Genomic DNA, 72,089 nt, shown 5'->3' on the forward strand with positions numbered 1-72,089 from the left:
ATGCGGCTCTGCAGTGTAGGCACATCCTTGGCTGGGCCCCAACTCAGCCCTCTGCTAATCCATGACATCAGTTGTGGTGGAGGGCCCATGCGGAAAGCAGGGGCAGCCACCCACTTGGCACTTCTGGGAGCTGTGATGTAAAACCACTCCCGTTGCCATAATCCGGACACCTCTGGAAAGGAACCCTTTGGCCATGGAGCTCCAGCAATCTTGCTTATTAATGCGCCTCCACACGCTACATGCTGCCCCTCGACCGTCTTTGGCTTCACGTCAAAGGTCTTGAGCCACAGGCCGAAGTGAGGAGTAATGCGGAGGAAGGCCTCACATACGACAATAAATGCCGAGATGTGGAGAAAGGAGTCCGGGGCTAGATCATGGAAATCTAGCCCGTAATAGAACATCAAACCCCTAACGAAGGGATCCAGAGTGAGGCCTAGACCTCGGAGGATGTGGGAGATGAACACAACGTTCTTGTTGGGTTCGGGAGTAGGAACGACCCGCCCTTGGGCAGGCAGCCGATGCGAAACCTCGGCGGTCAGGTATCTGGCCTCCCTCAACTTCTTGATATCCTCTTCCGTAATGGAGGAGGGCATCCACCGGCCTTGAAGGCTAGATCTGGACATGATTGAAGGTCCGAAGCACCTGACCTGGGCTTTGGGTGTTAGAACTCGAGGCGAGGGAAGGGTTCGATTGAGCACGGGAGGGAAAAAAGTAAAAGCCTTCTCTCTTTATAAAGAGGGTGAATATCAAGCGTCCTCCTAGTGGCCGTTTGAGACTTGCCTAAAATCTAGGAGTCCTAGGCACAGTTGGGTTACCCACGACCGTATTGATGAGAATCCCGTAATTAGGGGAACACGATCTCTGCTTTGACAAGACTTGTCAAGAAACCGCCTCGCGTTATGTGTGGAGCTGTTTGAAGAAAAACGGTTCGAATTAATCACCGAGCCATGGCCAGATGTCATGTTGCCCAAGCGTGTCAGCAGATTAAGATTTGTGGAAATATTATTCTCTCTATGGTGGTATGTGGAATTTATTTTGCAGGGTCGGACACTATCCTGGTATTCAAACTCTTTTGTGGTATATCCGGAAGAGGAACCCGCCTTGCAATGCCGAAGACAGCACTACGCGCCGGACCCATCGTCATTGAAGCCTGGTTCAGGGGCTACTGAGGGAGTCCGGGATTAGGGGTCTCCGGACAGCCAGACTATATCCTTTGGCCGGACTATTGGACTATGAAGATACAGGATTGAAGACTTCGTCTCGTGTCCGGATGGGACTCTACTTGGCGTGGAAGGCAAGCTAGGCAGTACGGATATGGATATCTCCTCCTTTGTAACCGACCTTGTGTAACCCTAACCCTCTCCGGTCTCTATATAAACCGGAGGGTTTTAGTCCGTAGGACAACAACAATCATACCATAGGCTAGCTTTTAGGGTTTAGCCTCTCCGATCTCGTGGTAGATCAACTCTTGTAATACTCATATCATCAAGAATAAATCATGCAGGACGTAGGGTTTTACCTTCATCAAGAGGGCCCGAACCTGGGTAAAACATCGTGTCCCCTGCCTCCTGTTACCATCCGCCTTAGACGCACAGTTCGGGACCCCCTACCCGAGATCCCTGTAAAACACTATATGTATATGGTAGGTGAACTGTCTAAAAGGGGATCCTAGTTTTTGGAGTTGGGATTTTTGGTTTTTCTTACATGCGACGCATGAAGCAGTCCGGGATAGCCGGTCGTAATGGCCACCATGGCGTCATCACATCTTAATTGATAGAATTGCCGGTCTATCAGCTCCACGAATAAGTGCGGATCTTCTTCAAGTCCGGGACCGAGGGCCCGTTCAGGGTCCTCTGGTTGTGGAGATGGGTTGTTGACCTCCCTTATGGCTTTTCGCATTTCCTACCGCAAAATGGCAAGGTAGGAGATATAACTCACCCAGCTTGGAGGGTTGTACATGGAGAATCCATCCCGTGGCTTGATGCGGCTGAAATCCTCTTCCTCTCCCTTGAACAACTCGGATAGAATTTTTGCTAAAGCAGCAGCGTCGTCCGGACCCTTCCGCCCGTAACGGGTGGCATCATCTTCCCCGTTAAAACACCACAGGGGATGCCCTCGATATTGAAGTGGCTGCACTCCCCGCATTACGCATATTGACATAACCTCGATTATTGTCAATCCTGATTGAGCCAGTGCTTTAATCCGGTTCATCAGGTAAAGGACTTCTCCGTTGTCTTCCTCCTGGGGGCTCTGTGGGCGCCAACTTCGGCGTTTCTTCAGAGGAGCATTGTTGCAGGAAGACCCCGCCGAACAGGGTCCGGAAGGGGGACGTCCTCCATATAAAACCATTCCGAAGGCCAGTCTTCGGACGTCTTCTTCAGAGTACCGGACAGCTATCCGGTTTCAGCGATGCGCCATATTTCGGCTCCGCCCACTTGATAAAGGGACCCTTCTGTGTGCGGGGGACGAGGCAAAATAACCTTTTCCACAGCTCGTAATGAGCATCGCAGCCCAGGAATAACTCGCAGATGGCAACATAGACGGCGATGTGTAAAATTGAAGGAGGGGTGAAATTATGCAGTTGGAGGCCGTAAAACTCCAGAAGCCCGCAGAGGAATGGATGAATTGGAAATCCCAGTCCCCTTAATTAATAAGTAAGGAACAAGGCATAACCGCTCCCCCGTAGAGGGGCTGGGGAAGCTCTTCGCTTGCTCCCCGCCATTGTAGGTGGCGAGCCTGGCTCGGACAGGAACCATATACGCTGGAGGAAGAAATCCCTTGGTCTGTAGTTCGACTAATCAATTGTGTGGGACAGAACACCTCTCCCAATCACCGGGCTTAGGGCTACAGGGGCGGGAGGAGGAGCTGCGAAGGTCAGCCATGCTGGAGTGGATCTTTCCGAACCGCGCTCCGATGGATTCTCGCTGGGGGGAGGATGGTATGGATTGGATCTAACAATCCCCATCCCTTTAATAGACAATTTATTTATCTGGCTAGGGGGCGAATTTAAAAATGCCCTGGCTCCTCGTATTCATTCGACGTGTGGAAGATAGCCCTTATTGGGTGCGGAAGCCAAGAAGTACAACATTTATGGTGCCGAACACTACTTGACAAACATTCGAAATTTGGAGAAGAACCCGCCTTGCAATGCCGAAGACAATACTGTGTGTCAGACTTGACGTCATTGAAGCCTGGTTCGGGGGCTACTGAGGGAGTCCTGGATTAGGGGGTCTCCGTACAGCCGCACTATATCCTTTGGCCGGACTATTGGACTATGAAGACACAAGATTGAAGACTTCATCCCGTGTCCGGATGGGACTCTACTTGGCATGGAGCTAGACAATATGGATATGTATATCTCCACCTTTGTAGCCGACCTTGTGTAACCCTAGCCCCCTCCGGTGTCTATATAAACCGGAGGGTTTTAGTCCATAGGACAACATACAATCATAGCATAGGCTAGCTTCTAGGGTTTAGCCTCTCCGATCTCGTGGTAGATCAACTCTTGTACTACTCATATTATCAAGAATAATCAAGCAGGACGTAGGGTTTTACCTCCATCAAGAGGGCCCGAACCTTAGACGCACAGTTCGGGAACCCCTACCCGAGATCCACCGGTTTTGACACCAACAGTGGTGTTTCTCGTCGTCATTCTCAACATTTGAAGACCGAAGAAGAGATTTCCTCCAAATATTATCCGTTCTCTCAAAGATTCTTTGTTCTAGCTTGATACCATCCTTTCATAATTGTTTTGATTATGAGAATTCTTCCCACCCATCCGATGCATTTCAGGAGTCTTTGCAGTTTGATTCTCTGGAACCCATCATCTCAGAATTATTCATTCCAGCTTTCAGCTCTCGTTCTCCAAATCTTACCGGTGCATCATTCAAGTATTCTCTAATTAGCTCGTGATCTCTTTGTTCTCTTATATCAAATTCCCTCAAGTATCTTCATTCGTTCTCTAATTCTTCCTGGTGTTTCCTTATCTTTTCTTCGTTCATTTTCATTTCTTATGGTGGTTTGTTCAAGATTTCTCTTCCTTTGTTTTCATATCAATTCATTCGTTGATTCCAAACCCCACCAGTGGATCCATCAAGGCCGTATTCAAGTCTGCGCTATATCTCTTATCAACACTTCTCAACGGGAATAAGTAGTGTGCCAAATCCGTTGCTTGTCATCAAGTTAAATTGGTGAAGGATACGCATAATGTAATTCTTATTCTTGTTTCATTCAAGTGATTAATTCCTTATTCCAGAGGTTCATCTTTCTTTTCCTGAGTTCCAAGTTTTCTCGGTTATATCATTTCAAAGCTTCATCTATTCATTGCAAGGCCTCAATCTTATTTTTTCATCCTTCTCTTTCTTTCTATCATCCTTTTATTACCGGAGTTCTTCATGGAGGCTCCACATGCTGGTTCGTCAAGGATTCCTTTCATTCTTCAATTGGTCGTCAAGATTTCTCTCAAAGCGATGATCCACCAAGCTATACTTCAAGTATTCTTTATCTTGCATTTCGAAGTGCAATTCTTTCTAACTTATCTTTTGAGGTGGCGTTATGTCATTTTTGACAATTGCTTTGTGTTTCATGATTCACAAGTTGTCCGGAATGACATATTGTAAACCCATCATTTTCAATTCGTTCATGAGATCCTTTGCAACCCATCAATCTCTTCATTGGAATTATCTTGGGTTATATTTCACCTAAAGCTTTCCCTAAGGATTATTGCTTTTTATGGTGCTCATAAATGACCCAAGATCTTCATTTATCCTCCCGGTGAAATAAGCTTCTTGTCTCCTTGTTCATATCAATCCAATCTATTGTTTCTGTTAGTGGCAGAATTTCACCTCATAGTTTTGAGAAAATTTCCATAAGCCCATTACAAGCTTATTCTTTTCGTTGTTGGTTTTTCAACAACTCCATTATAATTTTCTTGGAAGGGTGTTCTCCAAGCTCATTTGTGGCAGAAGTTGTCATTTTTTTTCTCAATTCTTTCATTTCCAACGATCCAACTTCTATTCTTTCGTTCTGGAGGCATTGTGATGTTGCTCTTTTCACTCATCATCTCGGATTGTGAGGACCATGTTCTTTTCGTGCTTACCCATTCAACCGTAGTGTCGTGTCCTATTTTCAAGTATCCTCTCATCTTGTCAAGATCATGTTCTATTCCTACCATTTACAGTCGGTGTGCTATCCAATTTATATCATTCTTATTCCTTCTCCATCTTGTTTTAACCGGAGTGTCATGTCTATCATTCCTCTTCTAACCGGAGTCTCATCCAAGTGCTTTGGTTTTGCCAAGTTTATATTCTTTACCTTGCATTTCCAACCGGAGTGTTGTCGTAATTGATCTTTATCATTCCTTGTACATCTCGTTTCAACCGAGGTGCTTGCATCTACTTCTTGTCCATCGTAACCTTTTCTTATGTCTTTCAACACATAAGGTTCTCGTAATGTTCCTTGTTCCTCTTTTCTAAACGGAGTGTTTTACACTTTGTTCATCTTCACTGTATTCTTTCTTTCAATTTGTTTAACCTCGCAAGGTTCTTTGGTTTCACTTGTTTGTCAAAGAAGCAACTTAGTTTTACCTCTTCTCTTCCTCTTCCGTTTCCCTCAGGTGCCATCCTAGATCTCGGGACGAGATCCTCTCGTAGTGGTGGAGTGTTGTGATGCCCTGAGTCCGACTCTCTAGATGCCTTCCATTTAGTTTCGTTGTCGTCGTGTGTTTCATATGTTTGTTGCCATGATCGCGATGAGTGCCATTGTCATATTTTGCTTCTTGCATCATGTTCATCATTTGGTTATATTGCATTGCCATGCCCATCTTTGTCATGTTGCATTTGTGCCGCTTGTCATTTTTTCATTCTCATAATCATCATGTGCATTTTCATATTCATGCATGTTACATTGTTGCATGCTCCATGTATGATCATGCATCACCACCTCCTCCTTCCTTCTTCTTTCCTTCATTTTGGCAAGTGACCTTTCCCCCTCCTCCATAAATGTTCATTCTTTTCCTGATGCTAGTTCACCATGCCTACACCCTCTCTGCAAAAATTCACCTTATTTGGAGTTATTTTGGTTAGGTTTAAAAATGTCCCAAGTTTGAATTTAATTCAAACTTGTTTTATTTTTATACCTCTAAAATTGTCCAAACCAATTTTATCAAATAGGGCTTTAATCCAGGGTCACGATGATATTTTTATATTACTCATGCTCCCCTCTTTTATCCCGGTGCTTTTCTATTTACTTTCTGTTTGAAGAAATGTAAAAGAAAAGAGAAAGCAGCGGCAGCCTACCTGGGCCTCGGCCTTCAGGCCGGCCCAGCAGCGGACCCAGCATCAGATTCAGCCACAGGCCCGCTAGGCCTGCCCTGCGCCCTCCTCCCTCTGTTTTCTCGTTGAAATGCCGCGCACCCCTCTCTCCCACTCGACCGACGTGGACATGCGGGTCCTCCGCGTCAGCGGCCAAGCCCGAACGGCACCCACCTTTTTCTTCTACCTTGCTCCCTCTCCTTCCATGCACGCCATGGATACAGGGGCACCACAGCACCCGCGCCCCTATATAGCCCTGGCTTTCGCCTAGGGTTCGCTCTTCCTCCCTGAGGGAGTCCTGGATTAGGGGGTGTCCGGATGGCCGGACTATACCTTCAGCCCGACTCCTGAACTATGAAGATACAAGATCGAAGACTTCGTCCTGTGTCCGGAAGGGACTTTCCTTGGCGTGGAAGGCAAGCTTGGCGATACGGATATGTAGATCTCCTACCTTTGTAACCGACTTTGTGTAATCCTAACCCTCTCCGGAGTCTATATAAACTGGAGGGTTTTAGTCTGTAGGACAACATATACAGAACAACAATCATACCATAGGCTAGCTTCTAGGGTCTATCCTCTCCGATCTCGTGGTAGATCTACTCTTGTACTACCCATATCATCAATATTAATCAAGCGGGACGTAGGGTTTTACCTCCATCAAGAGGGCCCAAACCTGGCTAAAACTTCGTGTCCCTTGCCTCCTGTTACCATCCGGCCTAGACGCACAGTTCGGGACCCCTACCCGAGATCCGCCGGTTTTGACACCGAGATTGGTGCTTTCATTGAGAGTTCCTCTGTGTCGTCGCCGTTAGGCTTGATGGCTCCTACGATCATCAATAGCGATGCAGTCCAGGGTGAGACCTTCCTCCCTGGACAGATCTTCGTCTTCGGCGGCTTCGCACTGTGGGCCAATTCACTTGGCCATCAGGAGCAGATCGAAAGCTATGCCCCTGGCCGTTAGGTCAGATTTGGAAGTTTAAACTACACGGCTGACATCCGCGGGGACTTTATCTTCGACGGATTCGAGCCACTGCCGATCGCGCCACCCTGTCACGACGAGCATGATCTAGCTCTGCCGCCGAACAGTGCCCTGGAGGCCGCACCCGCATCGGCTTCGACCCTTAATTCAGAGCCAACTGCGCCGATCGAGGATGGGTGGTTGGACGCCGCCTCGGGGGCTGCGATCCCAACGGCGATCGAGCCGAACACTAGCCCCGCACTCCACGAGACTCGTGACTCCAAGGAGCCAGACTCCTCTCCGGACTCCGAACCCTCCGCGCCCCTGCCGATCGAATCCGATTGGGCACCGATCATGGAGTTTACTACCGCGGACATCTTTTAGCACTCGCCTTTCGGCGATATTCTGAAGACACTAAAGTCTCTCTCTTTATCAGGAGAGCCCTGGCCGGACTACGGTCAGCAAGGTTGCGATACGGACGATGAAGAAATTCAAAGCCCACCCACCACCCAATTTGTAGCCACTATCGACGATTTAACCGACATGCTCGACTTCGACTCCGAAGACATCGACGGTATGGACGCCGATGCAGGAGACGATGAAGAACCAGTGCCTATTGGGCCCTATAAAGCCACCTGGTCATACGACATATACATGGTGGACACCCCAAAAGAAGGAGATGGCGATGGAACAGCGGAGGATGACCCCTCCAAGAAACAGCCTAAGCGCTGGCGTCAGCGGCGCCGCTCAAAATCCTGCCAAAGCAAATACGGTGATTCTAGGACGGGAGATAATAATACTCCGGAGAGTGCCGAAGAAAACCCCCTCCAGCAAGATTCAGCACAGGAGGATGGAGAAGCCAGCCCTCATGAGAGAGCAGCAAACAGAGAGATCGAGGACAATAATTATATGCCTCCCTCCGAAGACGAGGCAAGCCTCGACGACGACGAATTCATCGTGCCAGAGGATCCCGTCGAGCAAGAGCGTTTTCAACGCAGGCTTATGGACACGGCAAGAAGCCTCAAGAACAAACAGCAACAGCTTAGAGTTGATCAAGATTTGCTAGTTGACAGATGGACTGAAGTCCTTGCGGCCGAAGAGCATAAACTCGAACGCCCCTCCAAGAGCTACCCAAAGCTCAGGTTGCTACCCCGATTAGAGGAGGAAGCACTTAAACCACATCACCAGCACTTGATACAGCCGACCGGCCACCTCGTGGCCACGACAGAGAGGCCTCTCGGCCCTCCACTCAAGCGGCACCCCGTACCAAGGCACGGGAAAATGCGCCAGACCTGCGAGATATGTTGGAGGACAAGGCAAGGCAAACAAGATCGATCTACGGATTGCGTGGGCGCCCCACGACTCGAGACGATAACTATCACGCCGAACACAAATCCGGTAGGGCCGAACACAGTAGACAAAGCTCATTGGAGCTATGTCGTGATATAGCCCAGTACAGAGGCGCCGCACACCCACTATGCTTCACAGACGAAGTAATGGATCATCAAATCCCCGAGGGTTTCAAACCCGTAAACATCGAATCATATGACGGCACAACAGGGTATCGGGATACCGACGATCGAATCTGGGGCAAGTATCATACCAGTAGACAAAGGGAATTGTATACGGGATTGATTGAACCCTTGACATCGTGGTTCATCCGATGAGATCATCGTGGAACATGTGGGAGCCAACATGGGTATCCAGATCCCGCTATTGGTTATTGACCACAGAGATGTCTCGGTCATGTCTGCATGATTCCCGAACCCGTAGGGTCTACACACTGAAAGTAGGAGTGGAGCCTGGGGAGCTGTGATTCGAGACCATGATGGAAGAATTCTCTTATCAGCTTGGGATTATATACCGCGGTGCAATGGAGCGGATTGTGCGGAAGCCATGGCTTGCCTGGAAGGACTACGGAAGGCAATGTCGGGGACGGATTTACCCTTAATCATCGAGACGGACTGCAGCTCGGTGACAAAGGTGCTTACCCTCTCGTCTATTGATAGATCGGAGGTTGGAACAATTGCAAAGGAGTTTCAAGCCATGAAAGGGAACAGAGAAGTTAGAGTTTGCAAAGTAGATAGAAGGGACAATAGGTTAGCTCATAGTCTTGCCCAGTTGGGGCGTAGAGAGTTGTGTGGTGGGGTTATGCAAGGATCAGTACCAACCTGCGTGTTGAGCGAGGCCTTGCACGATTGTACGAACTATGTTTTCTCTACTTAATTAATACAACTCTCTATTTAAAAAAAGGTTCGATGACGCTATGGTTATAGGGAAAGTATGTATGCGGTTACTGAATGTTGTTCAGAGTCCCGGATGAGATCCCGGAAGTCACGAGGAGTTCCGGAATGGTCCGGAGGTAAAGATTGATATATAGGAAGTGTGGATTTGGCCACCAGAAGTGTTCCGGGCATCACCGGTAATGTACCGGGACCACTGGAAGGGTTCCGGGGGTCCACCAGGAGGTGCCACCAGCTCCGGAGGCTTTCGTGGGCCAAGAGTGGGAAGGGACCAGCCCCTAGGTGGGCTGGGGCGCCTCCCACCTAGGCCCAAGGCGCCCTCAAGAGGAGAGGGGGCAAACCCTAGGGACAGATGGGCCCTAAGGCCCACCCTAGGTGCGCCCCCCTCTCTCTCCCCCTTGGCCGCCACCCAGATGGGATCTGGGGGCTGCCGCCACCCCTAGGGAGGGAACCCTAGGTGGGGGCGCAGCCCCTCCCCTCCCCCTATATATAGTGGAGATTTTGGGCTGCCCAACACACGAGTGTCTCTCCCCAAGGCGCAGCCCTACCTCTCTCCCTCCTCGTCTCTCATAGTGCTTGGCGAAGCCCTGCTGGAGTACCGCGCTCCTCCACCACCACCACGTCATCGTGCTACTGCTGGACGGAGTCTTCCCTAACCTCTCCCTCTCTCCTTGCTGGATCAAGGCATGGGAGACGTCACCGGGCTACACGTGTGTTGAACGCGTAGGCACCGTTGTTCAGCGCTTAGATCGGAATCGACCGCGATCTGAATCGCCACGAGTACGACTACCTCATCCGCGTTCTTGCAACGCTTCTGCTTAGCGATCTACAAGGGTATGTAGATGCACTCCCCTTCCCCTCGTTGCTAGATTACTCCATAGATTGATCTTGGTGATGCGTAGAAAATTTTAAATTTCTGCTACAATCCCCAACAGTGTCATCATGAACTAGGTCTATGCGTAGTTTCTATGCACGAGTAGAACACAAGTTGTTGTGGGCGTCGATTTTGTAATTTTACTTGTCGTTAATAGTCTTATCTTGATTCGGCGGCATCGTGGGATGAAGCGGCCCGGACCGACCTTACACGTACTCTTACGTGAGACAGGTTCCACCAACTGACATGCAATAGTTGCATAAGGTGGCTAGCGGGTGTCTGTCTCTCTCACTTTAGTCGGATCGGATTCGATGAAAAGGGTCCTTATGAAGGGTAAATAGAAATTGGCATATCACGTTGTGGTTTTGGTGTAGGTAAGAAACGTTCTTGCTAAGAAACCTATAGCAGCCACGTAAAATTTGCAACAACAATTAGAGGACGTCTAACTTGTTTTTGCAGCATATGCCGTGTGATGTGCTATGGCCAAAAGGATGTGATGAATGATATATGTGATGTATGAGATTGATCATGTTCTTGTAATAGGAATCACGACTTGCATGTCGATGAGTATGACAACCGACAGGAGCCATAGGAGTTGTCTTAAATTATTTATGACATGCGTGTCAACATAAACGCCATGTAATTACTTACTTTATTGCTAACCGTTAGCCGTACTAGTAGAAGTAATAGTTGGCGAGACAACTTCACAAAGACACGATGATGGAGATCATGATGATGGAGATAATGGTGTCATGCCTGTGACGATGATGATCATGGCGCCCCAAAGATGGAGATCAAAAGGAGCAAAAATGATATTGGCCATATCATGTCACTATTTGATTGCATGTGATGTTTATCATGTTTTACATCTTATTTGCTTAGAACGACGGTAGCTTAAATAAGATGATCCCTCGCAATTATTTCAAGAAAGTGTTCCCCCTAAATGTGCACCGTTGCGAAGGTTCGTTGTTTCGAAGCACCACGTGATGATCGGGTGTGATAGATTCTAACGTTCGAATACAACGGGTGTAAGCCAGATTTACACACGCAATACACTTAGGTTAACTTGACGAGCCTAGCATGTACAGACATGGCCTCGGAACACGAAAGACCGAAAGGTCGAACATGAGTCGTATAGAAGATACGATCAACATGAGGATGTTCACAGATGATGACTAGTCCGTCTCACGTGATGATCGGACACGGCCTAGTTGACTCGGATCATGTATCACTTAGATGACTAGAGGGATGTCTATCTGAGTGGGAGTTGATACGTCTCCATCATACCTACTTTTCCAAACACTATTGCCCTTGTTTTGGACTCTAATTTGTATGATTTGAATGGAACTAACCCGGACTGACGCTGTTTTCAGCAGAATTACCATGGTGTTGTTTTATGTGCAGAAAACAAATATTCTCGGAATGACCTGAAACTCCACGGGAGGTCTTAGAAAAAATAATAAAAAATCCTCGCCAAATATGAAGACCAGGGGGCCCACACCCTTTCCACGAGGGTGGGGGGGGCGCCCCCCTACCTCGTGGGCTCCCTGGAGACCCTCCGACGCCAACTCCAACTCTATATATTGAGTTTCGATGAGAAAAAAATCAGGGAGAAGAAATCATCGCGTTTTACGATACGGAGCTGCCCCCAAGCCCTAAAACCTCTCAGGAGGGCTGATCTGGAGTCCGTTCGGGGCTCCGGAGAGGGGGATTCGTCGCTGTTGTTATCATCAACCATCCTCCATCACCAATTTCATGATGCTCACCGCCGTGCGTGAGTAATTCCATCGTAGGCTTGCTGGACGGTGATGGGTTGGATGAGATTTATCGTGTAATCGAGTTAGTTTTGTTAGGGTTTGATCCCTAGTATCCATTATGTTCTGAGATTGATGTTGCTATGAATTTGCTATGCTTAATGCTTGTCACTAGGTCCCGAGTGCCATGATTTCAGATCTGAACCTATTATGTTTTCATGAATATATGTGAGTTCTAGATCCTATCTTGAAAGTCTATAGTCACCTACTATGTGTTATGATCCAGCAACCCCGAACTGACAATAATCGGGACCACTCCTGGTCATGACCATAGTTTGAGGAGTTCATGTATTCACTATGTGCTAATGCTTTGTTCCGGTTCTCTATTAAAAGGAGACCTTAATATCCCTTAGTTTCCAATAGGACCCCGCTGCCACGGGAGGGTAGGACAAAAGATGTCATGCAAGTTCTTTTCCATAAGCATGTATGACTATATAAGGAATACATGCCTACATTACATTGATGAATTGGAGCTAGTTCTCTGTCACCCTATGTTATGACTGTTACACGATGAACCGCATCTGGCATAATTATCCATCGCTGATCCGGTGCCTACGAGTTTTCCATATACTGGTTCTCGCTTATTTACTTTCCCACTGCTACTATTACAATCACTACAAAATACCAAAAATATTACTTTTGCTGTCTTTACTTTGGTTACCGTTACCACCACTATCATATTACTTTGCTACTAAACACTTTGCTGCAGATACTAAGTTTCCAGGTGTGGTTGAATTGACAACTCAGCTGCTAATACTTGAGAATATTCTTTGGCTCCCCTTGTGTCGAATCAATAAATTTGGGTTGAATACTCTACCCTCGAAAGCTGTTGCGATCCCCTATACTTGTGGGTTATCAAGACCTTTTTCTGCGCCCTTGCCGGGGAGCATAGCTCTATTCTTTGAGTCACTCGGGATTTATATCTGCTTATCATTATGAAGAATTTGAGAGATCCAAAAACCAAGATCTATCCCTCAACTACGAGGGGAGGTAAGGAACTGCCATCTAGCACTGCACTTGATTCACCTTCTGTTATGAGTAAGTTTGTGACACCTACACCTGCTTCTGCTATTCATTCTGATATGTCGCATGTTATTGATGATGCCACTTCTGCTATGCATGATACTTATGATGAAACTGCTTCTATGTCTGATACTACTGTGCCCCTTGGTGAATTTCTTGATGAACAAATTGCTAAGGCTAGAGAGAAAGAAATTATTGAATCTGAATACGATGATGATAGTGGTGATGAAAACATGCCTATTATTCCTAAAGGTTATCTTTTTGATAGAGAATCTTCTGCTGCTATTTTCGCTTGCAAAGATAGATATGAGCTTAAGAGGTTATTAATTAAATGGAACAAAGAATCACTTAGAGATAGAATGAGACCCGACCCTGCTTTTGCTACTTCACCTATATGTGTTCCTGATAAAGATTATGAATTCTCTATTGATCCTGATATAATTACTTTGGTTGAATCTGATCCATTTTATGGCTATGAATCTGAAACTGTTGTGGCACATCTTACTAAGTTAAATGATATAGCTACCCTGTCCACTGATAATGAGAGATCACGTTACCTCTATTTACTCAAAATATTTCCGTTCTCATTAAAGGGTGATGCTAAGATATGGTTTAATTCTCTTGATCCTGGTTGTGTGCGTAGTCCCTAGGATATGATTTATTACTTCTCTGCTAAATATTTCCCCGCTCATTAGAAACAAGCTGCTTTGAGGGAAATATACAACTTTGTGCAAATTAAAGAAGAGAGTCTCCCACAAGCTTGGGGGAGGCTTCTCAAGATACTTAATGCTTTGCCTGACCATCCTCTTAAGAAACCTGAAATACTTGATATCTTTTATAATGGACTAACCGATGCTTCCAGAGATTACCTGGATAGTTGTGCTAGTTCTCTTTTCAGGGAAAGAACACCGGATTAAGCTGAAATTCTATTGAATAATATGTTGACAAATGAAAATAATTGGGCACCTCCTGAGCCAGCTCCTGAGCCAATTACTGAGCCTATTCCTAAACCAACTCCGAAGAAGAGAGGTGTTCTATTTCTCAGTCCCGAAGATATGCAAGAGGCAAAGAAATCTATGAAATAAAAAGGTATTAAAGATGAAGACGTTAAGAATTTACCTCCTATTGAAGAAATACATGGTCTTAATTCACCGCCTGTTTAAGAAACTTATGATCTCAATTATTTATTTGTTGAAGAACCTCCTGATCCCGATATCCCGACACAGGTAGTAAAGGAAAATTCTGTCTATAGATATGATAAAGCTGAAGTTCCTCCTACTAAAATTGCTAGTCAGTGCTTGGATGAGTTTGATAACTTTATGTTTAAACAAGACAACTTCAATGCTTATTTTGGTAGACAATTAAAAGAAAATGCTTATATGATTAGACGCTTGGGTGATTATATGGCTGATATTAAGGGTGAACGTAAACTTATTAGCAAACGTGCTTCTATGGTTACCACTCAAGTAGAACAAGTATTTAAGGCTCAAAAAGAAGTGCTTGATGAAATGAATAGTAAGAAAAATGATTATGCTGTCAGAGTGGCTACTAGAACTGGTAGAATGACTCAGGAACCTTTGTATCCCGAAGGCCACCCTAAGAGAATCGAGCAAGATTCTCAGAGAAATAATATTGATGTTCCTAGTTCTTCTAAAAAGAAGAAAAAGAAAAATGATAGAACTGTGCAAACTTCTAGTGAACCTATTGCTGAACCACTTGATAATCCAAATGATATATCTATGTCTGATGCTGAAACACAATCTGGTAATGAACATGAACCTAGTCAAAATGTTAATGATGATGCTCATGATGATGCTCAACCTAATAGAAATTGAACCTGATGTTGATCTTGACAACCCACAATCAAAGAATCAACGTTATGATAAAAGAGACTTTGTTGCTAGGAAACATGGTAAAGAAAGGGAACCTTGGGTTCAAAAACCCATGCCTTTTCCTCCAAAACCGTCCAAGAAAAAGGATGATGAGGATTTTGAGCGCTTTGCTGAAATGATTAGGCCTATATTTTTGCGTATGCGATTAACTGATGTGCTCAAAACAAATACTTATGCTAAATATATGAAGGATATTATTACTAATAAAAGAAAGATACCGGAAGCTAAGATTTCCACCATGCTTGCTAATTATACTTTTAAGGGTGGAATACCAAAGAAACCTGGAGATCCCGGAGTACCTACTATACCTTGCTCCATTAAAAGAAATTATATTAAAACTGCTTTATGTGATCTTGGAGCCGGTGTTAGTGTTATGCCTCTCTCTTTATATCGTAGACTTGACTTGAATAAGTTTACACCTACCGAATCATCTTTGCAAATGGCTGATAAATCAACTGCTATACCTGTCGGTATTTGTGAGGATGTGCCTGTTGTAGTTGCAAACGTTACTATTTTAACGGACTTTGTTATTCTTGATATTCCCGAGGATGATAGTATGTCTATTATTCTTGGAAGACCTTTTATTAATACTGCAGGGGCTGTTATTGATTGCAACAAAGTCAATGTCACTTTTCATGTTAATGGTAATGATCATATGGTACACTTTCCGAGGAAACCACCTCAAGTTCATAGTATCAACTCCATTGGAAAAATTCCATCGATTATAATTGGAGGTTTTGAATTTCCTCTTCCTACTGTCAGGAAGAAATATGATATACTTATTATAGGGGATGTGCATATCCCCGTTGAGGTAACTTAGTGTTATTCGAAATTTCTCCGGTTTCATGATTATCGGAATGAGTTTGTTAACAAGACTTGATCAACCTTGTTAGTGGATTCTTTTTGATGAGCATGAGATGGATGAAACTAGAAGCACAAACTTCTGTACCCTCTTTATATTTTCTGTTATTTATATTAAATAAAGTAAAAATGGTATTTTTCTGTCTGTTATCTGATTATCCGTGAAATATAAAAATAACCCGAAAATAGAAGTCCTCAGAATGACATGCCAATTTAATATGATTTTTTGGGAATATTTGAGGATTTACTGTGCAAAAATCACCGCGGGAGGAGCTGCCACCTCGGCACGAGGGTGGTGGGCGCGCCCCCCCTAGGGCGCGCCCCCTGCCTCGTTGGCCCACGGTGGCCCTCCTCCACTTATCCCAGCACCCATCTTCTTCCTCTGTCTCACACAAACCCGAAAAACCAATTCAAGCACGAGTTCCAGCCACTTTTGCTATGATTTTCGATCTCCTTGCTCAAAGCACCTCTTGCAAAACTGCTTGGGGAGATTGTTCCTTGGTATGTGACTCCTCCATTGGTCCAATTAGTTTTTGTTCTAGTGCTTTATTCATTGCAAATTTGTGCTGCATAGGTGACCATGTTCTTGAGCTTGCATGTCAAATTTATATGGTTCCAAGTAGTTCTAATGCTTGATATAGGCTCTAGGCACTTGTAGAAGTAGTTGCTATCAGTTTTATTGAGTTTGGTTACTTTTATTTTGAAGTTACTAAAAATTTAAGATTATTTCAGAAAATGATGAGGAGATTATTGAGGGGCTCATCGAGCCAAAGCTCGAAGGAAAAGGCACCCAAGCCTAAGTATAATTTGCCACGCATCGCGGAGATTCGGGCGTGTGAATGGCCTTTTGAAGATTTCTTGAGAGCAGCCGGTATCTATGAAGATTTTCATGAATTGGCTCACAATGCTGGCCTCACCGCTTTCCTCCACGACCAATGCGACCAGTATCTCTTACTCACAAATACCTTTGTGCAAAACTTTTATTTTCATCCTAGGAACTCACCACCTACGGTGGAATTTCATTTATATGATGAGCCTAAGGAGATGTCACTTTTTGATTTCTGTCGTAGTTTTTAGTCCCTTTGAGGGCAAGACAGAAGAACCACACCATGATGATGTGGAGGGATTTATTAATAATATCACTGTAGGAGAAACCAGGAAGGTTTCCGATGCATGAATCACTAGCATACATTTTCCTGTTTTACGTTACTTTGCATTGTTTGCTAGTCGTTGTTTAATTGGATGCGGAAACAGTGGAAACCTTAGTATCCCTGATTTAATTATTCTACTCCAAGGTTTATATAGTGATAACACTTTTAGTATGGGTGGTATTATTGCTAGACGGTTAAATATGAACCGTACTAAGGGCCCCATCTTTGGAGGCATTTATGCCACATGCCTAGCCGCGCATTTTAACATACCTATTAGGCATGCTGAGAAGGAAGAAAAGGTGTTTCCCCGTGTTTATCTAGATCACAAAAGTATGGTAGCACATGATTTTATTGTTAAGAATAGGGCAGGGGAGCTAAAATATCAATTGTTCTTTAGTAAACATCATCCTGAGACTATTACCTTTCCTGCTCCTTCTTTGTTTGATTTGACCGCAGGCACGTACCTTGTTCCGTTGACGGCTATTCATGCCTACTGGAACCCTGCACTAACCGAGGAGCCAGAACAGGAACCACAAAATGAGCCCCCACGACAATCTGTTTATTCTTGGGATCCAGAGATGACTGTCAGCCAATGGCAGTCAGAGTCTTCTTCTTCATCACAATATGATCCCAACTATCCTTCCTCATCACAGTATGACCCCAACAACTATTATTATGGATATTCGCCAGGCCAGCCGTGGCCATAGACCAACTTAGGACAAAAGCCTAAGCTTGGGGGAGTACGTATTTCTCACCAACATTATATTTATGTTCACACACACTCATTGCAAGATGTCGGTGCTCATACTTTTTCATTGTAATATCCGTGCTAGTTTATTTTCCTTTTCCTAGTTTCTTCTTCTGTGATTGTTAAACCTTAAGAAAAACCCCAAAAAATTAGTAGTAGTTTATTTTTCTGCTGTAGTAGTAATAATCAAAAAGAAAACCCAAAAATATTTCCCGTTCTTCTTTTGCTTGTTGGGAGCTTTCCCGTGTAAATAGTTTTATTTCTTTTTTTTCTTTGGGGGTCAGTAGGAGAAGACCATAATTAAATTGTTGAAGTGGCTCTTATATGCATTATTGTTGAATTAACCCAAGAGCCCATATTGCCTTGTCTTCTCATGTTTATTGAATGCTCGCAGATTCCAGCTTAGTCCAATGCACGTGCACTCTTATTATTATTCACACCGTTCGGTCGTGCAAGTGAAAGACAATTATGATGATATATGATGAACTGACTGAGATGAGAAAAGCTGGTATGAACTCGACCTCTTTTGTTTTTGTAAATATGATGAGCCTGTCGTTCTTTATTCAGCTTGTTATGAATAAACATGATTGCAATAACAATTAGAGATCAGAGTTGTTTGTGCCATGCTTGATTAGCTATGAGTTATAATGATTTACCTTGTATGCCGACATGCTATTGAGATGATTATGATGTGGTATGATGGGGTGGTATCCTCTTTTGAATGATTTAAGTGACTTGACTTGGCACATGTTCACGCATGTAGTTGAAACAAAATCAACATAGCCTTCACGATATTTATGTTCATGGTGGATTATATCCTACTCGTGCTTGCATCCAATGTTTATTAATTTTAATGCATGTACATGGCTGTTGTCGCTCTCTAGTTGGTCGCTTCCCAGTCTTTTGCTAGCCTTCACCTGTACTAAGCGGGAATACTGCTTGTGCATCCAATCCCTTAAACCCCAAAGTTATTCCAAATGAGTCCACTATACCTTCCTATATGCGGTATCTACCTGCCGTTCCAAGTAAATTTGTATGTGCCAAACTCTAAACCTTCAAATAAAAATCCTGTTTTCTATGCTCGAGTAGCTCATGTATCAACAAAGGCTGTCCTTATCTTCCGTGTTAGGCGGGTTATTCTCAAGAGGAGTGGACTCCGCTCCTCACTCACGAGAAAATGGCTGGTCACCGGGATGCCCAGTCCCATGCTTTATGCAAACTAAATCAAAATTAATTGCAAACAAAACTCCCCCTGGGACCTGATGTATGTCGGGGGCACTCATTGTTTCGAGCAAGCCATGGATTGATGTTTGTTGGTGGAGGGGGAGTATAAACTTTACCATTCTGTTTGGGAAACGCCTATAATGTGTTTAGCATGGAAGATATCGCCATCTCTTAGTTGCTACGATGACAATGAAAGTATACTGCTCAAAATACAATTTATCACTATTTCAAAACCGAGCTCTGGCACCTCTACAAATCCTTGCTTCCTTCTACGAAGGGCCTATCCATTTACTTTTATGTTGAGTCATCACCCTCTTATTAAAAAGTACTAGCTGGAGAGCATAGTCGTCATTTGCATTCATCACTATTAATTTATGTTGGGTGTGACTATGATTGGATCTCTTTTACCACGAATTACAATGTCTAGTCAGTCCTTGATCTTTAAAGGTGCTCTGCATTTATGTTTTGCGGTCTCAGAAAGGGCTAGTGAGATACCATCTTGTTATATCATATTATGATTGTTTTGAGAAAGTGTTGTCATCCGAGATTTATTATTATGACTTGCTAGTTGATTATGCTATTGATATGAGTAATGATGAGACCTGAGAATTATTGCAAATGTGGTTAGTTATGATCTATGCTGAAAACTTGAATGCTGGCTTGACATAGTTACAACAACAAGAGCAAACAGAGTTTGTAAAAGTTTTTCTTTCTTTCTTTCAGTTTGTCAACTGAATTGCTTCACTAGTAGAAAAAGGGTCAATCGTGAAGCACATTAGTGCCGGTTTGTATTTGAGTCGGCACTAATGTATACATTAGTGCCGGTTCCAACGGCTAGCCGGGCCGCTTTCATTAGTACCGGTTCGTGGCTAACCTTTAGCACCGGTTCGTGCCACGAACCGGTACTAATGAGAGTGGTGGCAGGATGTTGCCAGAGTGGGGCCCCTCCAGCACCTTTAGTACCGGTTCGTGCCACGAACCGGTACTAAAGGTCGTCCTATATAAACCCTTCGTCCACCAGCACTCTGTTCTTCCCCCTTTCCCCTCTCCGGCCCTCTCCTCTGTTCTTCCCTTCTTCCTCTCGAGTTCATCACAAAATTTGCCCAAAATTTGTCAAGATTTGAAGGCCCTCATCCATTCAAATGATCACAAAGGTTAGCAACTTTGTCCTTTCATCTCTCATTGCTAGATTAGCTCTTGCATTGGTTTATATAGTGATTAATTTGTGAGTTTAGTAATTTGGGAGGATATATATATATATGTGCTAGTATTTGATTTATATGCAATTTGAGGTCAAAAATAACACTTAGTTTGCATATGTAGGTGTGGTTTACTTAGTGCCTTCTAAATCTCCATCGTAGCCACCGTCGATCGCCGGCACCACCTTGTGGTGAGCCTCTTGTTCATGAAATTTTATATAAAAATTGATGTTTGTGATTTGGATATATAGTTACTCGTATAATTATCTTACCCGTACGTTGTTTGTTATACATATAGTGCCATGGTTTTGATATCCGTCCCCGTCGGCCCTAGTCCTTGTTATGATTCGGATGTGGTATGTATATTCTCTTTTAAAACTAGTTGCATTTCGTGTTTATGACAAATTATGCCCATCAAGTTGACATAGAAATTTTTTCTAGGAGGTATCTGAACCTGAAATTCCAACCAACCCTATTGCTGAGAGGTTAAATTTAGTTGAAAGAGAAAACGAGTACTTGAAAGAAAAATTGAAAAGAATTGAGGGGGAGAAGATGGAATTGGAGTTGCATGTTGCCGATGTCGTCGATGATCACAAGATCAAGATGGAGAAAATGCGCTTGAAGATCAGAAAGATTAGAAAATATGCCATCGATAGTGAGGCTTGGTATCATTATGCTGTTGGATCCATTGTTACCTTAGTTGCGATCTTGATCGTATTTGTTGTTGCATTTAAATGCTTTAGCTAGAGAGTTATTTGTTTGTTGCATTTAAGTGTTGTATGAACTTTATGTATGAACTTGTATTAATTTGGTCTATTCGGTGTTGTGTAATGAAGATGAGCCGGCAATGGATGTACGATGACCGATGCTCTCCCCAGTTCGTTGAGGGCGTGCGTACTTTTCTGCTTGCGGCTGAGGCAAACAAGCGGGCGGATGGTTTTATGCCTTGTCCATGTGCTCGCTGTAAGAATGGTCACAATTACTCTACGTCAAGAACCATTCACGTCCACCTGTTTAAGACCGGTTTCATGCCCCATTATAATGTTTGGACCAAGCACGGAGAAAGAGGGGTTATGATGGAAGACAATGAAGAAGAAGAGGACGACAACAGCTATCCTGGCCATGGGTTCCCTGAATACGATGATACAACAATGGGGGAAGAAGCTGAGCCGGTAATGCGGGAAGAAGCTAAGCCGGCAATGCGGGAAGAAGCTGAATAAGAGGCATCAGATGAGCCCATTGATGATCTAGGTCGGGCCATTGCTGATGCAAAGAGAAACTGCGCAAGTGATTTGGAGAAGAAGAAGTTGCATCGCATGTTAGAGGATCACAAAAAATTGTTGTACCCGAATTGCGTAGGTGACAAGAAAAAGCTGGGCACCACACTGGAATTGCTGCAATGGAAGGCAGAGAATGGTGTATCTGACAAGGGATTTGGAAAGTTGCTGGTAATGATAAAGGATATGCTTCCAGAGGACAACGAATTGCCCGAGAGTACGTACGAAGCAAAGAAGGTTGTCTGCCCTCTAGGGTTAGAGGTGCAGAAGATACATGCATGCCCTAATGATTGCATCCTCTACCGCGGTGAGTACGAGGATTTGAACGCTTGCCCGGTATGTGGTGCATTGCGCTATAAGATCTGCCGCGATGACCCTGGTGATGTCGAGGGCCGGCGCCCCAGGAAGAAGATTCCTGCCAAGGTGATGTGGTATGCTCCTATAATACCACGGTTGAAACGTTTGTTCCAAAACAAAGAGCATGCCAAGGCGATGCGATGGCACAGAGAAGACCGTAAGAAAGACGGAAAGTTGAGAGTACCCGCTGACGGGTCGCAGTGGAGAAAAATCGAAAGAAAGTACAGGAAGGAGTTTGCAGATGACGCAAGGAGCGTATGGTTTGGTCTAAGCGCAAATGGCATTAATCCTTTTGGGGAGCAGAGCAGCAACCATAGCACCTGGCCTGTGACTCTATGTTTGTATAACCTTCCTCCTTGGTTGTGCATGAAGCGGAAGTTCATTATGATGCCAGTGCTCATCCAAGGCCATAAGCAACCCGGCAACGACATTGATGTGTACCTAAGGCCATTAGTTGAAGAACTCTTACAACTGTGGAATGGAACAGGTGTACGTGCGTGGGATGAGCACATGGGGGAAGAATTTGACCTAAGGCGTTGTTGTTCGTGACCATCAATGATTGGCCTGCTCTCAGTAACCTTTCAGGACAGACAAACAAGGGATACCGCGCATGCACGCACTGTTTGGACGATACCGACAGTATATATTTGGCTAATTGTAAGAAGAATGTGTACCTGGGACATCGTCGATTTCTTCCGAGCAGGCATCCCGTAAGAAAGAAAGGCAAGCATTTCAAAGGTGAGGCAGATCACCGGACGAAGCCTCGCCACCGTACTGGTGCTGATGTACATGATATGGCCAAGGATTTGAAGGTGGTCTTTGGAAAGGGTCCTGGTGGACAACCTGTTCCGAATGACGCTGACGGACGCGCACCCATGTGGAAGAAGAAATCTATATTTTGGGACCTGCCCTATTGGAAAGACCTCGAGGTCCGCTCCGCAATCGACGTGATGCACGTGACGAAGAATCTTTGTGTGACCCTGCATGGCTTCTTGGGCGTGTATGGGAAGACAAAAGATACACGTGAGGCACGGGAGGACCAGCAATGTATGCATGGAAAAGACGGCATACATCAGGGTCATGCAAGCTATGCTCTTACCAAAGAAGAGAAGGAAATCTTCTTTGAATGCCTGCTCAGTATTAAGGTACCGTCTGGCTTCTCGTCGAATATAAAGGGAATAATAAACATGGCAGAGAAAAAGTTCCAGAACCTAAAGTCTCATGACTGCCACGTGATTATGACGCAACTGCTTCCGGTTGCATTGAGGGGGCTTCTACCGGAAAACATTCGATTAGCCATTGTGAAGCTATGTGCATTTCTCAATGCAATCTCTCAGAAGGTAATCGATCCAGAAATCATACCAAGGTTACAGAATGATTTGGTGCAATGTCTTGTCAGTTTCGAGTTGGTGTTCCCACCATCCTTCTTCAACATCATGACACACGTCCTAGTTCACCTATGCGAAGAGATTAACGTTTTGGGTCCTGTATTTCTACACAATATGTTCCCCTTTGAGAGGTTCATGGGAGTCTTAAAGAAATATGTTCATAACCGTGCTAGGGCAGAAGGAAGCATCTCCAAGGGCTGTCAAAATGAGGAGGTCATTGAGTTTTGTATTGACTTTATTCCTGACCTTAAGCCGATTGGTGTTCCTGAATCACGGCATAAGGGCAGACTGGATGGAAAAGGCACGCTAGGAGGGGAACAAATAATATGTATGGACGGACATTCTCTCACTGAAGCACACTACACAGTTCTACAGAATTCCGCCTTGGTGGCTCCGTATATGGATGAACACAAGAATTTGCTACGCTCCAAACACCCGGAGCGGTCTGATGACTGGATTACACGTGAACAAACCAGGAGTTTCGCCAGCTGGTTGCAAGCACGTACCATGCATGACACCTCTATTGAAGATGACCTGTACTTGCTATCCCAGTTACCATCTTCGAATATAATGACTTTCAAAGGGTACGAGATAAATGGTAATACATTTTACACGATCGCCCAAGATAAGAAGAGCACCAACCAAAACAGTGGTGTCCGCTTTGATGCAGAAACCAAGATGGGAAAGGAAACATATTATGGTTATATACAGGACATATGGGAACTTGACTATCGACGTGGTTTGAAGGTCCCTTTGTTTCGGTGCAAATGGGTCAATATGACACGAGGCGGGGTAACGGAAGACCCGCAGTACGGAATGACAACAGTGGATCTCAACAATCTTGCGTATGCAGACGAACCATTCGTCCTAGCCAATGATGTGGCACAGGTTTTCTATGTGAAGGACAAGTCTACCAAGCCAAGAAAAAGAAAAGATAAGGAAGCGAATGCATCGTACGATGAGTCAAAGCGGCACATAGTTCTTTCTGGGAAGAGAAACATCGTGGGAGTGGATGACAAGACAGACAAGTCAGAAGATTATGAAAATTTTGATGAAATTGCTCCATTCATAGTGAATATTGACCCGAGCATCCCGTTAAATGATGAAGATTTTCCATGGCTACGACGCAAAGGGACACACGCGAAGAAAAAGTTTCACACCAAAAGATCTGGGATGTGATCGGCTTAGCTATCATCACTTTCTTCTGTGTTTCACACCCAGGAGGGAATCTCTGTAATAGTTAGGGTAGCTAGTTATGTGTTTTGGCATTTGAAACGCGAAGAAATTTTATGTGCAAGCAAATTCTTTCATGCATTTATTGATTTTTTCAGCTAAATGACCCTGAAATTGAAAAGCATTTCAAATGAACTCAGAAAAGGATGAAAGTTGGCATGGTATCATAATTTCACCCACATAGCATGTGCAAAAAAGTAGAGAGGGTTACCACAAAAACTGGATACACTTCGTGTACGAAATGGACAATCTGTTTCGAAGTATCAGGGTTTCGGACGAAAACTCATCCGTTACAAAGGCATTTCATTTTTAAATAACTTAAGCATTACCAAATTGAATATAATGATAAAACACACTAATATTAAACATAAGAAAAAAGAATCACTGGAAAATGTATTTTTAAAGTTAAGTTATTCACAAACTAGTGATTCACACAAATTTCAAATAATTCAAAAACTACCGGCACTAACTGAAAGTTTCTAAAAACTATCAAAAATATTCACAAAGAAACTCTAAATACAGCAAAAAACAACTAAAAATAAATAAAACAAAATAAATAAAGCAGAAAAGAAAAAACTAAATGAAAAAAGCCCACCTACCGGGCAACAGCGGCCTGCATACGACTAGAAACCCAACCTGTTGTTGGGCCAGGATGCAGGCCCGCAAGCCCAATAGGCCCCACAGGGCAGAGTAGCAGAGGTAGGCCCAGAAGGCCTGCATTAGAGAGGAGCTCGAGACAGCAGCGGCGGCGGGGCTTATAAGCAGGTGTGAGCGCCCTTCGGCTAGCGAGGTGGGACTAAACTTCTGCGCCCCTCGCCTGGCAGCGCACCCCCTTTAGTACCGGGTCGTGGCACCAACCGGTACTAAAGGGGGGGCCTTTAGTACCGGTTGGAGCCAGGAACCGGTACTAAAGGGGGGTGCTCCCCCCCCCCTTGGCCTGGCCAAAACAGGCCTTTAGTACTGGTTGGTGGCTCCAACCGGTACTAAAGGTGTCCCCTATATAAGAAACACTTCGAAAATTTTCAGTTTCTCATCTCCCACTGCTCTCTGCCGCCACCCCGTCCTGCGCCATCGCCGCCCCCGTCGCGCCGTCCCCGTCGACTCCGCGACGCCCCCGTCCTCGTCGCGTCGTCCCCGTCGACTCCGCGGCACCCCCGTCGCCATCCCGGTCGCCGATCCCCTCGCTTCGCCGTCGCCGTCGCCTTTGGATCGACCTCGCCCTCGCCGTCGCCGTCGCCTCGACCTTGCCCGCGCGCGCTGTGAGCCCCTCCCCCGGCCCCTCTCCTCGTCTCCAATCGATCGTAGCGCACACCGGCGCCGGCGCCGACCATGCGCACACACACGCGCGCGCACACACACACTACATGCACACACACACACACACTACACACACACTAGATGCGCACACACACACACACAATTTTTCTGTTTTTAGCTTTTAGTTTTTTCTGTTTTTCTGTTTTTCATACCAAGTTTTAGATGAATTAATTAATTAGATTAGATTAATGTCAAATAGTATGTAGAAATGTTAGTTATAATATATATAATGTCAAATGTTATAGAAATGTTAGTTATATAGAAATGTTAGAAATTTTGGAAATGTTAGTTTTAGCTAGCTAGATGAATTAGATTAATTTCAAATTGTTAGACGATGATCGATGTTTTTTTAGTTTCTTATATTTTTAGTTATAAAATTTAGAATTTGCATATATGAAATCATCACAATCCATCATTTAAAAAATGTTACTTTACTTTTGCGGCATATAGTATTTTGTTGTCGACGATATGCCCGGCCCGCATCCTCGCCGTTGACACGTCCGCGACGACGTCCTGCTTCAGAGGACCCATGTCCGGGACTGGGCTCCGCCGGGCTGGCACTGGGAGGTGCTACCTTCAGGGGCACAACGCTTGGTGAGGAACCCGGCCCCGGGTCCCGTCGTCGACCCTCATCTCCTTTGGTGGCATTCACGTGGGCCACTTTCGGTGCGGAGGGAGCCGGCCCCGCCGGAGGTGGTACGTCGCCGTGTCAGGGAGGAGGACGAGCACGTCCATCGCTACATGGCTGCTATGGACGTCAGGTTCTCCAATACCTGGCAGGTTCTTTGGGGAGATCACCCGAGCTATGATCCAGTGATGGTTCCTTCTCTTTGGGTGTCCACCGCCCGCACCTCAGGAACCGCGAGTGGCCTAGATTACTCTGTACTATTCGATCTTTATTAGCGCTAGCTAGTGATGTATTCAATATTATATCTATTATTCGAGATGATGTATTCGAGATTATATCTATTATTCGAGACAATGTATTCGAGATTATATCTATTATTCGAGATTATACTAAATTGTTTTATATTTCTTTTGGCATAGCTAAATAAAAGCTATGGCGGACAATACCGACAGAGATAGAGAACAGACCATGCTCGATATCATACGCGGGCCAGATGATGATCAGAATGAACAAGATTTTGATGGCTCCGAATTTCTAAACAACACCGGAGAGGGTGATATGATATTCGATCGCGACGACCGAGAAGATGAAGTCATGAACTACGACGAAGAACATGTTGATCCTGAAACAACAAACACCGGCGAGGTATATATATTTATATAAGCAGGAATCTGGTGATCATCGCATGTTTTAAATGAGTTGAAGATATATTAACGAATCGATCTTTCTTTTTTCAGCCATCCGGATCGAGCAAATCTTCAGGCAAAAGGACGAAACGAGGCCCGAACAAAAAGTTCAAGGAGGGCGTAAAGTACAATATCGAGGCAATCAGACCTAATGGCGAACCATTAGCGCCTAAGAAGATTGCGGACAAGTTCGTTCGTCAGTGCGGAGTTATTGTGAAGGACCAACTCCCGATCTCCCTTCAAGAATGGAGAAAGCCAGCAAATCCACGTCCAGATGTTACTTTTGTCGACGAGAAGCAAAAAAATCTGCTTTGGGATACTCTCATGGAACATTTCACCTTACCGGATAATTTCACAGAAGCAGACGTGCGGAAAGTCAAGGACGGTGCTTTTAGGAAGATGGCGATTGCATTCAAGAACCACAAGAGAATGACGTGGGAGAAGTACGTCAAGGGAGGAAGGAAGACTCCAGTATTCGAGGGGATACTAGAGAATCAAAGTGCTCATTGGGACGATTTCGTGAAATTCAAGGATTCAGAATTAGCTAAGGAACGGTCGAGAATAAACAAGGCCAATGCCGAAAAAAAGGATAAGTTCCATAAGCTGGGGCCAGGTGGCTACGCGGTGGCAATGCCTAAGTGGGATAAGTCTGAGAAAGAGATGGAGGATGCAGGTGTCACTCCGGTTAGTAAGAGCTGGCCCCCCAGGTGCAGGACTTGGTTCTATGCGCATGGGGGGGAGTTGGACCCGAAGACAGGCAATGTTTCGACGAAGGCATGTCTGAACGAAGCCGACGATGCGCTACTTGTTGCAATAGAAGAGGCTCGATCGGGGGTGTTCCAGCCCAACAGAGAGAACGACGAGCTTACGCGTGCCCTGGGAAATCCTGAACACCCGGGAAGAACACGAGGCAAGGGCGCTATTCCGTGGTATGAGGGGTTTTCGGACTGGAACGCCGACTACAGAACCCGTGCGAGAAAGAAGATTGCGGAGGAGAAGAAGAGGAAGATGGAGAAGGAGCAAAGGAAGCTCGACTATGAACGCCTTCAAGGCCTAGAAGCAAGTCAAGCGGAATTGGCAGCTAAATTCCAGCGGCAGCAGGAGCAGATCGACTCACTTAGCCAGCAAAGGGGGTCTCAGCAGCTGCAGCAGCTAGCGGATGATCCAGCATTGGATACCACCGCCCCATCCATGCCGAGAAGCAGCGTGGGTTCCGCCCCGGGCGACGCAGTAGTGCTGGATAGATACCCCGTGGATGACATCACGGAGAACACTAACTGCGAGCTACACTTCAAAATGAAGAACATATCCATGAAGGTGGCGGACGCCGTTGCTTTTTCAAATTCCCCCGAGGCAACCTTCCATTGCAACCCGATTCTAGCGGGCTATGCTCGTGTCTTGGTTGATGAGGTGGTGGACCAATATTCGGGGCTAGAGCTTGACATTCCTGGAGGTGATGAGGAGCACACACTCGGAGATGCCAAACATCGTATCATCCTATGGAGAAAGGATTGCATCATTTTTCGAAGGCCACCGACACCGCGTCACCTGACTCCTCGTCGAAGTCCGCCACCGAGTCAGCAGACTCCCGCTCCTCCAAGTCCACCAACGCGTGAGGCCACTCCTCCTCCTCCAAGTCCGGCAAAGTGTCAAGCCACTCCTCCTCCAAGTCCGGCACAGCTTCAGGCCACTCCTCCTCGTCCAACTCAGCCCCGTCAGCCGTCTCCGCCGCCTCAGCAATCGCATAAGAGACACCCCGCAGCTATGGTGCGTAGCGGTACCAGTCGAGGTCATAGTACAGGAAGTACAGGCGGAGGCAAGCGATATAAATATGGTCCAAACCTCACTACTCCTCTTCCTGTGAGGGCTTACGACAGGACCGAGGAGCAAACCAATGCCATAGTGCGGGCAGAAGTCGACGCCCATTTTGGACCGAAACCGCCACCGCCGCTAAGGGAGAAAGTGCCTGTGGAAGTAGTTGACCACTTCATTCGTATGGCTCAACCACCAGCTCCTAAGCCTGTTGACACAGACTATGAGCGCCACATCAGGAAGTTACATCGACAACGTCTACAGAAGGAGGCGAGCTCGAGCTCGAGCAAACAACAAGTAGCTGTCGAAAAATGCGGGAAAACCGTTGCCCAGCTGGGAGAACAGGCGGCGCAATCGACCCCCCCGCTTGTTGTGCTGACAACACGTGACAGTACGCGCGCCCAATATTATTGTGGCCAAACAGTTTACGTTCCCGAGGTGGGTGATGTGGTAATAACCCAGGAGCATATAATGCAGGCTGAAGAACTCAAGATCACTGTTGGACAACTCCTCGAGATCGAGGACATGCCTGTGATTACAAAGGAGGAAATAAAACGGAAATATGTCTCGGGCCAACCTTTGGTCAAGCCAGAAGATGTCAAGAAGCTCCCAACGAGAATGTATGAATTGCATCAATGGTACATGGACATTACCAAGAGATCCGATCGAGAGTCCCTCATGGTGTATGTCAAGAAGGATCATTACTACCATGAGAAAGCTGTGGCCGTTGAGTATTCTGAACTGTTTCAGTTATACAATCAAGACGCACTCGACAAATCTATCGTCAGTTGCTATTGTCTGTAAGTGATTTCTTTCTGTAATTAATTTAAGTCTCAAGCTAGCTGTAGTGATCCTTTTGATCAATCATTACCTGTAATTATACTCACTATATTCTTTTCTGTGGTATTATGCAGGATGAAGATGTATGAAATGAGAAAAGGTGGACGCTATGGCATTGGGTTCATTGACCCAAACACCGTTAATCAATACACATGGAAAATGAGCAAGTATTATGAAAAGCAGGTAGAGGACAGCATGCTAGAGTTCTTGAAGGGCCTCAAATACAATGAAGATATACTACTTCCTTACAACTTCGAGTGAGTCACACTTTCTTGTACTACAAATTCTCTGTTTTTGCCTACTAGCTAGCTACATGTTTTTGCTTACATATGCCCGCTTAATTAAGACATGCAAACGTGTGTGCATGCAGATTTCACTGGATCTTGTGTATCATTAAAGTTGACGTCGGAACAGTTGAAATACTGGACTCGCTACTCAAAGCAAATAGTGACTACAACATCTTGTATGGGATAGTCAATAGGTAATTTCAATCATTATTAACTATATATCTCGGCCTATTTAGTTCGTCATTTCATGATATGAACTATTTAATAACCCCTTTATTCATTTTCTTTGTCGGCGGGCAGGGCTTGGGCAAGGTTCATCAGCGTCACGGAAGGCGAATGGAAACCACAGCTGAAATGGTTTCGATCCAAGGTAAGTAATTAAGTAGTACTAGCTAGCTAGCTAGCTGCCATCTCTTTAATTATCATGCTTGATTAATTATTATCTGATCAAATTAAATTCCATTCTCGTAATAAAGGCCCTGAAGCAGGCGCAGGGGACTAATCTGTGTGCATACTGCGTTTGCGAGAACATTCGCATGATGGCGTCCGAAAGGAGCAGATCTCAAAGACAGGAATGGGTACGCTTGTCAGAACACTATTCACAATTTTTACACCATTATCGATATCTAGTCACACAACTAATACACATGCATATTGATCTCCTTCTTAACAGTTCAAAGAGGTGCGGGACAAGCTCCTAGAAACGGAGCGCGTAGAAGCACTTCAAGAGGAAATAGCGGGATTTTTTCTCGACCAGGTCATAAATCCGAAGGGAGAATACTATTACCCGCTACCGCCCCCATTGAACATGTCATGAACCACTTCCAATTGTCATCGTGCTCCGAAGGCACCAATTAGGCTAATGCCACTGGCTCCGAAGGCAACATGCATATGTAGGAGAAATTGTATATAGCTATACATGTGTGTATGTGTAAATTAATATGGTGGTTTGTGAGACATTGATGATATATATATATGATTGGTTCTACTAGAAATTCTATTTATATATATATATGCATAACGTGTACAATGTGTAGTACCGTAAAATACCAGCAAACGAAAAAGAATTAAAATGGAAAACACAAAATTAAATGAAAAAGAAATCATAAAACCAAAAATCCCCCAAACATTTTAGTACCGGTTGGTGTTACCAACCGGTACTAAAGGGCTCCCGGCCCCCGGAGCTGGCTCGTGCCACGTGGTTGCCCTTTAGCACCGGTTCGTGCTGAACCGGTACTAAAGGGGGGGGCCTTTAGTGCCGAAATGTTAGTGCCGGTTCCGAAACCGGCACTAAAGGGCCTTACAAACCAGTGCTAATGGCCCGTTTTCTACTAGTGCTTGAGGACAAGCAAGGGTTTAAGCTTGGGGGAGTTGATACGTCTCTGTCGTATCTACTTTTCCAAACACTTTTGCCCTTGTTTTGGACTCTAATTTGTATGATTTGAATGGAACTAACCCGGACTGACGCTGTTTTCAGCAGAATTACCATGGTGTTGTTTTATGTGCAGAAAACAAATATTCTCGGAATGACCTGAAACTCCACGGGAGGTCTTAGAAGAAATAATAAAAAAATCCTCGCCAAATATGAAGACCAGGGGGCCCACACCCTTTCCACGAGGGTGGGGGCGCCCCGCCCCCCCTAGGGCGCTCCCCCCTACCTCGTGGGCCCCCTGGAGACCCTCCGATGCCAACTCCAGATCTATATATTGAGTTTCGATGATAAAAAAATCAGGGAGAAGAAATCATCGCGTTTTACGATACAGAGCCGCCGCCAAGCCCTAAAACCTCTCGGGAGGGCTGATCTAGAGTCCGTTCGGGGCTCCGGAGAGGGGGATTCATCGCCGTTGTCATCATCAACCATCCTCCACCACCAATTTCATGATGCTCACTTCCATGCGTGAGTAATTCCATCGTAGGCTTGCTAGACGGTGATGGGTTGGATGAGATTTATCATGTAATCGAGTTAGTTTTGTTAGGGTTTGATCCCTAGTATCCATTATGTTCTGAGATTGATGTTGCTATGACTTTGCTATGCTTAATGCTTGTCACTAGGCCCCGAGTGCCATGATTTCAGATCTAAACCTATTATGTTTTCATGAATATATGTGAGTTCTAGATCCTATCTTGCAAGTCTATAGTCACCTACTATGTGTTATGATCCGGCAACCCCGAAGTGACAATAATCGGGACCACTCCCGGTGATGACCATAGTTTGAGGAGTTCATGTATTCACTATGTGCTAATGCTTTGTTCCGGTTCTCTATTAAAAGGAGACCTTAATATCCCTTAGTTTCCAATAGGACCCCGCTGCCACGGGAGGGTCGGACAAAAGATGTCATGCAAGTTCTTTTCCATAAGCACGTATGACTATATACGAAATACATGCCTACATTACATTGATGAATTGGAGCTAGTTCTGTGTCACCCTATGTTATGACTGTTACATGATGAACCACATCCGGCATAATTATCCATCGCTGATCCGGTGCCTATGAGTTTTCCATATACTAGTTCTCGCTTATTTACTTTCCCGCTGCTACTGTTACAATCACTACAAAATACCAAAAATATTACTTTTGCTGTATTTACTTTTGTTACCGTTACCACCACTATCATATTACTTTGCTACTAAACACTTTGCTGCAAATACTAAGTTTCCAGGTGTGGTTGAATTGACAACTCAGCTGCTAATACTTGAGAATGTTCTTTGGCTCCCCTTGTGTCGAATCAATAAATTTGGGTTGAATACTCTACCCTCGAAAGCTGTAGCGATCCCCTATACTTGTGGGTTATCAGGAGTTCATTATATAATTTGATTATATGAACTTAATAGTCTAAGTTGACTTTGCAAAAAAAGGGTTGTAGATCAATAGCTCGCGTTGTAGCTCCCTGTTTCAATACGTTCCTAGAGAAAGATTAAGTTGAACGATATTGTAAGCAATGATGCGGACTAGGTCCGTTGCCTGAGGAGTGTCCTCACTGCTACACAGAAGGCTTATGTCTTTGATGCACCGCTCGGTGTGCCAACCCCTCCAACGTCGTCTGTGGATGTTATGAACATCTGACAGATACGTCCTGATGACTACTTGATAGTTAAGTGCACCATACTTTACGGCTTAGAATCGGGATTCCAATGATGTTTTGAACGCCATAGAACATTTGAGATGTTCCAAGAGCTGAAATTGGGATTTCAGGCTCATGCCCGTGTTGAGAGGTATTAGACCTTTGACAAGTTCTTTGCCTACAAGATGGAGGAGAATAGCTCAACTAGTGAGCATGCGCTCAGAATGTCTGGGTGCTACAATCACTTGAATCAAGTGGGAGTTAAACTTCCAGATAAGATAGTGATTGATAGAGTTCTCTAGTCAATATCACTGAGCTACTAGATCTTCGTGATGAACTATGACATGCAAGGGATGGAGATGATCACGGAGCTGTTCGCGGTGCTTAAGACCGCAAAAGGCAAAAATCAAGAAGGAGCATCAAGTGTTGATGGTTTAACAAGACCACTGGTGTCAAGAAGGGCAGGGGCTAAAAGGGAAACTTCATAAATGGAAAACCAGTTGCCGCTCCAGTAAAGGAACCCAAGGTTGAACCCAAACCCGAGACTAAGTGCTTCTATTGTAAGGGGAACGGTCACTGGTAGCGGTATTACCCCAAATGCATGGTAGATAAGAAGGCTGGCAACTTCAACAAAGTATATACGTGTTATTAATGTGTACCTTACTAGTACTCCTGGTAGCACCTGGGTATTGGATGCCGGTTCAGTTGCTATTATTGGTGACTTGAAGCAAAAGCTACGGACTAAACAGAGACTGGCTAAGGGCGAGGTGACGATGTGTGTTGGAAGTGTTTCCAAAGTTGATGAGATCACCATCGCACGCTCCATCTGCCTTCAGGATTAGTATTGAACCTAGATAAATGTTATCAGGTGTCTACGTTGAGCATGAATATGATTAGATCATGTTCATTGCAATATGGTTATTCATCTAAGTTAGAGAATAATGGTTATTCTGTTTACATGAATAATACCTTTCATGGTCATGCACCCTATGTGAATGGTTCATTGAATCTCGGTCGTGGTAATACACAAGTTCATGCCAAAAGATATAGAGTTAATAATGATAGTACCACTTTCTTGTGGCACTGCCGCTTAGGTCATATTGGCGTAAGATGCATGAAGAAACTCCATGTCGATGGATGTTTGGACTCACTTGATTTTGAATCGCTTGACACATGCGAGCCATGCCTCATGGGCAGGATGACTAAGACCCCTTTTTCAGGTACAATGAAACGGGCAAGTGACTTGCTGGAAATTGTACATGCTGATGTGTGTGATGCAATAAGAATTGAGGCGTGCAGTGGACATCGCTATTTTCTCATCTTCACTGACGATTTGAGTAGATATGGGTATATTTACTTAATGAAGCACAAGTCTGAAACGTTTGAAAAGTTCAAGCAATTTCAAAGTGAAGTTAAGAACCATCCTAACAAGAAGATCAAATTCCTATGATCTGATCGATGGAGAATTTCTGAGTTATGAGTTTGGCAATCACTTAACACATTGTGAAATTGTTTCACAGTTGACACCACCTAGAACACCACAGCGTAATGGCGTGTCCGGACGTCGTAATCAAACCTTATGAGATATGGTGCGATCTATGATGTCTCTTACCAATCTACCGCTATCATTTTGAGGTTATGCGTTATAGACAGCTGCATTCACTTTAGATAGGGCACCATCTAAGTCCGTTGAGATGACATCGTATGAACATTGGTTTGGCAAGAAACCAAAGTTGTCGTTTCTTAATATTTGGTGCTGCGATGCTTAAGGCTTCAGCCGAAAAATCTTGAACCCAAAGCGGACAAATACATCTTCATAGGATACCCAAAGGTAATAGTTGGGTATACCTTCTATCTCAGATCCGAAGGCAAAGTGTTTTTCGCCAAGAAAGGGTCCTTTCTCGAGAAGGAGTTTCTCACGAAAGAATTGAGTGGTAGGAAGATAGAACTTGATGACGTTGTTGAACCTCTACTTCAACCGGAAAGTGGTGCAACACAGAAAGATGTTTCTGTGGCGCCTACGTCGGTTGAAGGGGAAGTTAATGATAGTGATCATGAAACTTCGGATCAAGTTGCTATCAAAACTCGTAGGTCGACAAGGATATGTACTACTCCAGAGTGGTACGGTGATCCTGTCTTAGATATCATGTTGGACAACAATGAACCTACGATCTATGGAGAAGCAATGGTGGGCCCATATTCCGACAAATGGTTAGAAGCAATGAAATCCGAGATAGGATCCATGTATCAGAACAAAGTATGGACTTTGGTGGACTTGCCCGTTGATCGGCAAGCCATTGAGATAAATGGATCTTTAAGAAGAAGACGGACGTGGACGGAAATGTTACCGTCTATGAAGCTCGACTTGTGGCAAAGAGTCTTTTCACAAGTTCAAGGAGTTCACTACGATGAGATTTTCTCACCCGTAGCGATGTTTAAGTCCGTCGGAATCATGTTAGCATTAGCTGTATTTTTTTATTATGAAATCTGACAGATGGATGTCAAAACAAGTTTTCTTACCAGTTTTCGTAAGAAAAAGTTGTATGTGATACAATAAAGGTTTTGTCAATCCTAAGGATGCTAAAAGGTATGCTGGCTCCAGCGATCCTTCTATGGACTAGAGCAAGCATCTCGGAGTCGGAATATATGCTTTGACGGAGTGATCAAAGCTTTTAGGTTTATACAATGTTTGCTAGAAACTTGTATTTATAAGAAAGTGAGTGGGAGCACTACAACATTTCTGATAAGTATATGTGGATGACATATTGTTGATCCGAAATAATGTAGAATTTCTGGAAAGCATAAACGGTTGTTTGAAGAGTGATTTTCAAAGGAAGACCTGGATAAAGCTGCTTACATATTGGGCATCAAGATCTATAGAGATAGATCAAAATGCCTGATGATACTTTCAAAGAACGCACACCTTGACATGATTTTGAAGGAGTTCAAAATAGATCAGTCAAAGAAGGGATTCTTACCTGAGTTGTAAGGTGTGAAGTTGAGTGAGACTCAAAACTTGACCACGGCAGAAGAAAGAGGAAGGACGGAGGTCGTCCCCTATGCTTTTGTCATAGGCTCTATACGGTATGCCATGCTGAGTACCACAACTGATTTGTGCCTTGCCACATGTCTGGCAAGAGGGTACATAGGTGATCCACTCGGTAGGACATCATCATAATGTGCACAATGTGACCAAGGCGTTGATCACGGGATGACATTTTACGGAATGAGTAAAGAGACTTGCTAGTAACGAGATTGAACAAGGTATCGGGATACCGACGATCGAATCTCGGGCAAGTATCATACCAGTAGACAAAGGGAATTGTATACGGGATTGATTGAATCCTTGACATCGTGGTTCATCCGATGAGATCATCGTGGAACATGTGGGAGCCAACATGGGTATCCAGATCCCGCTGTTGGTTATTGACCAGAGAGATGTCTCGGTCATGTTTGCATGATTCCCGAACCCGTAGGGTCTACACACTTAAGGTTCGATGACGCTAGGGTTACAGGGAAAGTATGTATGCGGTTACTGAATGTTGTTCAGAGTCCCGGATGAGATCCCGGACGTCACGAGGAGTTTCGGAATGGTCCAGAGGTAAAGATTGATATATAGAAAGTGTGGATTTGGCCACCGGAAGTGTTCCGGGCATCACCGGTAATGTATCGGGACCACCAGAAGGGTTCCGGGGGTCCACCGGGAGGTGCCACCAGCCCCGGAGGCTTTCGTGGGCCAAGAGTGGGAAGGGACCAGCCCCTAGGTGGGCTGGGGCGCCTCCCACCAAGTCCCAAGGCGCCCTCAAGAGGAGAGGGGGCAAACCCTAGGGGCAGATGGACCCTAAGGCCCACCCTAGGTGCGCCCCCCTCTCTCTCCCCCTTGGCCGCCACCCAGATGGGATCTGGGGGCTGCCGCCACCCCTAGGGAGGGAACCCTAGGTGGGGGCGCAGCCCCTCCCTTCCCCCTATATATAGTGGAGGTTTTGGGCTGACCAACACACGAGTCTCTCTCCCTAAGGCGCAGCCCTACCTCTCTCCCTCCTCGTCTCTCATAGTGCTTGGCGAAGACCTGCTGGAGTACCGCGCTCCTCCACCACCACCACGCTGTCATGATGCTGCTGGACGGAGTCTTCCCCAACCTCTCCCTCTCTCCTTGCTAGATCAAGGCATGGGAGACGTCACCGAGCTGCACGTGTGTTGAATGCGGAGGCGCCGTTGTTCGGCGCTTAGATCGGAATCGACCGTGATCTGAATCGCCACGAGTACGACTACCTCATATGTGTTCTTGCAACGCTTCCGCTTAGCGATCTACAAGGGTATGTAGATGCACTCCCCTTCCCCTCGTTGCTAGATTACTCCATAGATTGATCTTGGTGATGCGTAGAAAATTTTAAATTTCTGCTACAATCCCCAACAATGAGATGCATGACAAGGACAAAAGAAAAACGACGACAAAACCCAACCACGAGGAAATATCATAACTTAGTGCCGAAAATGGCAAGAGTCGGAATACAAATATGGCAAGTTACATACGGGTCGTTACAAAGAAGCGCCGAGTTCGCCAAAGGAACGAAACATCTGTCGAGCCGTCCAATGTCGCCCTCGACGGCTACAACAAATGTATGTATCCCCTTGAAAGCAGCAAGCAGCAGTCTTCTGTTATGTGTGTTCTGTGTGTTCTCTATATAGATGTGTAGTAGTAATCAAGCAGTAAATTGAACAAAATCGCAGCAGGCTGCTGCTCTCCTCCCTGATCTCCCTCTATATGAAGTAGCATTATAGGACAACATCATAATTAGCAACGGCAGAGCAACCTCTGAAAAATAGTTGGGATAATTAAAAAGATTCTAATGCATTTATCTTGGCATATCAGAACACCTCCCTGATCTCCCTCTATATGAAGTAGCAGTATAGCACAACATCATAATTAGCAACGGCAGAGCAACCTCTGAGAAATAGTTGGGATAATTAAAAAGATTCTAATGCGTTTACTTTGGCATATCAGAACATTTAGTATGTATATCTGATTTCAGCACCAGGCACCATGGTTACGCATCTTGGTTTGATACTGATCAAGTAGTATCATGTTGATCCCCTGTTTTAGTTATTGTTTTTGTCCCCTGTCTCTCTGTGTGCTATTCTGCTCTTTCTTAGCAGCATGTTGATTCTAAGATTCCAATAGTATTTAGAAAGTAGCAAATTTATTTTTATGCGAGAATTTTATTCTTAAGTTCCTCGCAGTCTTCATAGTTAGTTTTCTCTGATTTTGTGTGCTTTACGGGCAGTAAGCATCCTTCGGTGTTCTTTACATGCTTTGTCTCTAGGGGCCTCCTGATCGACTCCTATAATACTACCAGGCCACAACTGCCAAGCAGTGCGTTTTACTGTAACCCATTTAGCTGTCATAGGTAGTTTTATTGTTGATCCAACAACATGCTTCTCTATTTCTGCATGCCAAGGCAGCTTGCTGCTGTTAATTTTGTCAGTTTATTTGAATTGATCTGAGATAAGTCACTTGCTGAAAAATAATTAGTCATGGTGCCACCTTCATTTTATGAGGTACATTCAGATTCGTTTTTTTATTACTTTCTGGATCATTCTCTTCTCATTACAGTGCTGGACAATTTGATGAGAAATTATCTTCTCTTTGAGGTCCAGGTTCAGAGTTCACTGCTATGAAAGAAGAAGGCATAGATTTGCCTCGTGGAATTGCCAGTAGAATCGCAATGAGAACGAGTAAAAATCTACGACAAGCAATACATTATTTTGAAGCTACATGGAAAGCAAAGTAAGCACATGGATCCCTACTTTCATATTCCGATGGTATGTCGCCATAAGTAGGGTCCATTTTGGAAGCCACGATGTGCCAGCAACCCAGCATAGAACTGGTCAACGTACTGTGCGAATGCTGCTGCTATGTGAAAATTGTTGTCGCGCTACCAAAAGAAATCGTTCCACACCATGATTTGATTCTCCTTTGTTTTTAAGTGTTTGCAAGTTCCAAGTGCATGATATTATATTAATCATGAGAGCGATTTTAAATTGCCTGCGATTTGGCCGCAATCGCTCGTGATTTTCATGCAGTACAAAATCACAGGAGATTGCGGTAGATCGCGCTGACTTAGGCTACAATTTCACTTAAAATTTGGCTGCCGTTAAATCCTTTCTCCTGCGATTTTAAATTTTCAACTGATCTGTAGAGGTGCATGTTTCATCCTTGTTATCATTCTTGCTTACTGAGTGCTTATTCATTCGTTTTTTTATTATATGGATGCTATTTTGCTTGTGTCAAAAGAATTAATATAATTTTTGTTTACCATATTAATAAACAACTCCCTTGACAAGCACTACTATACTATGCTACCCACCGTGTTGTTTACTTGTTTGGCTATTCAGTACGCGTGAGATTCGTTTTTGGACTTCACAACAAGAGTAAAATTTATTGATTTAACCTCTACGCAGGTTGTATCTCGTTCGTGGGAAGATCAGAAATTGATTGAGCATGATGTGTCACCTTATTTCATTGTGTGTAAGCTCTACTCTACCTAATGGTTACCTGGTCTATGTGATCTCAAGAGCCCAGCCAAGATCATGCTTACATAGTCTATGTGATTTTTCAAGTGTGGCAGCAAACGAGCCTTCCATTTGTGATTTTTCAAGTTTGGGCAGAGTTATGAACCCTTTGCCCGAGGTCTCATCCCTAGATTGATGTAGGATCAAGATGATGGCATCAGGGTTCCCATGACCTTGTTCGCCACATTTGAGCTCCTCAAGCACGCCCCCAAGCTCGTAAGCTTCTCATATCTTTGGTCCCTTTAGCTGTTGCAAATTTTCCTTCAGTTTACAATGCCAGAAGAACACTAACCCTGTCTACCATCAAGTCATTATTGTTATGGACACAAGAAAGTATTGGTATTTTCATAGGTAGTATCTGAGCATTATTGTCTTGTGACACTGGCCAAGCATAAACTGACATAGCGACATCTTTCAGCAATTTCCCATATAGTTCAAGTAGTGTGTTTGAACATTGTATTTTTTAAAAGGAACCGATTCACACACAAAAGGGCCAGATTTTCTAGTACATAGTCCACGATTTGTACAAATAACCACCTGTAATTCTTAATTTAGTTGCTATTGCAAAAGACGGTTGCTTTCGAACCTTCCATCTCGAGAAACTAGAATCAGTACGAATGTGCTTTTCCCTGAGTCCCACATCAGGCTGTTGCTCTAATGTTTCTTCCAGGTTGAGAATGGCAAGAAGACGCTTATTCTCCATTGTACAAAGACTATCATAGTTTTGAACTCTGTGCTGTCAGATCTTTTTCACCTGAAGCATGATCATCTGTGAAGTACGCCAAGAATTATGACAACATCAGGCCATTTGAGAGCAGGGGTTAAACTTTCCTGGAGTTCTTCTCCCTTAAATCTTATTGCAGCCTCTTTATTCACATCTCCTATGTGTATTTGGTGACAACGAGGAATTGTTATCCACTTGAGAAAATAAAGGTTAAATCGATGATGCTCTCAAAAGTAAAATGACTTTCTGACCTGGACAGCGACTTTGTGAGCACCAATATATAACTTATAAACCTTTCTCCATGTTTGTTATCATGATCTTTTCATTTTCCTTTTGTATATTAAACTTGAGAATATTATTCTGCTTTACTTCAACCATTACTTTTTTATGTGTTTGCAGTATGACTGTCTGGTTCTCACTCAAAGTAGAGGCCCAACAAACTTTTTGGAGTCGAAAACTACAAATCCATCTATTCCTAGAATGGAGCTGGTTGGAGTTGAGCCTACAATTGAGTGGGTAGTTCGTTGGCACTGACATCCAGCTGAAAGTTTAGAGGAGGGTTAGTAAAGCAAACTTGTTCATGAGGAAATGTACCAGTAAAACATTGAGTCAGAGTGCAAGTCAAATGCTCTTAACAAAAAAATTTGTCGCTTTTCTTTAATTAAAATTCTTATTATTTTTAGTTGGTATTGATATACAAAAGAAAATCCTGTGGCTTTTTTTGCCCTCTCATTGACCATTGTATTTTCGAGTCATATCAGTCTATGTAAAAGAATTCAGTACCTTAATGTTTTGTATATTTGGAAATGTTTAAAGGCGTGGTGTTTCATATAATTGTACGCTATGCTGCCTATGCCTTTCCCGGTAGCCTTAGTATGGTCATCTTTTTCTCTTTCATATCATTTATCTTAAATTAAGAAAATATGAACCATTGCATTGTGCTCCAATTTATCATTATTATTTGATTTATTTATAGGCAATAGTTCTTCTAGAAAAAAATCACGTACCAAGATAAAATAGAATATTCTCTGTTGCAGTTGGGAACATGTCACATGACTACAAGCTGCCATTATTTGCAAATTCTTTTAGTTGACAATGTTGATGTGTATCTTTGACATCATTCATTTTGAACCACCAAATAACAGAAGTTGTTTGAATGGTAAATTATTTTCCCGGTTTGTAAGCACACACTTGTTTATTTTGCTTTTACAAAATGTCGAACCGCTAGAAAATCACTAAAATGTGTATGGCCCGTTGCAACGCACGGGCCCTTGTGCTAGTAATCAATAAAGTGAAGTGTGTTTAGACTAATCTCTACTCCTAAGTAGTAGAGTGCCCGTGCATTGCTACGGGCTTATGAAAATAATACCATCTTGTAATCTTCAAATTTATGTCCATGAACATATTATAACCTAATAAAAGGAAGGATGAAAATACCATATTGCAATGTTCAATATCTTTTTTCATTTGTCAGTGAGATATAACCAAAATAATCATTCTATACATGCAAGATAGTAAAAAAAATTACTTCTTAGGAGCATGTGTGCTTTGAGCCTTGAAGAATAAATTTGTTCTTGTACTTCACTGCATGAAATGTATTCGGTATATTGGCATATAAGCATGCTTTGCACCTCTAGTTTTGATCTACCCACCTGTTCCATTGTTTGAAGAATAGTATATGGCTATATAGACTCCACTGGAGAGAATACATTATGCAATTCCCCCGTGTCTGTTAAATAATCATGTAAAAGAAAAGAGAATAAAAGTAAAAGTGAGTCTAATGATAGAAATGAGTAAGAAAATGAAATTTTGAAAATAAAGGATCTTAGGGCATCTACAATGCTGTCCGCTAAAACGGACAAACTATTGTGTGATCATATTTATGTTTTCATAGCATGCAGGTGAACGAATTCGGAATATCAATATAAACATGGATCAAATGATGAAAGCATATCACGGGAGTAGCGACTGTTATAGATCTTGTTCTCTTATTTCATCTTATTGCATTTTTAATAGCCTTTGAATACACCAGTGTTTGCAGATAAACCTTTTCTGTGTGATCGGCGGCTACATTAATATTTTGTCAAGAGATGTCTATCTAGGTTTGTTTGCTGAACCATTGCTCGATGCCCAGTACTCAATAGAAAAAACTAAATTATCCATGTCGAATTAATCTTTCAAATTGATTAGGAAGTAGAGATAGTATATATTCCTGTGATGGACGCGGAGGAGAAGAAGCCGGAGGAGGAGGTGGGGTTGGCCATGGAGCGAAGGAGAAGAAGCCGGAGCGATGGAGGTGGATGAGGGGAAAAATAGTACTAAAAGACATGTACGCAAGAATTTCATAGAGGTTGATCATTCATCGTGACAAGAGCAAACCTTGCCTAGACCGGCAAGATTCAAAGCAACAAGCCATAGATGTTTGGTTCACGCCTGACACTTCCCCTGTTGGTGCCGCCACCTAGCGTCCAGCTTGCTTTCTTCACCTTTACTTTCTTCATGCCACCCCCCAATCCAATCAACAGATGAGTTGATTGCCCATCCGGCCACTTCTCTGTTTCCTGTCAAGCAACCATGCACGGTGTGTTGGAAAAACATCATAGAACATGTAAGCATCACATCACTGACCCTACAATTCAAGATTTTAGTCCAAAAATAAAATAGATGTTGTAAGACTACTTTCAAGATAAAAACTCTTAAATTCATCATAAAAAGGATTGATTGACTGGTTTTAGTACTGCACGCGCAACCATGTGTGCATATGATTAAAGCACATGAGAGAAAATATCTCTTTGTACAAAAAACTTATATAGAACATTCCATGGTAGATGACTGATAAAAAGGAACAAACTAACCAATGAACTCCGATCTGATGAGAAGAAATAAACAAACAACCATTTCTAAAATGTAAAAGAAACTAACGCTCTCGGTAAAAGAAACTGAAAGTTGCTGACAAGCATTACATGTATATAGAACACAGATTTATTCACTCTAAATTTTACAGAAATTTGGCTCTTGTAGGAGGATGCTTTTTAGAACTTATTACTGGCCAACTAAATAACAATGCATTAAATAGCACACCGCCTATATCCGCCTAGATAAATACACATGTGTTGGCACGGAATAACAAAAAAATAGCTTATGCAATTTTGCACTGATCAAACAAATTTGGCATAATTCGGATATGTGTTGAATATGATGTCATGCATATTTTAATATTTAACATTTTGATGCTAAGACAAACAAATCTTCCATTTCTTATACACTATCTGATTACAGATAACAACTACTCCTCTGCAAAGATGGAATGTGAAAAATAATGTGTGCCCTCTAACATGTAAGAAATAGCAACACTAAAATCACAATCTGAAGTTGCAAAGACACTTCAGAAAAATGACTTGCGTGAAAACCACACACACACATTTACTCTTGACGATCAGGATATGGTAGCACATACCTTTCTCGTCTCCATACACTTCAGAAACTCTGCTCTCGAGGAAAAGTAATTATGCCAATAGCATCCTACGTTTTTTGTACAAATTAGGCAATGGACATAAAGTGAATTTCCACCAAAGAAGGGAAGCACAATGCAATTAATGCCAATAATAAGAAATATATGCTCCCTCTACAACTTAGACAGAATGGAACATATTTTCTACCAAAGACGGGAGGCCCAATCTCATACTCACTATGCAACGCTAAAGGTCATTAGTGTTCACCACAAGAGTTAATAACATTCCATCATGCTAAAGATCATTTAGTTTATAACTGGCAACAACGATGACAACACCAGTAGCCTTCCCTGTGAACGCCTCCAAAGACGTAACATTTTGTGAAGTGACTCAAGTATCTCGTTAATCAGGCAAACAACAATATTCCTTCCATGAATTAAATATCAAGTTGCAAAATTTGTATTACCACGTTTGAATACTCTAGGCATATTATGTTACTGACATGGCTAGATAATTACCTAGTTTTCTCAACCTTATCACAAAAATCAATGTAAGGTCGATCCATACCCACATCTAGCTGAGTATTGTCTAACAGTTCATGATCTACCATTAGAGAGCATATGTGAAACTCCGAACCAACCACGACTTACCTCAAAGCTACCCACACTTTTCCCTTCTCCATACACATAATTGAGGAAGCGACACTACTTCTCATCAGTTTCACCTTAGCCTCCCGTTGTCACTCACCTCCTCACCATTGCCGCTTGCGGCCCTAGGAAGTGGATGTGGTGACCTGTAGCAACCAATAACATAACTTTAGGCCTGCAAGATATTAAGGAGTCAGCCCTTGACTTCTATCCGAATGAAGCACCCACAGCACTTCGCCCTTGGCCTCTCTGCCTCGCCCAGCTCCTCCTCCTCCCCGTCGTTGGTCACCGTGGCAAGGAGGTTGCAACAAGAGAGGCGCTGTTCTTTGGAGGGACAGAGGCGGTGACCTGTGGCGGTGGCTGGGAGAGCTGGAGCATGAGGCGACGGCGACCATTGAGGTGACACGCTTTGGAGGGTTGGAGGCGTCGTGTGGAGGCCGCAGTGTGGTGGAAGACGACCATGTTGTGTCGCGTGCATTATAGATAACAAGACTCAATGCCATGCCGGTGTTCTTGATAGTAATGCTACCAGTGCCCTACAAAATGTGGACAAAAGGTAACAGTAAATATTTCTTTTTGTGAAAAATGGAAATAAACTAATGAAACAAACAATGCAGAAACACATTTGCAGTGATGTATAGTAGTTTTTACTTGCAGGAAATATCAAAAAAGAAGTAAACTTCAGTAAAATGGAAACCCACAAATGGAAATCTAGCAGTACTTCTACTAATTGACAAGCATCTTGTTTAGTTAACAGGGGAAACTGTGATTTTGCTCACAGATAGAGCAAAGGTTTAAAAATCTTAAACAACTACATGCTTTTTTAATCTAGAAAAATCAAGCAAAGCTCATGTGTCAGTATAAGCTATAAGGTTCAAAACTGTTAGGACACGTTTGTAAGATTTGTCAATTTGTTACACTGCTAGCTATTTTTTTAACAGCCATATGCAGATAGATACTACAATAAAAAAAACAAAAGCATTCATTTTTTGAACCTGGCGTTGAACTAATGATGTATCTCACAGTACTTAGTACCACTTTTGCCTTTGTAAATCTGGGTACATAATCTCGTAGATCATAAATTAACTTAATATACTGCATGCACGGGATACCATCAATTTCAGAATTAAATAAAGCATGTGTCATTATAATTTCCGTTCTGAACGGCAAACTGGTAATATATTTGGAAAGGTCATGAGGAATTGCACCATTGTTCATATTATAGCCATACTTTGCCTAGTGAAAATTATTGCTCATATCATGTGTAAAAACACGTAGAGTATTTAGAGCAGAATGAACAAAATGAAAAATAAATTCCATCATCTAGCAAACTACTTTGACAGAAAGTAAATTAACCAGCTAAAAATGACAGTGAAGACGGATCACTAAGAATCGTACGTGTACCACTCACATCCTTGCTCAGCCCCATGGCCTCCAGCAGCACCATCAGTGTGTCTGTCTGTGTGTGCGTGCGCGTCGCTGGTGCTCCTTCGACGTCTATGCGACGGCTGCCACACAACGGCCATGCCACTGTACACTGCCGCCGCCGCGCTCATTGTTTTCTTGCCAGATGCTGCCACCGGCCTCCACCATGCCTCCCCATCTACCCATCCCAATTGCCACAGCGGGATCGCATCAGCTTGCGCCAACAAATGCCCGTGGGCATCCTTCCTCTCCACATGCTTTGGGCACTGTTTGGGGTACACCCTCATAACCTGCAATATTTCCTGGCCCAAAGTTGCCTGCTGCTACGTTTCACAATGCCCATGATGCCTCCTAATAAGTTGTCCACAAATTTGAAACTATAAATCATATACTGTAGTATGCATCGCTAGATGAGGTAACCTTGAACCAGCAAATGAAAGCATACCTTCTTGAGAACTCTATTCTCACACTTCTCACACATTTTATGAGACTCGATAAAGCTTTGATCTGAGAATAATATTTAGTTAATACTTAGAAAATGTAACTGATGATGAAAGAATCAAGGTGCTGTTAAATAAATCGAGACAAAAGGGTGATTAGCTAACCTGTGATATTGTTTCCAACAATTAGGATTGAGTCAACCATGTATACATCTCCAGCTACAAGATTCCCTAAACAACGAAGAACCCAATTCAATATACAAGCATCAATTTGCCTGTCTTGTAACATCATAGAAGTTGTCCTGCAGTAAAACGGGAACTTACCCATCTCTAGGACGCGGGGCGGCAACCCATGCCGAGCGGCCGCGGCGAGGTGCCGTCGTGATGGTGCTTCGGGGGGCTGCCACTGGCCGTCCTCCTCACCGCCACCCACGAGGACGCGCCAATGCCGGTCACGCGACCTAGCACGGCTGCCAGTGTGGGGTGTGGGCAGCTGGACTTCACGTGTAGTCATCATGGGGGAGCCATCTTTGTGGCCATGGTCGATGAGCAATCAACACAATGTCGTCCAAGCTGACCACATTGTAACGGAAGATGGGGCGGCGATATAGAAGCTCTAGTGCAAAAACCATGTCGCTTGATATGTTGATTATTTAGATGATAAGGGCATCTGCAAAGAAGACCCTCAAAGCTCCAGAATATGTCCGGATTGTAGTGTCCAGACCATATTTGTCGACTTTTGTCATCCAATGAGGCCCCCTGTCGGTCCGCGGAGCATTCCAAACTATCATTTTCCCGCAAACCAGAACAAATCTGGAGGAGCTGTGTAGCAGTTTGGACCTTTGCATGTCCAACTAAAAAAACACCACGTGGTCCCTCTATCTTCCCCCTCCCCCACCCAGACACAACACACGCACACCACACGCAGCCACCGGTGAGGCAAGCCATGCCGCCACCTGACCTCTCCTCCCTCCGGCTCCCTCTCCCTCGTCTCGCCTATCCCAGCCGCCTCGTCACGCCGTGGTCGGCCTCGGCTCCGACAAGCCCCATGTCGGCCATAAACCGCACTACCAGCTCCGCCTCCAGCTGCCGCTAGCCATGCCTCGTCACAAGCCGCTGCTCTAGCTGCCCTCCAACCGCCACGACGCATAGCTTGAACTTCTTGATCATCTAATGGTTGGCATGATACTGGGTCCTAGTGTCATTCCGGTCATGATTTTGTTAAACTGAAACAAGATTGTGTTAATAAAAAAGAACCTTTCAAGGATTCCACAATCTAGAATCGCTGTTATTTAGCAAAAGAAGAGGATGTGTAATCCAAAAGAATAAAATAATACCAACCAGCTAGGACCCTGTAAATATAACCTCCTAGGAGGCATGTACTTTCCCACCTTTTCAATGCAATGAAACGCAAAATCGCTTTGCGTTTTCTCGAAATAATAATAATAATAATAATAATAATACCAACCAATAATTATAACCAGGTCAAAAAGATATAAATAAGGCTGCAAAGAACAAAGTAGCTTTAGAGCCGAGTCATGAAAAATTGGCTAACAATCTTTGTCCTCGAGTAGTAAGTTGCAGAAGGTTTATGTCTACTGCGCAAATACAAGGTAAAGGGTGATATCAAAGTTCTTGGAACCACTACATGTGAAAGCTATCAGAGTTAAACACCAAAAGTACCTTATAAAAAGTCACTGTATCCAAGGTTAGCCTTCCTAGAACAAGTACTACTGGATAACCGTATACCATTGACTTAGGACCATGAAGAAGGTTTTGCGCAAACCTTCTCGAGAGTACACTCATACCAAAACAAGTCGTACTTACACTGCGTAGTACCATAGCTCGCGCGCAAACCTCTATCTGTCATATTACATAAAACTTCCTGGACTTTTACCTTAGATATCAGCTGTCGTTAACATTTGCTGAAAAAATACTTCTAAAAAAATACCAATATAGAAACAAGAATTCAGAAGATGCAACATGAATTGAGGGTTCAGGTAGGGGAGTGTGTCTAAGTAAGCGTACACACATACAAGAATAATTTGTGTCTTAGGAGCATATTGTAGTAAGTTAAGCAAATAAGGGCTGGAGAACAATGCTCTAAGAACCAGTATTCAAGATGAGATGCTCCTACAAATAACAAAGGTCAAATGTTGAGTTGTGCATAACCTGGCACATTGGATATTTTCTTCCATTGATCCTACATCGTTCGGAAACATCATTTTTTAGCATGGAAATACTCAGAATCAGGTCAATGGAGCAATAGGAATAGATGTTGGGGAAAGAAACATGTGTGATCTTTGAATAAGCCAAAACATGTTTGAGATTTGCAGTAGTGATAACATCTATGTACTTACTGTCTCCATCAATGTCAGAATAGAACAAAGCAAACCACACATGTAAGGAACAGGGATTAACGCATTGAACTAACTTCCTCATGGAACGGAGGGAGGCAACCATATTCAGCTCATTTCGGAATAAATGATGATCCAAAGTCATCAACGAAGGACCCTGATTCAACATTTGATTTGTCACTAATTATGCTCTACTACTGTAAGTAACACATACAAAGTTTAAAACAAAATCAGAATCACCAATCAGCTAGATGCATAGCTTGAATACTCAAACCAATAAAAGGAGGAGGTGAGCAGTGGACCATTTGAAGCACAAAGAATTAGTGTGCAAGATTGCATACTGGGATTTATAACTGAGCATGCAAATAAAGATAAATAACTCAGAGACTGATACGATAAACAATTGTGAGGTATAGTACCTGTGGGGAAGCCAACAGCCTTCCAGTAAAACTATCTCCACGATGAACAAATCAATTAATTCTGCACATGAATAGTGGTTGACAAAGATGCTTCCCATAACCAAACCGACTGCAAAGAGAATGTGATAATAAGCCCCTGTATGTGCCAGACTGCTTTCATCTTCTTGCATTTGAGAAAATTGTGCCCCCATCTTCATCTAACCGAGAGAACATGGAGCTTGGATGGGTTCAGTTACCTTCATCAGATGACAGGTTTGGATGGCACGCTACACTGGCCATCCACTATGGACTGCAAGACCCACTTCAATGCACTTACTGTCCCCATCATGCTCCTGGTCTTGCCCTCGCGGAGAGCTTCTTCTCATCCAAATGTAAGCAGCCACCAAATTATAGAACAAAAATTCCAAGTAAGAATGGAAGTATAGAACAAAGCTAACCACACATGAAAGGAACAGGGATTAACGCATTGAACTAACTTCCTCATGGTACGGAGGGAGGCAACCATATTCAGCTCATTTCGAAATAAATGATGATCCAAAGTCATCAACAAAGGACCCTGATTCAACATTTGATTTGTCACTAATTATGCACTGCTACTGTAAGTAACACATGCAAAGTTTAATACAAAATCAGAATCACCAATCAGCTAGATGCATAGCTTGAATACTCAAACCAATAAAAGGAGGAGGTGAGCACTTGACCATTTGAAGCACAAAGAAGTTGTGTGCAATATTGCATACTGGGATTTACAACTGAGCATGCAATAGTGAGAATACACTAACTGATTAGTCATCTAGACTGAGCACAATATCTTCAGGCTTCACGCCCAATAACTCACAAGCCTCTAAGAACATTGTTGGACTTGAGTTTCTGCTGCAACCTGTTAGTAGAGAAAGCAGAGAACAAATTTTAATGGTGAAGATTAATAGGAAAACTGTAGGTAGAACTTGCGTACAAAGTTAACAGGCTACATGGTCAAGGTTCAGTCAACAGGCTTAGGTAAGGCGGCTCCTCTGTAAATGGGTACCCACATTAGCAGGTATAGAAACTACATTAAACCAGTGGTCACAATTCAGGGCCTCTAAAAGTTTCTGCTACAACTTGTTAGTAAAAAATAATGTGTTCATTAAACATCATTGTCCCTGTAAAAATCAAGGGTGTACTGTCACTGATAGATAGCTAAAATGAACCACAAAAAATCAAGGTTGTAGTGTTACCAATGGATAGCTAAAATGAACCACAAAAAACTTTGATCTAACCTTGTTCAATCGGGTGTATCTCCTTGAACCCTGAACAGCTCCGCATGTGTAACTCCGCTCCTTCATCTTGAAAGATAAAATGCCAGTAAAACATGACTGATATATATTCAGCTGAAAGAAACTAAAACATATTCATAAGCCTACTATATGGCAAATTCGATCGAACCAAGTTGGGCATAGATGAAATAAATTAGATTGGATCAGTAATCGCCCCCTACAAAGAGAAGCAACTGATCTACTAATACATGGCAGATCATACAATCTTGCACAAAATCAACAAAGCAGACTCTTTTCTTTCACCAAACGTGAAACATTGAGTGTACCCTGCATATAGAACAAGACCAAGATCAATACATGCCTGTAAAATGGAGACAACCAAATCTGATTCAAACACAAAAGAGAAAAGAAGAGCTTATGTTATCCGCATCGAGGGAGCCCTTGGCGCGGTCGAGCTCCGCATCCTTCGCACGGAGCTCCGCCTCCAGCTTGCGCGCCGTGATCTGGTACGTCTTGAGCAGATGGCGCTGCTCCTCGGCATGCGTGGAGAGGGCGGTGTTGCCCGCGGCCGCGGCTTCCCTGGCCGCGCCTGTGGGATCCTTGAGGAACCTCCGCTTGGTGTCGGACAGCTTGGTGAGCTCCGCGACCACGGCAGCGTCCGCGGACTGAATGGCCTCTGCATCATAGGGGAACTGCGCGAGCTTCAGCTGCGTGTAGGCCGCCTTGACGGCCGAGACGCCCGCGAACAGATTGGCGAGGAGGGAGTCCGCGGCGGCAACTGTCGCGACGGCTGGCGGTGAGGGCTCCTCCTGCTGCGCCCCCGCGGTCTTCTTCTCCGCGGCGTTCCGGAAGAAGGCGTCGAGGGAATACAGCGCCAAGGGCGGCGGTGGCGTCTCCCCCGGGTGGCGGCGTCTCCCCTCGGCGGCGGCGACGTCTCCCCTCGGACAGCGGCGGCGGCGGCAACGAAAGAGCACCTATCCAGAGTCTGGAGATCGGGGATGGGATCGAGAGGCTGGTTTTTTTGCGGGGTGGGGTGGGGTGGGGACGAAAAAAAACCAGCGAAAAAAAACCAGATAAAAATGGTGGGATGAAAATAAAATTCGAAACGCGGACTACCAACTTAGACATTAGGAGTAGAGATGTCTGAGTTGATAGTCTCGCCTCACATCTTATCCCACCACATCTATGTTTCGCCCATGAGTGTATTCCACGCCCACCTTTCACAGCGGCTTGGGCCGGCCCATTAACTCGTTCGTTGACGCAATGCCCTGGACCCAGATCATGCCGACGCCTGTCCTCGGCGTCCTCGCGCCGCCGTCCTCTCCTTCGCTGCGATCTTCTCAGCGCCGTGCGCCAACGAGGCCGACCTCTCCTTCGCTGCGATCTACTCGGCGCCGTGCCGCTGCGGTCACGTCGTTGGTACCCACCCACCGAGTTTTTCCCAGCGCCCACCTCCCGTCCATCGATCTTTTACCCATTTTTTACTACCCTAATACACAAATTACTCTACCAAGTCCTCTCCCCTGTAGGTTCTATCGCAGCCGCATGCACCGCACCCCATACCTCTCCCCCGACGACCTTGCAGAGTGAAGTCGGCTGAGACGGCGGCCCGGAGGTGGAGGAGCCGGGGCGCCTGCAGTCTGTGGCCTTCTCCAAAGGGGCTACTGTAGCGTGGTGAGCCGGCGGCGCCGCAGGAGACACTCCCGCCGTTTGACGTCGTGTCACGCCTGCAGGCGAGCAGGCCAGCGCATGAACTACTTCCACTTCTCATTCCCCGATCTCCTAGTGTCTGCCGCCACTGCCCGGGAAGCACGCTGATGGCAGGTCATCCCGGAGGTCACGGCTAGGGAGTTCGTCCCCGAGATGTTGCAGGAGGCTGTGGCGTACATGGGCCAAGAGGGGCAGGGGCACCTTGCACTTGCCGGTTCGGCAGCTCGTTAGCGCTGAGAGGATCTCCAACTGCAACTTGCAGAATTCCATCTGGCTACTCGAGTAGGTTCGCCATTCTTGTTGTTCTTGCCTGTCAAGACTCTTGGCTGCAGACTTGCAGGTATCAAGTATGAGTCGATGCTTAATTTTTGTCACGTTTCTTACTTACCACTGTTATTTCTAGCGTCCAACATACTTGAACTAAATAGACCAACGACATTACATGTTTTATAGACATGTTTCTAAATGCTAATTAGCAGTTGTCAGTTCTGTAGATACACCATAATTGTAACAGGTGTTGGAAGAAATCATCCGATGGTCGTAACTCACGAAGGAAAGTTCTTTGCATTTGGTGACTGCTGGGGATGAGTTCACTAAGGAGTGGTTGGCTCCCTCTCCTGTTGCTTTTTTTATGGTTGATAGATGACACAACTAGAAGTGCAGCAAATACAACTTATACTGTCACCTGTTCTTAGAATCTACCTGATTTGGGTCATAATGAAACCAATAAAAGTATTTATGACATGAGCATACATAACTTATATTGTTTAGGATGATGGGGTAGTTCTGACAATTTTATGGGATAACTTATATCTCGTGAGCTCCGTTAGCGAAAGAAAACAAAAGACCACTTCAACGTATTGTAATGAACTCATTCTTTATTTATATTGGTGTTAAACCTACTGTATTCCAACTTCTCTATGGTTTATAAACTATTTTACTAGCCATAGATTCATCAAAATAAGCAAACAAGACAGAAAAATAGAATCTGTCAAAAACAGAACAGTCTGTAGTAATCTGTAGCTAGCGCAAGATCTGCAACCCCAAAAATTCTAAAATAAATTTTTGGAAGTGAGAAATTTATCTATTAATCATCTGCAAGACGAAGTAACTAAATAGCACTTTCCAAAAAAAATTGCAGCAGTTCTCGTGAGCACTAAATTTTCTGTTTTTTACAGCAAGATATCAAGACTTTCCCCAAGTCTTCCCAACGGTTCTACTTGGCACAAACACTAAATAAACACAAAAAACACAACCAAAACAGAGTCTAGATAAATTATTTATTACTAAACAGGAGCAAAAATCAAGGAATAAAAATAAAATTGGGTTGCCTCCCAACAAGCGCTATCGTTTAACGCCCCTAGCTAGGCATAATAAGCAAGGATAGATCTAGGTATTGCCATCTTTGTAGGCAATCTATTAGTGGCTCTCATAATAGATTCATAAGGTAGTTTAATTTCCTTTCTAGGAAAGTGTTCCCTGCCTTTCCTTAACGAAAAGTGGAATCTAATATTTCCTTCCTTCATATCAATTATTGCACCAATCGTTCTAAGGAAAGGTCTACCAAGAATAATAGGACATGAAGGATTGCAATCTATGTCAAGAACGATAAAATCTACGGGCACATAATTCCTATTTGCAACAATAAGAACATCATTAATTCTTCCCATAGGTTTCTTAATAGTGGAATCCGCAAGGTGCAAGTTTAGAGAGCAATCATCAAAATCACGGAAACCTAACAAATCACACAAAGTCTTTGGAATCGTGGAAACACTAGCACCCAAATCACACAAAGCATAGCATTCATGATCTTTAATTTTATTTTTAATAATTGGTTCCCACTCATCATAAAGTTTTCTATGGATAGAAACTTCCAACTCAAGTTTTTCTTCATAAGATTGCATCAAGGCATCAACGATATGTTTAGTAAACGCTTTATTTTGACTATAAGCGTGAGGAGAATTTAGCACGGATTGCAAAAAGGAAATACAATCAATCAAAGAGCAATTTTCATAATTAAATTCCTTGAAATCAAAAATAGTGGGTTTAGCAACATCTAGGGTTGTAATTTCTTCAATCCCACTTTTATAAGATTTAGCATCAAGATCTAAAAATTCCGAATGTTTGGAACGCCTTCTAGGTAAAGGTGGATCATATTCAGTCTCATCATTATCAAGATTCATATTGCAAAACAAAGATTTAATAGGGGACACATCAATAACTTTTAGATTTTCATCTTTATTTTCATAGGAACTAGAAGAACACGCTCTTATAAAGGAATCTTTCTTAGCATGCAACCTACGGTTCTTTCTTTGCACTCATCAATGGAAATTCTCATGGCTTTGAGAGACTCATTGATATCATGCTTAGGAGGAACAGATCTAAGTTTTAAAAAATCAACATCAAGAGAAATTCTATCTATGTTCCTAGCCAACTCATCAATCTTAAGCAATTTTTCTTCAATCAAATCATTGAAATTCTTTTGCGAAGTAATAAATTCTTTAATATTAGATTCAAAATCAGAGGGCATCTTATTATAATCTCCATAAGAATTGTTGTAGGAATTACCATAATTATTAGAGGGATTACTAGGATAAGGCCTAGGATTAAAATTTCCTCCACACGCGTTGTTACCAAAATTGTTCCTACCAACAAAATTCACATCCATAGATTCATTATTAATCTCAATCAAAGTAGACAAGGGCATATCATTAGGATCAGAAGAAACACTCTTACTAGCAAATAATTTCATAAGTTCATCCATCTTTCCACTCAAAACATTAATTTCTTCTATCGCATGCACCTTTTTATTAGTAGATCTTTCAGTATGCCATTGATAATAATTAACCATAATATTATCTAGGAGTTTAGTAGCTTCTCCTAAAGTGATTTCCATAAAAGTGCCTCCCGCGGCCAAATCTAAAAGATTTCTAGAAGCAAAATTCAATCCGGCATAGAAATTTTATATAATCATCCACAAATTCAAACCACGAGTAGGGCAATTATGTATCATTAATTTCATCCTCTCCCAAGCTTGTGCAACATGTTCATGATCAAGTTGCTTAAAATTCATAATATCGTTTCTAAGAGAGATGATCTTAGCGGGAGGAAAATACTTAGAGATAAAAGCATCTTTGCACTTATTCCAAGAATCAATACTATTTTTAGGCAAAGACGAAAACCAAGCTTTAGCATGATCTCTAAGCGAAAAAAGAAATAGCTTCAATTTAACAATATCATTATCCACATCTTTCTTATTTTGCGTATCACATAGATTAACGAAGCTATTTAGATGGGTAGCGACATCTTCACTAGGAAGGCCGGAAAAGGATCTTTCATAACAAGATTCAGCAAGGCAGCATTAATTTCACAAGATTCAACATCGGTAAGAGGAGCAATCGGAGTGCTAATAAAATCATTGTTGTTGGTATTGGTAAAGTCACACAATTTCGTGTTATCCTGAGCCATCGTGACAAGCAAGCAAACTGACACACGAGCAAACAAAAAGCAAGCGGGCAAAGAGAGGCAAATAGAGAAAGAGAGGAAGGATAGAGAGAGAGGGTGAATAAAACGACAAGGGTGAAGTGGGGGGGGGAGGAAAACGAGAGGCAAATGGCAAATAATGTAATGCGGGAGATAAGGGTATGTGATGGGTACTTCGTATGTTGACTTTTGCGTAGTCTCCCCGGCAATGGCGCCAGAAATTCTTCTTGCTACCTCTTGAGCACCGTGTTGGATTTCCTTGAAGAGGAAAGGAGATGCAGCAAAGTAGCGTAAGTATTTCCCTCAGTTTTTGAGAACCAAGGTATCAATCCAGCAGGAGGCTACGCACGAGTCCCTCGTACCTACACAAAACAAATAACTCCTCGCAACCAACGCGATAAGGGGTTGTCAATCCCTTCACAGTCACTTACGAGAGTGAGATCTGATAGATATGATAAGATAATTTTTTTGGTATTTTTGTGATAGAGATGCAAAGTAAAATAAAAGCAAAGTAGAAAGCAAATGAAATAACTAAGTATTGGAAGATTAATATGATGAAGATAGACCCGGGGGCCATAGGTTTCACTAGTGGCTTATCTCAAGAGCATAAGTATTTTACGGTGGGTGAACGAATTACTTTTGAGCAACTGACAGAATTGAGCATAGTTATGAGAATATCCAGGTATGATCATGTATATAGGCATCACGTCCGAGACAAGTAGACCGACTCCTGGCTGCATCTACTACTATTACTCCACTCATCGACCGCTATCCAGCATGCATCTAGAGTATTAAGTTCAAGAAAATAGAGTAACACCTTAAGCAAGATGACATGATGTAGAGGGATAGATTCATGCAATATGATAAAAAAACCATCTTGTTATCCTCGATGGCAACAATACAATACGTGCCTTGCTACCACTACTGTCACTGGGAAAGGACACCGCAAGATTGAACCCAAAGCTAAGCACTTCTCCCAATGCAAGAAAGATCAATCTAGTAGGCCAAACCAAACTGATAATTCGAAGAGACTTGCAAAGATAACCAACTGATAATTCGAAGAGACTTGCAAAGATAACCAATCATACATAAAAGAATTCAGAGAAGATTCAAATATTGTTCATAGATAATCTTGATCATAAACCCACAATTCATCGGTCTCAACAAACACACCGCAAAAAGAAGATTACATCGAATAGATCTCCACAAGAGAGGGGGAGAACATTGTATTGAGATCCAAAAAGAGAGAAGAAGCCATCTACCTAATAACTATGGAGACGAAGGTCTGAAGTAAACTACTCACACTGCATCGGAGAGGCAATGGTGTTTATGTAGAAGCCCTCCATGATGGATGCCCCCTCCGGCGAAGCTCCGGAATAGGCCCCAAGATGGAATCTCGTGGATACAGAAATTTGCGGCGGTGGAATTAGGGTTTTGGCTCCGTATCTGATCGTTTGGGGGTACGTAGGTATATATAGGAGGAAGATATACGTCGATGGAGCAACAGGGGGCACACGAGGGTGGAGGGCGCACCTGGGGGGGGGTAGGCGCGCCCCCCTACCTCGTGGCCTCCTCCTTTGTTTCTTGATGTAGGGTCCATGTCTCCTGGATCATGTTCTTCGGTGAGAAAATCACGTTCCCGAAGGTTTCAATCCGTTTGGACTCCGTTTGATATTCCTTTTCTTCAAAACCCTAAAATAGGCAAAAAAACAACAATTCTGGGTTGGGCCTCCGGTTAATAGGTTAGTCCCAAAAATAATATAAAAGTGGATAATAAAGCTCAATAATGTCCAAAACAGTAGATAATATAGCATGGAGCAATAAAAAATTATAAATACGTTGGAGACATATCACTGGACTTCGACGATCGCCAATTGCTGGCTGTTAGAAGCTAGCTGCTAGGCCTTGCGCTTGTTGTCGTTCTGTTGTAAGCACCGGTTGGAGTCACTTTCCCGGACGCGTCAACCCGGATCTCCGACTTCATGGAGGATTCGGTGGTGGCATACTTGTTCGCCACAACCCGGAGCTCATCCAAAGTAGTCGTCTCGTCGCACAGGAGCTTGTTCTTGAGAAGAGTGCCCTCTCTACACCTGGCGGTGAAGTACTCAATGGCCTACACCTTATGCACTCCTTCGTAGGAGTTGTGCAGCTCGCCCCAGCATGTCAGGTAGTCGCGGTTGGACTCAGTCGGGCCCTGAATGCACATGGAGAGCTGGCATGGCTTGGGGGTGAGGGAGTCCTGGATTAGGGGGTCTTTGGACAGCCGTACTATATCCTTTGGCCGGACTGTTGGACTATGAAGATACAAGATTGAAGACTTCGTCCTGTGTCCAGATGGGACTGTACTTGGCGTGGAAGGCAAGCTAGGCAATACGGATATGTATATCTCCTCCCTTGTAACCGACCTTGTGTAACCCTAGCCCCCTCCGGTGTCTATATAAACCGGAGGGTTTTAGTCCGTATGACAATATACAATCATACCATAGGCTAGCTTCTAGGGTTTAGCCCTACGATCTTGTGGTAGATCAACTCTTGTAATACTCATATCATCAAGAACAATAAAGCAGGACGTAGGGTATTACTTCCATCAAGAGGGCCCGAACCTGGGTAAACATCATGTCCCCTGCCTCCTGTTACCATCCGCCTTAGACGCACAGTTCGGGACCCCCTACCCGAGATCTGCCGGTTTTGACACCGACATTGGTGCTTTCATTGAGAGTTCCACTATGCCATCACCGTAAGGCTCGATGGCCCCTTCGATCATCGGTAACGATGCGGTCCAGGGTGAGGTTTTCCTCCCTGGACAGATCTTCGTATTCGGCGGCTTCACACTGCGGGCCAATTCGCTTGGCCATATGGCGCAGATCGAGAGCTACGCCCCTGGCCATCAGGTCAGATTTGGAAACTTGAACTACATGGCTGACATCCGCGGAGACTTGATCTTTGACGGATTCGAGCCCACGGCGGACGCGCAGCACAGTCGCGACAAGCATGACGTAACTTTGCCGTCGGACAATGTTCGGGAGATCGCATCTGCAACTACTCCGGCCATCAATCCGGAGCAAGTCTCGCCATCCGAGAGCGGAGGGATAGACCCCGCCATGGAGGCTGCACTCTCAGTGGCGATAGAGCCGGATACTGACTTCACCCCTTACGAGAGCCGCGTCGCCGAACCACTGGATTCTTCTCTAGCCACGGGCTCCGAGCCGCCGACATCCGCACCCACCGAATCCGATTGGGCGCCGATCATGGAGTTCACCTCCGTGGATATCTTTCAGCACTCACCTTTCGGCGATGTGCTAAATTCATTAAGGTCTCTCTCCCTGTCAGGAGAACCTTGGCCGAACTATGTCCGGCTAGAATGGGATGCGGACAACGAAGAAATTCGCTGCCCACCCACCACCCACTTAGTAGCCACTGTCGACGACTTAACCGACATGCTCGACTTTGACTCCGAAGACTTCGACGGCATGGATGACGATGCAGGAGACGAAGAGGAACCACTGCCCACAGGGCGCTGAACCGCCAGCTCAACGTATGATATATACATGGTGGACACCCCCAAAGAAGGCAATGTCGACGAGACAGCGGAGGATGACCCCTCCAAGAAGCAACCCAAGCACCGACGTCAGCGGCACCGCTCTAAGTCCCGGCACAGGAGATAATAACACTCCGGATAGTGCCGAAGACAACAATAATCCCCTCCAGCACGATGTAGAGCCGGAGGACGAACAAGCTAGCCCTCCAGAGCAGGCAGCAGATGGGAAACCGAAGGGGGACAATTACATGCCTCTCTCCAAAAACGAGGCGAGCCTCGGCGACGAAGAATTTATCATGCCTCAGGACCCGGTCGAGCAAGAGCACTTCAAGCGCTAGCTTATGGCCATGGCAAATAGCCTGAAGAAAAAGCAGCAACAGCTTCAAGCTGATCAAGACTTGCTAGCAGACAGATGGACCGAAGTCTTTGCGTCCGAGGAGTACGAACTCGAGCGCCCCTCCAAGAGTTACCCAAAACGCAGGTTGCTACCTCGCCTCGAGGAGGAAGCATTGAAACCTCATTCACCAGTGTATGGTGCGGCTGATCGGCCACCGCGTGGCCGAGCCAGAGAGGCGTTTCAGCCTGAAGTTCAGCCTGCACCCCGCCGCCACTCAATCAAAAATACTAAGGCCCGGGACAACACAAGGGACCTGCGGGACGTATTGGACAGTAAGGCAAAAATCGCAAGGTCAATATACGGGTCACGGACACGTGCGCCAACACGGGACGATGATCGTCGCGTCGGATACACCAAGAGTAAATCTGACCGGGCCGAATACAGCAGACAAGATTAATATGAACTGCTTTGGGATATAGCCCGGCACAAAGGCGCCCCACACCCCCTATGCTTCACTGATGAAGTTATGAATCACGAATTCCCAGAGGGTTTCAAACCCGTAAATATCGAATCATACGATGGCACAACAGATCCCGCTGTATGGATTGAGGATTTCCTCCTTCACATCCACATGGCTCACGGTGATGATCTACATGCCATCAAGTACCTCCAACTAAAACTCAAAGGACCAGCTTAGCATTGGTTGAACAGCTTGCCAACAGATTCCGTTGATAGTTGGGAGGATCTGGTAGACGCATTTCTTGACAACTTCCAGGGCACTTATGTGCGGCCACCGGATGCTAATGACTTGAGCCACATAACCCAGCAGCCAGGGGAATCGGCCAGACAATTCTGGACATGGTTCCTGACTAAGAAAAACCAAATTGTAGACTGTCTAGACGCAGAGGCCCTAGCGGCATTCAAGCATAACATCCGTGATGAGTGGCTCGCCCGCCACCTCGGCCAGGAGAAGCCGAAATCTATGGCAGCCCTCACAACACTCATGACCCGCTTTTGCGCGGGCGAGGATAGCTGGCTGGCTCATAGCAACAACAAATTAAGCAATCCGGACACCTCTGATACCAAAGATGTTAATGGTAGGCAACGTCGTAACAGACCAAAGCACCGCAATAACGGTGATAACGCCGAAGATACGACAGTCAATGCTGGATTCAGAGGCTCTAGATCCAGTCAGCGGAAAAAGCCATTTAAAAGAAATACTCCGGCTCCGTCCAGTTTGGATCGCATACTGGATCGCTCGTGTCAAATCCATGGCACCCCCGACAAGCCAGCCAATCACACCAACAGAGAATGCTGGGTGTTCAAGCAGGCCGGTAAGTTAAATGCCGAAAACAAGGACAAGGGGCTGCATAGCGATGACGAGGAGGAGCTCCGGCCGCCGAACACAGGAGGACAGAAGGGGTTTCCCCCACAAGTTAAGACAATGAACATGATATACGCAACCCACATACCCAAGAGGGAGCAGAAGCATGCACTAAGGGACGTCTATGCGATGGAGGCCGTCGCCCCAAAGTTCAACCCATGGTCTGCTTGCCCGATGACCTTCGATCGCAGGGACCACCCCACTAGCATCCGTCATGGCGGATCCGCCGCACAGGTCCTAGACCCCATCATTGATGGATTTCACCTCACTTGAGTCCTTATGGACGGCGGCAGCAGCCTGAACCTGCTCTACCAGGATACAATGCGAAAAATGGGTATCGATCTCTCGAGGATCAAACCCAGCAAAACCACCTTTAAAGGCGTCATCCCAGGTGTAGAGGCCCATTGCATAGGCTCAATCACACTGGAAGTGGTCTTCGGATCACCGGACAACTTCTGAAGCGAAGAGTTAATCTTCAATATCGTCCCATTTCGCAGTGGCTATCACGCATTTGCAAAATTTAATGCAGTGCCGTATTACGCATACCTCAAGCTCAAGATGCCAGCACCCAGGGGGGTCATAACAGTAAATGGAAACATAGAACGCTTGCTCCGCACGCAAGATCACACTGCGGCCCTTGCAGCAGAATCACAAAGCAGCCTTTTAAGGTAGACCACTCATTCGGCATCACAGCCCCTGGACACCTTCAAGCGAGTCCGGAACAAGCTGCAACAGGATCGCCTGGCACGATCAGAGCTCACCTAGCAATTCGGCCCCCGTCCCACTCCCAGTCAAGCGACAAAATCCATGCCGCGCGTACATAACTACGCACTGAAAATACCATGGACATAGGCGGGGGCACGATAAGGACACGCCCCGCAATGTGGCTTAACCTCCCTAGGGGCTGTATACCTTTATCACTCCTTTTTTCTTTCAGGGCCTAACTCTACGGAAGCCCTTTCCGGCAGTAGGATTGCCGGACACATTCCGGAAGCGACAACCAAGGCGGCAAGAAGCTAAGATGAACGGGGAACCCCTAGGTGGTCTCTAATAATAATTGATATACCCGTTTTTTACTATCTATGCGTAGCTTTCCCTGGGATAGGACATTTCGAATTGTCCTACTTTCTGCTTATTGCACTACTTGTACCAGTACACTTCGACATATTATTTAAATAACAATGCTTATCGATATTCTATCATTGCATTATTTAAGCTTTTTTTCTTTTCTCTCTTATATGTCCATTTACGACAATCCGCACCTGTACGTTCGGGTACGGTCAGTACACCAGGGGCTCTCATTTACCCCATAAGACGGCGCAAGAAGTCCGAACACTTCCGACAGTGCGGAACCCCGAACTTATAGCATTATATGCATCAGCTCCGAATCAAGTCTTTGGTCAAATGTTGGCTTTACCCGGCTCCCATGCTTTGGTACCTTACATTCCGCTATATCGGCTAAGGTAGTAGTGGGAGAACTACTTCGACTGTGTCCCGGTTCTTCCGGACGAGCACCTTAGTAGAGAAAGCCGAAAACTGACTGTCATGATAAGGCGAGAGACTGGTCGCTGTTCGAGAGGTCTCAAGTCCTTAAAGACTTTTTCCACTTCGGGCGAGGAGTCGGCCTTGTCCGGCTTAGGCATGTATAGCACCCCAAATTCGGCCCTCTGAATACCAGGGGGTTCACCAAAATTTAAAATTATAGACTTCTATGGCTAAGTGAGAGTGATAAAGCATTATAGTCTGATTGCCTGGTTTGTTGCGCTGAACACCTCCCTTAAAGGACCCAAAATTGGGGTAAATAGTGCTCAGGTTTATCCCGAACACCCTAGTACTAGTTACATGGGGGCAGAAGCCGACGACTGGCCAACTCTCAGATTTTATAAACGGCCACATAGAAGGTAATATTTTAAATTAAGAAACCGTCGCATGGTGCAAATGAACTCGTTTCACATTATAGGATCACATGAGCATGTTCATTCAAAAATTACATCCTTGGCACACTCATTCGCCACTAGGCGAGAACCCTTCAGGACACTCTCATAATAATTCTCGGGGCAGCGATGCTCCTTGCCCTCCGGCGGCCCCTCCTTCACCAGCTTCACGGTGTCCAGCTGCGCCCAGTGCACCTTCGCTCGGGCAAAAGCCCTACACGCACCCTCGATGCAGGCAGACCACTTTATGATTTCAAGCCGTGGGTAGGCTTCCACAAGCCACCTCACCAGACCGAAGTAGCTGCCGGACAAGGGCTCGCCAGGCCACATCCGGACTATAAGGCCCCTCATGGCCAGTTCAGCCGCCTTGTGAAGCTCGACCAACTGCTTCAGCTGGTCGCTCAAAGGCACGGGGTGTTTGGTCCCAGTATACTGAGACCAGAACAACTTCTCTGTCGAGCTCCCCTCCTCAGCTCGGCAAAACTCCACGGCATCCAGTACGCTGCGGGGAAGATCTGCAAACGCTCCTGGAGAGCTCTGAACTCAGGTAAGAAAAAGGAAAGTCTCCTTCACGTGCTTGCTTTGCATAATGAATGCCTTACCTGCTGCTATCTTCTTCACCGCGTCAATCTCCTGGAGGGCCTTGTGTGCTCCGGCCTTGGCGCTCCGGGCACTTTCAAGCGCCTGCGCAAGCTCGGACTCTCGTGTCTTAGAGTCAAGCTCCAAGGACTCGTGCTTTTTGGCAAGAGCCTCGAGCTCTTGCTGCACCTCGCCTACTCGGGCTTCTTGCTTCTCCCGTTCAATGCGCTCCTTGGCCGCTTTGTCTTCGGCCCCGGCCAACGCCTTCCTCAGCATCACCACTTCGGTCGTGGCCCCTAACAAATCCATGATGATCCCATTACTTTACACCCGAACTTATTTTTAAGTATATAGACACAGGTATTGCTTACCTTTGCTCTCCTCGAGCTGCCTCTTTGTAAGGCTGAGCTCGGTCTCGGACCGCTCAAGGTCCTACTTCAGTGCAGAGACCTCTACAGTACGTGCGGCAGCGGCCAGCAGTGAAGCCTACACATACAGATAGATACATTTTGATTAGACTCCTGAGTTATCATTTGATCCTCTATTCGGCCTTTCTTCTTGAACGCCGAACAGAGCATCAGGGGCTACTATCTATGCGGTAATATTTTCTTATATATGTATATTTTGATTACTTACCTCAAAACCTGTTAGGAGGCTGGCGCAAGCTTCAGTCAGCCCGTTTTTGGCGGACTGAACCTTCTCGACCACTGCACTCATGATAGTGCGGTGCTCTTCGTCGATGGAAGCGCTGTGAAGTGCTTCCAGCAAGTTGTCCGGTGCCTCTGGATGGACAGAGGACACCGGCAAGGATGGTTGGCCCCCCTTAACGGGGGACCGCCTGCCGGAGTCCGGAACCATCAAAGGTTCCGGCGCAGTGTTCAGCTGGGGGCCGAACTCGGAGCCCACAGGAGCCTCACTACCTTGGTACCCATGGTCCGGGAAGTCGCCTCTAGGCTCCCCTAGGACCACCTCCCCTTGGCTCGGTGCCTTTTGAGACAACACCTCGTTGTTGTCCGTAGGGCGAGGGGTGGAAGCGGTCGGGAGAGAACCACTGTTCATATCCGACGAGTCCAAAGAGCCGCTTGATGAGGAAACGTCGAGATGATCTCGGGACGGACTGCATAATCATGTTCGGCATGAGGAGAGGCAGTGCAATAAAACATACCATGAAGTACTATGGTGTCCGGACACTTATGACTTCGCCAGGGGCTTGACCCTGTGTAGCCACTCGTCGCCGCTGTCGGCGGCCGTCGTGGCATAGTCCAGAGGGAGGGTCCTTCCCTTCTTGGACCCTTGGGCCTCCCCTGATAGATCGGCCTTCCTTTTCTTGTCTCCTCCAGCTCGGGGGAGAACTTTTCTCCTCCTCCTCCTCGTTTCCGTGGGAGGAGTGCGCGTCGGATTCATAGTACGATGAGTCCGATACAACCTTGCACCGGAGACCCTTTCGGGTCCCCGTGGCCTTCTTCTTGGTCTTTGATGTCTACTACACAACCTTCTTCTTGTATAAGTTGTTGGGCCTCCAAGTGCAGAGGTTTGTAGGAGAGTAGCAAATTTCCCTCAAGTGGATGACCTAAGGTTTATCAATCTGTAGGAGGCGTAGGATGAAGATGGTCTCTCTCAAGCAACCCTGCAACCAAATAACAAAGAGTCTCTTGTGTCCCCAACACACCCAATACAATGGTAAATTGTATAGGTGCACTAGTTCGGCGAAGAGATGGTGATACAAGTGGTACTAGTTAGTTGCACGTGCTTTGCACGTCAATACTTAATCATGCACAATAATAACAAATAACTCAGCAGGGCGCGGCTCACACAACATTTTTCCATTTTTCAATGAGTATTGCAAAAAAAGGTCCATGAATGTTATAAATAAAGCATAACATAGAGTGATGATATAATAGACAAATTAGTCACTGTTTATTCATGTAAAACTTATATATAATTAATTCAAAGATTTTGTTATTTCTTAGTTGTGTGAAATTGCAAATGAGACCAGTCGATTTCACCTAACGTCTGATGCCCGAGATAGGTGCGCTTGCTAGGCAGAGCCAGGAGTGTCGGAACCGGGGACGACGAGAAAAATATCACTGTCGGTGGAGGGGTGTCATAGGTTGATGGGTTCGGGTGCAATGGGGGTGGCGGGAGCTCACCGACGATGGAATTGGTGAGTTTTAGAGGGAGGCTAAGAGGGCAGAGGAGGTGGAGTCTAGAGGGCAAGGCAGTGTGAGGGAGTCCTGGATTAGGGGGGGTTTGGATAGCCGGACTATACCTTTGGCCGGACTCCTGGACTATGAAGATACAAGATTGAAGACTTCGTCCCGTGTCCGGAAGGGACTTTCCTTGGCGTGGAAGGCAAGCTTGGCGATACGGATATGTAGATCTCCTACCATTGTAACCGACTTTGTGTAACCCTAATCCTCTCCGGTGTCTATATAAACCTGAGGGTTTTAGTCCGTAGAACAACATACACAACAACAATCATACCATAGGCTAGCTTCTAGGGTTTAGCCTCTCCGATCTCGTGGTAGATCTACTCTTGTACTACCCATATCATCAATATTAATCAAGCAGGACGTAGGGTTTTACCTCCATTGAAAGGGCCCGAACCTGGGTAAACTTCGTGTCCCTTGCCTCCTTTACCATCCGGCCTAGAGGCACAGTTCGGGACCCCCTACCCGAGATCCACCGGTTTTGACACCGACAGAGTGCTTTGTTGGGTCAGCGTCGGGCGATGGTTACATAAAGAAGAGAAAGAACACGAAAATGAGGGGGAATATGAAGTTCTAGCCGATGGACCTGAATCGGACTAGGGACAAAACTTACTAAAATAAATTGTTTTTGGGCACGTGACAACTCACTCATCTTAAATCTAACACGAAAATGATAATGAATTATTTTGGGACGTTCTACAATATGCGGTTCGCTTTTTAATCTAAGACACCTATGTGCTTTATGAAATAATTGTATCATCAACATATATTTGTTCAGATATTGGTTTTGATATATAGAAAATCGTCTATTCATATTATGTCCATGATCCTTATGTCAGGCCCATCTGATGAATGTAGTTTGGAAGGTATAAAACTTCAAATTATTTGTTGGGGATAATACATATTTACTTGTGTGCACACATTATTTAAATATAGTTCGATAAGCAATGTAATAATAGAAGAAATGTAAAATTATATTTACCTTAGAGAAGCATACCTGAAAATAAGAACGGAAAAGTATATTGGCAGGGAGACCAGCAGGACATTTTTCTTTGCTTTTTTTACAGCGAACAAATCAACACAGATAGGTGTTCATTTTTTATTATCCAGCCAAATCATAGAGACTTGAAGCATTTTGAGGTTAGACTTTTTTTGCCTGTAGGTTTCTACCGAGTTGGCCTTTCCTTCGCTTTGCAGGTTGTGCAGAGAATCAGGCAGAGTAGCTATCAATTGTTTTTAATAAAAAGAATCCTCTGGAGATTACTGGAATGATGCAGAATAGGCACCATATGTTACATGCTCAGTCCCAGTCTGGAGGCTACCATGTGCGCATGCAGGAGCCAACTGCACCATGGCGAATCCCCGGAATAACGGCCGTTGGATTTTCTTATCCAACGGTATATATTGCACCAGAATCCGAGCAAACAAACGTGAGCCATTCGATTGAAACTATCCAATGGTCCATACTGTGAGTTACTCATATACTATATAGTAGTATATATATGGATAGTAGATAAAGGTTTTTGTAATATGAAAATATAAAAACAGCAAGGTAACTAATGATAAAAGGGAGCGTAAACAGTATTGCAATGCTAGGGAACAAGGCCTAGGGTTCATACTTTCACTAGTGCAAGTCCTCTCAACAATAATAACATAATTGGATCACATAACTATCCCTCAACATCCAACTACTCTCCACATAAGCAAAATTCTTCTCATGAATAATAGTGGGAGCAAACTCAAAAAAATAATTATCATGTGAGGCATAATCCAATTGAAAACTAAAATCATGATGACAAGTTTCATGGATATCATTATTTTTTATAGCATACAAGTCTTCACAATAATCATCATCGATGGCAACTTTGTTCTCATAACCAATTGGAACATCTTCCAGAATAGTGGAATCATTACTAAATAAAGTCATGACCTCTCCAAATTCACTTTCATCAATATAATCATCATAAATAGGATGCATGCTTTCATCATAATAAATTTTCTCATCAAAACTTGGGGGACAAAAAATATCATCTTCATCAAACATAGCTTCCCCAAGCTTGTAGCTTTGCATATCATTAACATCATGGATATTCAAGGAATTCATACTAACAACATTGCAATCATGCTCATCATTCAAATATTTAGTGCCAAACATTCGAATGCATTCTTCTTCTAGCACTTGAGCACAATTATCGGAATCGTTATTCTCACGAAATACATTAAAAAGATGAAGCATATGAGGCATCCTTAATTCCATTTTTTTGTAGTTTTCTTTTATAAACTAAACTAGTGATAAAACAAGAAACTAAAAGACTCGATTGCAAGATCTAAAGATATACCTTCAAGCGCTAACCTCCCTGGCAACGGCGCCAGAAAAGAGCTTGATGTCTACTACACAACCTTCTTCTTGTAGACATTGTTGGGCCTCCAAGTGCAGAGGTTTGTAGGACAGTAGCAAATTTCCTTCAAGTCGATGACCTAAGGTTTATCAATCCGTAGGAGGCGTAGGATGAAGATGGTCTCTCTCAAGCAACCCTGCAACCAAATAACAGAGTCTCTTGTGTCCCCAACACACCCAATACAATGGTAAATTGTATAGGTGCACTAGTTCGGCGAAGAGATGGTGATACAAGTGGTATATGGATAGTAGATAAAGGTTTTGTAATCTGAAAATATAAAAACAGCAAGGTAACTAATGATAAAAGTGAGCGTAAATGGTATTGCAATGCTAGGAAACAAGACCTAGGGTTCATACTTTCACTAGTGCAAGTCCTCTCAACAATAATAACATAATTGGATCACATAACTATCCCTCAACATGCATCAGAAGAGTCACTCCAAAGTCACTAATAGCGGAGAACAAACGAAGAGATTATGGTAGGGTACGAAAACACCTCAAAGTTATTCTTTCCAATCAATCCGTTGGGCTATTCCTATAAGTGTCACAAACAGCCCTAGAGTTCGTACTAGAATAACACCTTAAGACACAAATCAACCAAAACCCTAATGTCACCTAGATACTCCAATGTCACCTCAAGTATCCGTGGGTATGATTATACGATATGCATCACACAATCTCAGATTCATCTATTCAACCAACACATAGAACCTCAAAGAGTGCCCCAAAGTTTCTACCGGAGAATCACGACGAAAACATGTGCCAACCCCTATGCATAGGTTACGGAACCCGCAAGTTGATCACCAAAACATACATCAAGTGAATCACGTGGTATCCCCATTGTCACCACAGATACGCACGGCAAGACATACATCAAGTGTTCTCAAATCTTCAAAGACTCAATCCGATAAGATAACTTCAAAGGGGAAACTCAGTCCATTACAAGAGAGTAGAGGGGGGAGAAAACATCAGATCCAACTATAATAGCAAAGCTCGCGATACATCAAGATCGTGCCAAATCAAGAACACGAGAGACAGAGAGATCAAACACATAGCTACTGGTACATACCCTCAGGCCCGAGGGAGAACTACTCCCTCCTCGTCATGGAGAGCACCGTGATGATGAAGATGGCCACTGGAGAGAGATTCCCCCTCCGGCAGGGTGCCAGAACGGGTCTAGATTGGCTTTCGGTGGCTACAGAGGCTTCTGGCGGCGGAACTCCTGATATATTGTGTTCTTCGTAGTTTTAGAGTACATGGGTATATATGGGTGAAAGAGATACGTCAGGGGAGCCACGAGGGGCCCACAAGGGTGGAGGGCGCTCCCTAGGGGGTGGGCACGCCCCCTGCCTCGTGGCTCCCTTGTTCCTTTCCTAACGTGCACTTCAAGTTTTTCTCATAGCTTTCCTTCCAAAAATAACTTCTCCAGTTGGTTTCATTCTGTTTCGACTCTGTTTGATATTCCTTTTCTTTGAAACACTGAAATAGGCAAAAAACAACAATTCTGGTGTAACACCCTGGATGTAATTTACCTTATTTGTACTCCAACTCTTGCCGTTTCCGGCACTAAGTTATTCTTTTTCATCGTTGTCGGGTTTTTTTCTCCGTGTGTTTTGTCTTTGTCATGCATATCATATCATGTCATCATGTGCATTGCATTTGCATACGTGTTCGTCTCATGCATCCGAGCATTTTCCCCGTTGTCCGTTTTGCATTCCGGTGCTCCTATGTCCTCTGGTGGTCCTTTCTACCTCTTTTCTTGTGTGGGTGTTAAATGTTTTCAGATTGGACCGAGACTTGTCATGCGGCCTTGGTTTACTACTGGTAGACCGCCTGTCAAGTTTCGTGCCATTTGGACTTCGTTTGATACTCCAACGGTTAACCGAGGGACCGAAAAGGCCTCGTGTGTGTTGCAGCACAACACCCCTCCAAAGTGGCCCAAAACCCACCAAAACCCCATCCATCATCTAGAGCGTTCGACCACGATCGCGTGGCCGCAAACCGCACCTCATTTGGAGCTTCCTAGCTCCCTCTACCTCCATATATAGGTCCCTCCACAAAATCCCGGGTCTCTTCTCCCCCTAAACCTAAATTTCCGCTCGCGCCGCCGCCGGACACGTCCGCCGGCACCGGACACTTTTCACGCCGCCGCCCGCAACCACAGAGGAGCCGCCATGTGTCCTGGTCGGCCTCCCCACCGCCGCGGCCTGCGAGGCCCAGGGAGAGCCCTCCCCGGCCCGAGTAGCCGCCGACCGATGCCCGCGTCCGCGCCCGGTCCCCGCCGCCATCCTCTTCGTCGCCGGCGCGCTCAGCCACTGTCCGCGCCGTCGAGCGCCGCCCCGCTCCGCCATCTCCTCTTCGCCGCACCCGGCGCCGACCACCGCCTCTCCATCGCCCCGCGTCGCCCCGGTGACCGTCCTCCTCCTCTCCGGCGAACCCCGCTCCGGGTCCGGCCGCCCCCGCAGCAAACTCCAGCAAACAGCAAAGTCTCCGACGAGTTCAAGGCCATCCTCAAGATGCGTGCAAACCGGATCCAGATCTAGATTCAACTCGGTTGACTTTTGACCTAATCTCAGATATTTTCTAGCATTTTTCCGCATGTCATAACTCTACAACCATTGTTCCGATTCATGCGTGTAGCATATCAAAATGTTCGTCTCGAAGAGTACATCATTTCATCTCATTGCATAATTTTTATTTGAGCTCATCTTTATGCCCGAAATGCTGTTGGAAGAGGGCTATGTGATTATAGTTTCAGATCTGTTTCAGCAAATGCATTTTTGTCATTTTTGCCATGATTAATGTGTGCATGCTATGATCCTGAGCTCTACATGTGTTTTGTAGAATGCCATGCCATCTTTACAGGGGTGTATGCCATGTATTCTTGTGATCTTTGTGATGACTAGGACAAGCATACAAAGTAGCTTACTCAAGGATGCTGATTTTAGGGACTTAGAGTTTCACGTCCTTGCCCTGTCATTATTTTTATGCCATATCTTCATGTTGTTTCCTAGTGATCCATGCCTCTTTTGAGCATGCTCAGTAAGGATGTTTTGTACATAATGTTGTGCTGTACCCATCCATGTCTTTGTTTGCTATTATGGAGCACCCTAGCTTGAGTCATTCGAGCTCTACTTTTGCTATAAAATGTTCCTGGCAGATTGTTAACATGTTTAGCATTTTTGCCGAGCTTGTTGTTGTTGATCCATGCATGCTATGTTGTTGTTCTTGCCATGTCTAGCTTCTATGCCATGTCTATTTGCTGGGTGTATGCTTAGTTTGTCATGCAATGCCTCGTAGTGAGTGCATCGAGCTCGTAAACATGCCTACTTGTTAACTGTTTTGCCATGCTCCAGTTTTTCACAAAGTCTGAATCTGTTTATGTTTTCGCTATGTTGACATGCCTGCAATTGTATTTTCTGATCCCTTTTGGCTCATGGTCACTAAGGGACTTTTGTTATATGCTTTGAGTAGCTTCATGCCATGCCTTGATTTTCCATGATATGTTCCTGTAGCATGTAGTTATCATGCTCTAAACATAGCTTCCTGATGATAAATTCCTGACTTGTTATTTTCACTAAGTCTGTAACCTGTTATCTTTTGCACTTTTGCCATTCTTGTTTGAACGTGTTAATGAGTGAAGTAGCCGTAGCTAAGTGTTTATCTTTTGTCAAGCATCATGAGTGGATCCCTGCCATGTATTTTGTTGTCATGTTGGAGTGCTTTAGCATGTTGTTCTTGATGCACTTAGAAGGCTACTTGCTGTTAATCACAGACCGGTGCCATATTTGTTTTGCTTGCCATTTCCAAACCGTGCATCCGATTCCAGTGATCTTTATATCAATTTCAACCGAAATCACCTCACCTTTCTAGTGGCGCTCTTGGATTTCCTAGTTGAGGCCAGGTTCAATCATTACTTTCCAAATCATGCATATGCATCGCATATCGCATCCCGCATATCATACCATGTTTGCATCATGTTGTTTTAGCATTGCACGTGGTTGATTGTGTTCCTTTTTCTTGTTGTTCTTGTTTTG

The 72,089-nt window shown here is 44.5% G+C and overlaps 2 long non-coding RNA genes and 1 pseudogene across 14 annotated transcripts; 2 read left to right on the forward strand and 1 right to left on the reverse strand.

Annotated features, from left to right (window-relative positions):
* Positions 1-20,596: 20,596 nt before the first annotated feature.
* Positions 20,597-20,826, forward strand: LOC125555386. Its single transcript, XR_007304682.1, has 2 exons — positions 20,597-20,654; positions 20,740-20,826. It is a non-coding gene; the product is annotated as an uncharacterized LOC125555386 (long non-coding RNA).
* A 308-nt stretch (positions 20,827-21,134) lies between these two features.
* LOC125509064 lies at positions 21,135-24,469 on the forward strand (annotated as a pseudogene).
* A 16,315-nt stretch (positions 24,470-40,784) lies between these two features.
* On the reverse strand, positions 40,785-51,507 carry LOC125506625. Of its 13 annotated transcripts, none has more exons than XR_007282724.1 (12): positions 50,483-51,507; positions 49,460-50,103; positions 49,224-49,332; positions 46,772-48,961; positions 46,613-46,678; positions 46,453-46,514; positions 45,994-46,358; positions 44,586-45,118; positions 43,941-44,005; positions 42,863-43,044; positions 42,136-42,212; positions 40,785-41,024 (listed from the first exon to the last, which is right to left on the reverse strand). It is a non-coding gene; the product is annotated as an uncharacterized LOC125506625 (long non-coding RNA). The 13 variants fall into 13 exon arrangements; XR_007282720.1 differs by lacking the exons at positions 40,785-41,024; positions 42,136-42,212 and having other exon boundaries at positions 42,807-43,044; positions 49,460-49,580; positions 49,700-49,779; positions 50,006-50,103; XR_007282721.1 differs by lacking the exons at positions 40,785-41,024; positions 42,136-42,212 and having other exon boundaries at positions 42,807-43,044; positions 49,460-49,580; positions 49,700-49,779; positions 49,925-50,103.
* Positions 51,508-72,089: the final 20,582 nt, after the last annotated feature.

This window comes from Triticum urartu, chromosome 5 (genome assembly GCF_003073215.2).
Source record: "Triticum urartu cultivar G1812 chromosome 5, Tu2.1, whole genome shotgun sequence".
NCBI classification, from domain to species: Eukaryota; Viridiplantae; Streptophyta; class Magnoliopsida; order Poales; family Poaceae; genus Triticum; species Triticum urartu.